At 46.3% G+C, this 72089-nt stretch overlaps 1 protein-coding gene, 2 long non-coding RNA genes and 5 other non-coding genes across 8 annotated transcripts; 6 read left to right on the top strand and 2 right to left on the bottom strand.

The window, feature by feature from the left end:
• Positions 1-7411: 7411 nt before the first annotated feature.
• Positions 7412-8797, bottom strand: LOC119118263. Its single transcript, XR_005096684.1, has 2 exons — positions 8677-8797; positions 7412-7840 (listed from the first exon to the last, which is right to left on the bottom strand). It is a non-coding gene; the product is annotated as an uncharacterized LOC119118263 (long non-coding RNA).
• A 16704-nt stretch (positions 8798-25501) lies between these two features.
• trnaq-cug lies at positions 25502-25573 on the bottom strand. Its single transcript has one exon. It is a non-coding gene; the product is annotated as a tRNA-Gln (tRNA).
• An 844-nt stretch (positions 25574-26417) lies between these two features.
• LOC119118389 (piggyBac transposable element-derived protein 3-like) lies at positions 26418-28172 on the top strand. Its single transcript, XM_037245367.1, has one exon. It carries the CDS (start codon positions 26418-26420, stop codon positions 28170-28172), a length of 1755 nt encoding a protein of 584 aa, XP_037101262.1.
• A 3391-nt stretch (positions 28173-31563) lies between these two features.
• trnas-gcu lies at positions 31564-31645 on the top strand. The gene has a single exon. It is a non-coding gene; the product is annotated as a tRNA-Ser (tRNA).
• A 4638-nt stretch (positions 31646-36283) lies between these two features.
• trnas-gcu lies at positions 36284-36365 on the top strand. The gene has a single exon. It is a non-coding gene; the product is annotated as a tRNA-Ser (tRNA).
• A 7795-nt stretch (positions 36366-44160) lies between these two features.
• Positions 44161-44242, top strand: trnas-aga. Its single transcript has one exon. It is a non-coding gene; the product is annotated as a tRNA-Ser (tRNA).
• Positions 44243-48145: 3903 nt separating this feature from the next.
• trnas-uga lies at positions 48146-48227 on the top strand. The gene has a single exon. It is a non-coding gene; the product is annotated as a tRNA-Ser (tRNA).
• A 2293-nt stretch (positions 48228-50520) lies between these two features.
• On the top strand, positions 50521-53719 carry LOC119118262. The gene is made up of 2 exons (XR_005096683.1): positions 50521-50570; positions 53574-53719. It is a non-coding gene; the product is annotated as an uncharacterized LOC119118262 (long non-coding RNA).
• Positions 53720-72089: the final 18370 nt, after the last annotated feature.

Here is a 72089-nt window from a genome sequence, read left to right as displayed (position 1 = left end):
CCACGCTCCACTGATCATCAACAGCTCAGCTGTGGAGGTGGTCAGCAGCACTAAATTCCTGGGAGTCCACATCACAGACGACCTCACCTGGACTGTGAACACCACAACACTGGTCAAGAGGGCACAGAAGCGCTTGTACTTCCTGCGGAGGATGAGGAGAGCCCACCTGCCCCCACCCATCATGAGGACGTTCTACCGAAGCACCATAGAGAGCATTCTGACAAGCTGTCTCTCGGTGTGGTGTGGAGGTTGCAGCGCCTCCGATTGGAAGAACCTGAGGAGAGTGGTGAGGACAGCAGAGAGGATCATCGGGGCTCCTCTTCCCTCCATTCAGGACTTGTCATCCCAGCGCTGCGTGTCCCGAGCCCGAAATATTATCAGTGACCCATCACACCCCCACCATGGACTGTTCTCCCTGCTGCCCTCTGGGAAGAGGTTTCGCAGCATCCGCTGCAGGTCCACCAGGTTCTGCAATAGTTTTTTCCCTGCTGTCGTCAGACTGCTGAACATTCAAACGTAGCATTCCTCTGCACACTTGTAAATACTGTTTTTGTCTCCTGCACTGTTCACATACTTTATCACTGCTGCACTTTGTACTTTATAATTATCTTATCTCATATTTTTATATAGAATGTCACTTTTTTTTAACCAGCCGGAATACCTCTACATTGCTGAAAGCCGTATAAAACGAAATTTCGTTTTGTACACACCTAGTGTTGACAAAATGACAATAAAGTTCTGTCTAAGTCTAAGTCTAAGTCTAAGTCTCAGTAGAGCGGTTCTGGAACGGGTCGAATGTTGGGGGGAGTCCGGAGACGATGTGTTCTTTAAGCAGCCTTTCGAAGCACTTCATCATGATGGGAGTCAGTGCCACAGGTCTGTAGTCATTCAATGAGGTGATTTGAGGTTTCTTCGGCACCGGAATGATGGAGGCAGCCTTGAAGCATACTGGCACTGTGGCTTGGCCCAGCGAGATGTTAAAAATGTCTGTGATGACACCAGCCAGCTGACCTGCACATTCCTTGAACACCCGCCCAGGTATGTTGTCGGGGCCTGGGGCCTTACGTGGGTTGACTCTTCTCAGAGTCTTCCACACGTTGGCTGAGTCAAGGCAGAGTGCCTCCTCTTCCTGGTGGGGAACAGTTTTAACTGCAGGAGTGCTGTTTAGTGCCTCAAATCGCCCAAAGAAGTTATTTAGACCATTTAGGAAGTCAGCATCAACCTCACCCAACGGGGGGGAGGGTAAGTTGTAGTCCGTGATCGCCCGTATGCCTTGCCACATACTCCTGGTGTTATTGGCGTCGTGGAAAAAATCCTGAATTTTTCGACTGTGGCTTCGCTTCGCTAACCTGATGGCACGGTTCAAGTTGGCTCTCGCTGTCCTCAGTGCCTCCTTGTCGCCAGACTTGAAGGCTGAGTTCCATGCTCGTAGCGTATGACGTACCTCCTCAGTCATCCAGGGTCGTTGGTTGGCTCGGGTGATGATGTTCTTAGTGGTGCTGACGTCCTCGATGCATTTGTTGATGTAGGCTGACACAGTCATGGCGTACTCATCAATGTCGATCTGATTGTCATATGTTGCTGCTGATTTGAACATGTCCCAGTCAGAGCACTCAAAGCAGTCCTGGAGTGCCTCCATGGCCCCCTCAGACCACACCCTCACCTGCTTCACTGTGGGTTTTGCTCTGATCAGCAGGGGCCTGTATGCAGGGATTAGCATAACAGATAGGTGGTCTGAAGAGCCGAGGTGGGGGCGGGGGGCTGCTCTGAATGCATCCTTTATATTGGTGTAAACCAAGTCCAGAGTGTTCTCTCCCCGAGTTGGAAAATCCACGTGTTGGTAAAAATGAGGGAGAATAGTCTTCATGTTAGCCTGGTTGAAGTCCCCAGCAATGATGAAAACACCCTCTGTGTGCGTGGATTGCCGCTCACCGATTGTCCGATAGAGAACACTCATGGCCTCTTTAGTATTAGCGCTAGGAGGCACATACACAGCCGTGATGCTAACAACAGTAAACTCCCTGGGCAGGTAGAAGGGTCTGCAGTTAACAGTCAAAAGCTCGATGTCCGAAGAGCAGAAGCTGGCGACAGATCTAGCATTTTTGCACCAGTTGTTGTTGATGTAGACACACAGCCCACCTCCTCGGGATTTACCGCTTAGTTCGCTGTTTCTGTCGGCGCGGAATGTAGCGAGCCCCTCCAGGCTAACGGCGTTGGACGGTATTGATGAGTTCAGCCATGTCTCCGTCAGGATGAGAGCGCAGCAGTTTTTAACCTCCCTCTTTGAAGAGAGTTCCAGTTGTAGATGGTCCATTTTATTATCCAGTGAGCGGACGTTGGAGAGGAAGATGGATGGAAGCGGCGGTTTGTAGGGGTTAGCTTTAAGCTTAGCCGTTAGCCCACCTCGACAGCCGCGCTTCCGCCGCCGGTCACACCGCCTACGCTTACTCCTCCTCCGGCGTGTGCTGCCCGGCGAGCCCGCTGCATTGTGAGCTTCTGGGGCTAGTGCCCGAAGCACTCCGAGGCTACGTAAACAGACTAGGGTAGTTGTGGCTACGAGTCCGAAAACACTTGATGACCGTACCTCCAGCAGGCGCTGGCGATCATATACTAACCTACTGGATGGATAAACTAAACTTTGTGTTGTTTGTAGTGTCCTAGGCGACATATTTTGTGAAAATGCTCGTCGGTTGTCGAGAGCCGTGGCAGCCGCAGGCAACTGGGGCGCCGCCATCTTGAATCTTGAATTAGCCCCAAGCGGCTTGCTAACCGCGATGAGCCAGTTAAGACGCATAGCCGTCCCAAGCCATCTCGGCCTACTGGCTCTCGCATCTTGGTCATAGGTGACTCCATCACACGAAAAACACCACACTTAAAAATCCAGCCACGGTAATGTGTATCCCTGGAGGCAGAGCACCCGACATAGAAGCTAATCTAAGGGCGCTAGCTCGCAATAGGTCTAGTCAACAGCGTAGGTCCAACAACACTAGCCACTCGGATATAGTGATACACGGTGGCTCCAATGATATATTTCAAGCATATATCGGCTCTATTGATAATCTTACAAATGAATTTAATGCGACATTGTTAAATGCCATCGACTCGGTAGTGCCACTACGTCTGAAAACTCGCCGTAGAAAGCCTACTACACGGTTCACAGGTGAAACACGGACGCTTAAGCAATTATGTAAAAAGCATGAACGAAAATGGCGTTGAACCAAACTTGAGGTTTTCCATCAGGCATGGCGCGATAGCCTCCTGAAATACAAAGATGCGCTTATTTTAGCAAAAACTAATTATTTCTCGCAAATTATTAATCTCAATAAAAACAATCCTAAATACTTATTTGATACAGTGGCAAAGCTGACGTGGTGCCATCCGACCTCCGATAGCTCCTTCCACTCAGCCGACGGGTTCATGAAATTTTTCGCTTGAAAGATTGAATCCATTAGGGATGAGATCAAGATGACAGTTCCAATCGCTCAGTCGAGACCGCCCATTACCGGCGCTGACGAACATGCAATAACCCTATCAAATTTTAAAAGTGTGTCCGTTGAAAGGCTCACGCAATTGGTTAGTGCGGCTAAGCAAACGACATGTTCACTCGACCCGCTCCCAGCCAAACTATTTAAAGAATTACTTCAAATTTTAGGACCGTCCGTCTTAAATATAATTAATCTGTCTGTCTCCTCTGGACAGCCTTTAAAACCGCTATCATTAAACCGCTACTTAAGCGACCAAATCTCGACCCGGACTGTCTCAGTAATTATAGGCCGGTTTCAAATCTCCCATTCGTAGCAAAACAACGAGTAGTCCATGGTAATGCGACCTCTGAGCTCTATAACGTCACTTGTGGTGTCCCGCAGGGATCGGTACTCGGACCAATTCTATTTAATATGTATATGATTCCGCTTGGGGACATAATACGTAAATATAACATTAGTTTTCAATGTTAGGCGGATGACACTCAATTATATATGCCGTTATCGATGACAAATCCGCAGGACTGTTGTAATCTTGAGGCGTGCCTTGCGGAGATCAAGCAATGGATGTCTCTCAATTTCCTTCGTCTTATCCCAGATAAAACTGAGATGTTGATAATTGGTCCAGCTTGTTATCACCACTTATTTAAGGAAACCACTATAACTATGGATAACTGTACTATCACTCAGAGCGATACTGTAACTAATCTCGGGGTAACATTTGACCAAACGCTCTCCTTTCAAAAGCACAATAAGAACATAACTAAAATTGCGCTTTTTTACCTCCGTAATATTCGTAAGATTCGTCCGATTCTCTCGTGATGCGGAAACTATTATACATGCGTTTATTATGTCGCGCCTGGACTACTGTAACGCATTATCAAAGTCAAAGTCAAAGTCTGCTTTATTGTCAATTTCTTCACATGTCAAGACATACAAAGACATTGAAACTGCGTTTCCTACTATCCCACGGTGGAGACAAGACATATTACACCCAATTGGTCCACAGACAAACAAAACATTCAAGTAAACAATACACAAAGTAAAAATAAGAAGGCACATAGTATATAAATGTATTATTTATTTATATAAAGGCCGGTCCACGAAAATATTTCTGACACGTAACCGGTCCGTGGCGCAAAAAAGGTTGGGGACCAGTGATTTAGTAGAAGGTGGCTACAGATAAAAGTTTGAGTTCATTTTGAAAAACTAACAGGTCACTCACTTAAGATGCACGCACAACCAATGCAGCTCTCTAATAACTCTGCTGCAAACATAGGTTAACGCACTTGGGTTGAAAACCGAACCCCAGTCTTTCACGCGACAAGCAGAGATACTATCCACGATACTAACAAGGAACATGCCCTGTGTTGGGGCAAGATGGACTGCTTGGCGGGAGAAAGGAAAGGGAGGAAGCAGAAAGGGGAACGCTCACAGAACACATGCGCTTATAACTATTATGTGGATTTTAACCATCTGTAAACGTTATTAAAACAGTACTGAAATGGGGCAATCTGCTGGTCTTTTTCGTATATGCCTGCCTTCAAGTTTAGAGGGCACTACCTTTAGGGGGCGCATTAGAGGTTAGGGTTAAAGGTGAGGGGGCTACCGTTAGCGAGTTAGCAGGTTAGGGGTTAATTATTAGGGTTTGGTTATTGTTCTGGTTTTAGAGTTAGCGTTAGGGCTTGAAGTTAGGGAATTAGGAGCCTTAGGCCAACCAGATTCCATTTATTCCATTAATCACTGACATTCAGTCTTCAGGTCCATGGGCTACCAATCGGAATGTAACGGGGTCAGCTGGTCGACTATGGAGCTCATCGGTGCAGGGGAATGATTCTCGCTTAGGGTGCATCATTACCTGGGTTTAACTCCCGGACGATCTCTTCTTGGAAACACTGTTGTCTATCATTACGTGGAGCGTTTGACAGGCCAACGTTACACGGAATGTAACATGGTCTGCAAGCTTCCGTCATGGCTCGTTGGTCTAGGGGTATGATTCTTGCTTTGGGTGTCGGAGGTCCTGGGTTCAACTCCCAGACAAGCCCTTCTTTAAAACGTTGCTGTTGATCAACTAGCCCAATTTAATTTTGGGCGCTAGCCCGAATCCATACACGGTGGATGGCGGCAGTGATATTTGAGAAGTGAAATGAAGTTTATTGGATTTGCAGACAGTGTGCAATCATTATTTCATCAAAAGTAGGCAGGTACATAAATTTGGGCACCCCAAGAGAAAAATGACAATATTTCAATATCAATATTTAGTAGATCCTCCTTTTGCAGAAATAACAGCCTCTCGACCAGTGGTTCTTAACCTGGGTTCGGTCGAACCCTAGGGGTTCGGTGAGTCGGTTTCAGGGGTTCGGCAGAGCCTCCACTCCGGAGGTCCAAACACACCTGATTAATAAATTCGCATATCTGAACTGGTCTCGCAAAGGCAACAGCAGAAGTCACACTGATTTGCTGGTATGTCATTTGTTGTGAATTCATGCATTGTGTTGGTTCTATTCTTTGAACAAGGTGATGTTTATGCACGGCTCATTTTGTGCACCAGTAAAAACATCTCTGTCTTCAATTTGAAAAAAATAAATATATATTCACAAAAGAGGGGTTCGGTGAATGGGCATATGAAACTGGTGGGGTTCAGTGCCTCCAACAAGGTTAAGAATCACTGCTCTAGACACTTCCTATAGCTTCCAATGAGTGTGGATTCTGGTTGAAGGTATATTTCACCATTCTTCTTGACAAATCTGAAAGTCCCATAAACTTCATTTCACTTCTCAAATATCATTGTGTCTGTCCGCTATATGATATATTTTACTGATATTGCCTCTGAACAGGCGAGCAAGTGCTCCTCCGGCCGTCATGACTACATTCTACCGTGGCACCATTGAGAGCATCCTCTCCAGTTGTATCGCTGTTTGGGGTGGTAGCTGCACTGAATACAACATGAAGGCCCTGCAGCGCATAGTGAACACAGCTGGTAAGATTATTGGTGCTTCACTCCCCTCCCTGAAGGACATTTACACCTCCCATCTCACCCGCAAGGCGACCGCGATCGTGAGTGATGTGAGTCACCCCGCTCACTCTTTGTTTGATCTTCTGCCCTCTGGGAAGAGGTACAGGAGCCTGCGCTTCCGCACCACCAGACTCACCAACAGCTTCATACTCCAGGCTGTTATGATCCTGAACTCTCTCCCCCCTTCTGCGTAGCGTCCTGTACTTTTGCGGTATATTCTGACTGTCTGCTGTATGCACACTTGCTCCATTTTTGCTCCTCTTATTTATTATGTTATTTATTTATTTATTATTTATTCATCACTCTTATTTATTCATTGTTTGTGCCTTCTTGTTTTTATTTTTCGTGTTGTTTACTTGTATGTATATTGTGTACTATGTCTTGTCACCGTGGGATAGTGGGAACGTAATTTCGATTTCTTTGTGTGTCTTGGAATGTGAAGAAATTGACAATAAAGCAGACTTTGACTTTGACTTTTGACTTTGATAAAGGAAAATCTTGAAATAGATTTTGCATACAAATGATACTTTTGCATATGACCGTATATGTAACTCGGAGAACATGTGATTGATTACTTTATCAAATACTATTTGACTAAATATTTGAGGTCCCACTGAAACTTAAAACTCGGATCACGGGATTCAGAGTCCAGAGTGCTAATCATAACACCATGGAATAGACACACACACGCACGCGCACACACGCACGCGCACACACACACGCACGCACACGCACACACACACACACACGCATCCTTGTTAACCTCCCTCTGCAGGACCCAAAGTACTTTACTGAGTTGTGGGGTCCACCCTTTCTAGTGGTCCAAGAACTATGAAAAAAATCAGGCAAGTCTCAAAAAAAATCTTGTTACTAAAAATCACTTTCAATAAACACAATTCAAAACTTTATTTTACATGTCAGTTTTTCAGTCACATGTGGGGCCTGTTTCTAACCTTCAGGCTTTGCGGGGTCCACCTTTACACACATGAGATTTTTAGTCAGTTATGGGGCTCGCTTTTAATATTTCAACCTTAAGAGGTCCACCTATACACACATGACAAATAGTGAACAAATGGTGAAACAGGACCAGCCATGTGTTTCTACCTCTGTTAAGGGAAGCTCTTTCACTCATATTTTCTCCTCATGGTGGTTATTCTATTTTTGACAAAGTACTTAACAGCTTTCCAGTCTCTGCTACTCAGTGCTTGTGGTTCTGCAGCAATGCATCTCTCGCAGTCAAACTTACCAGGAACCTGATTTGTCAATATATACTTCCTTAAATGTTTATTTACTGCAGCACATTCCTCTGGGGTCCAGCTTCTTTTCACAACTTTTTCTTTACCTAAGGGCATAAGAAGAGCACTTTTTAGTTGACAACTTAATTAGAACAAGACTGCATAAAGAATACATTCACTTTATGTACAATAGTCCGACAAAATAATTTAAATGAGATATTTTAAAAAGTCAACTATCTTTGTCAACGGTGATGAGCCCACAATAGACATAAGTAAATCAGTTATTATCTGGGATATTAATCCGGTCATTTAAGTTGCTCGGTGGTCTTCAGTGTCAGCTGTTTTCATATTAACAAAATTAAAAATAGATGCACAAAAGGGCAATATTAGAATGGCCCCAGTTTTGGAGGTGGGGGAAAGAGGTCTCTCATTTTCTTGACTACTTTTAAGCAGTTTTGCATTTGACCAGAGTGTCACTGCTGGTAGATGAAGCAATTCCTGGCCCCTACAGAGGTTGCACAGGCAGCACATTGGGATGCACCATTTCTCTGACAAAACCATTAAGAACAGATACAAGTTGTTGCAAAATCAGGGAAAATAAAAATCTGAAAAAAACTTTTTTCAGACAGTGTTTTACATGTATGGGCAATTTGCTTTGATAACGTGCTACACATAGACAAACAAAGATGATATAAATAAATTTGGATGGGTTAATTTTCATTTTATCACAAAATTCAACTATGATTGAATAAAGGTCTAAACTTTAGACCTTACATGTCTAAGAAAAAAAGTCGTGGTGTTTAATATATCTTGCTTGGGTCATCTAAATCTTAGTAAGCAGCATATGTGAGGATAATTAGATACTGATACAGTAGTAACAATTGGACAATTTAAAAGCAACCATGATAAAGTTATATATTGAAAAGGATTACTCCAAACTCACCTCACTTTTTGGCAGACTTTTCATTACTTGGGCCACGAGATGTGAAGGTACAAGAGGTCACTTCTATGACTTCTGGCATCAGCCCATCTGAAATGATGATTTTTAAGTACAGAAAAAAACATGTTAAACTTATCTTATTAGGACAGCAAACACACGGATCAAGGGTACAGTTTCTAACAGCAAACTAAAGAGAAAAAAAAAACTATCTACACTTGTGCTCATAAGGAGTTATTTATTACAATAATGTCCTGCAGAACCAATCTTGTTGGAACCAAATTTGGATTTTGGTAAATACTAGACAGGAGCAGATATGAATGTAATGGACTATTTAAAAGTGGTGGAATTAAAAAATAAATAAATAAAAATCAATATTGAAAACGAGTACTGACCTTAAACTGCAGTTTTACAAACTCACCTTTCTTTTTGGCCATTTTCTTCCACTGAGACTTGAACTCAGGTCGCTGGGGTGAGAGTCCTAACCCTAGCCCTAGCTCTAACCTTAACCCTACCTCTTACCCTAACCCTAGCCCTAGCTCTAACCTTAACCCTACCTCTTACCCTATTCCTAACCCTAACCCTAGCCCTAGCTCTAACCTTAACCCTACCTCTTACCCTATTCCTAACCCTAACCCTAGCTCTAACCCTAGCTCTTACCCTATTCCTAACCCTAACCGTAGCTCTAACCCTAACTGTAACCCTAACCCTAACTCTTACCCTAATCCTAACCGTAACCCTAGCTCTAATCCTAATCCTAGCTCTTACCCTATTCCTAACCCTAACCCTAGCTCTAACCTTAAACCTAACCCTAACCCTAATCCTAGCTCTTACCCTAGCTCTAACCCCTCACCTTTCTTTTTGGCCATTTTTTTCCACTGAGACTTGAACTCAGGTCGCTGGGGTGAGAGTCCTAACCCTAGCCCTAGCTCTAACCTTAACCTGCATGTGTGTGTGTGTGTGTGTGTTAGTGAAGGTTACCCTATTCCTAACCCTAGCTCTAACCCTATTCCTACCTCAACCCTACCTCTTACCCTATTCCTAACCCTAGCCCTAGCTCTAAACCTAGCTCTAACCCAACCCTAGCTCTTACCCTATTCCTAACCCTAACCCTAGCTCTAACCCTAGCTCTAACCTTAACCCTAGCTCTAACCTTAACCCTAACCCTAACCCTAATCCTTACCCTAGCTCTTACTCTAACCGTAATCCTAACCCTAGCTCTTACCCCTCACCTTTCTTTTTGGCCATTTTTTTCCATTGAGACTTGAACTCAGGTCGCTGGGGTGAGAGTCCTAACCCTAGCCCTAGCTCTAACCTTAACCCTACCTCTTACCCTAACCCTAGCCCTAGCTCTAACCTTAACCCTACCTCTTACCCTAACCCTAGCCCTAGCTCTAACCTTAACCCTACCTCTTACCCTATTCCTAACCCTAGCTCTTACCCTATTCCTAACCCTAACCCTAGCTCTAACCCAACCCTAGCTCTAACCCTAGCCCTTACCCTAGCCCTTACCCTAGCCCTAACAACCCTAACTCTAGCATATGGTATATGGTTTTATGGGGGAGCACACGAGCAACTCTGTTGCAAATTTTTCAAGGATAAGATATTTTTGGTCCCACTGGGATTTGAACTCGGGTCGCTGGGGTGAGAGTACAAACCACTACACTACAGAACCCACGCCATTACTTCATGGATGTTACCTATATGGTTTTATGGAGCAGCTCACAAGTAAATAGTATAGATAGGAATAGGTAAATGCCAAAATACTTGAGGTTCCACTGAGACTTGAACTCTGGTCGCTGGGGTGAGAGTCCAGAGCACTAACCACTAGAGTATGTAACCCACACCATTAATCCATGGAAGTTAGCTATATGGTTTTATGGAGCAGCTCACAAGCAAATTGCATAGATAGGAATAGGTAAATGTCAAAATAGTTCAGGTTCCACTGAGACTTGAACTCAGGTCACTGGGGTGAGAAACCAGAGCATTAACCACTACACTATGGAACGCACACCAATATTCCATGGAAGTTACGTATATGGTTTTATGGAGCAGCTCACAAGCCAGATATAGGAATAGTATAAATAGGAATAGGTAAATGCCAAAATAGTTGAGGTTCCACTGAGACTTGAACGCAGGGCGCTGGGGTGAGAGTCTAGAGTACTAACCACTACAGTATGGAACCCACACTATTAATCCATGGAAGTTACCTATATGGTTTTATAGAGCAGCTCACAAGCAAATAGCATACATGGGAATAGGTAAATGCCAAAATAGTTGAGGTTCCACTGAGACTTGAACTCAAGTCGCTGGGGTGAGAGTCCACAGCACAAACCACTACAGTATGGAACCCACGGCATTACGTCATGGAAGTTACGTATATGGTTTTATGGACCAGCTCACAAGCAAATAGTATATATACATAGGTAAATGCCAAAATAGTTGATGTTCCACTGAGACTTGAACTCCGGTCACTGGGGTGGGAATCCAGAGCACTAACCACTACACTATGGAACGCACGACATTATTTCATGGAAGTTACGTATATGGTTTTATGGAGCAGCTCACAAGCCAGTATAGATAGGAATAGGTAAATGCCAAAATAGTTGAGGTTCCACTGAGACTTGAACTCAGGTCGCTGGGGTGAGAGTACAGAGCACTAACCACTACAGTATGGAAACCACACCATTGTTTCATGGAAGTTATGTATATGGTTTTATGGAGCAGCTCACAAGCATATATATAGGAATAGGCAAATGCCAAAATAGTTGAGGTTCCACTGAGACTTGAACTCGGGTCGCTGGGGTGAGAGTCCAGAGCACTTACCACTACACTATGGAACTCATGCCATTAATTCATGGAAGTTACATATATGGTTTTATAGAGCAGCTCACAAGCAGTATAGATAGGAATAGGTAAATGCCAAAAAGGTTGAGGTTCCACTGAGACTTGAACTCGGATCAGTGGATTAAGAGTCCAGTGTGCTAACCATTACACTATGGAACCACAAGGTCCAGACCATGGCAGGCATATGCTGGTGTGGGAGCCAGAAGTTTTGAATTCTTTTTTTTTTTTTTTTCTTCTTTTTTTTTTAATTGCTAATGTGTCAATTGCTGGGTATCTGAAACCAGCTTTTCCAGTGTCCAGAGACCAGCTATTCCAATTTAGTCCCATAATTGGCTTTCTGTACAGCGCACAAGTGGCAGGGAAGTCTGGGAGTACAGTCAAACCTCGGTTTTCGAACGTCCCGGTTCTCGAACAAATCGGAATTCGAACAAAAAAATTCGAGATTTTTTTGCTTCGGTTGTCCAACAAAATTCGGAGGTTGAACCTCGCAAGATGAGCCGAAAGGACCCGAGAAAACCCGACCGCGCGGCCCGGATGCCGACTGACTCCGTTCGTTATTGTAATTTCGTTACTTTGAGGATTGTATTAACCCCTAATCATGCCTCCAAAGAAAGCAAGTGGGAGCAGTAAAGCCATCCTAAAACACAAAGGCGCTCTTTAAGCAATGCGACAGTGAGCGCCCGGCGCGCTGCGGTTGCCCGACCGCACCAAATTAAGCTCCCTGCGCACTGAGATCCACTTAAATTTTAGAAAGTACATCAGAACTTTAAAAATATTTTCTAAATTTCAGCGACGGCTCTGTCACAATAATGCGACCAGCGCGGTGCAGTTGGGCGGTCGGCGGCACGCTACGGTTGAGCGTTCTCTCTCGCTCTCGCTCTCTCTCGCTCTCTCTCTCTCTCTCTCGCACTCTTTCTCGCTCTCACACACACACACACACACACACACGCACACACACACGCACACACACACACACACACACACACCATCATCGGCGGACACTCGGGACGAGTATGACTGTCTTCTTCTCAGGGTCGTCTACTTGTGGGTCCGCAGGTGGGCGTAGAGGCCGATCCGGGATCCACATATTTTTGTGCAGTGTGGGCAGGGGAAAGTGGTGGTGGGTTGTGGTCGTGCTGGAGCCTGTTTTTGTCTTTCCTTACGGAGTTGTTGTTTGGTTTCTGGGACACGGCGGAGTTCCTTTTCATGATGTGCTGCCCCTTCTTGCACCGCTACCCTCCAGCAGTTCCTGTTCAAGGCGATGCGCTCCCAGTCCTGAGATGTTATTTGGAATTTCTTGAGACTGGTCTTGAGGTTGTCCTTAAAACGTTTCTTTTGCCCGCCCGGGGCTCGCGGACCTCTCTCCAGCTGGGAGTATAACATCTGTTTGGGGAGGCGGGTGTCAGCCATGCGGATGAGATGTCCTGTCCATCGGAGTTGGTGCTGCATTATTAAGGTGGTGATGCTCGGTATCCTGGCTTCCTCCAGAACGCTGATGTTTGTGCGTCTGTCCTCCCATTTGATCCTGAGTATTTTCCTCAAGGTTCTCTGGTGGTGTTGTTCAAGAGCTCTTAGTTGCCTGCTGTAGGTTGTCCATGATTCTGCCACATAAAGTAAGGTGGGGAGAACCACAGCTTTGTAAACCAGGAGGTTGGTGTCAACCCGGAGGTCTCTGTCTTTAAAGACTCTTTTCCGCAGTCTGGCATACGCTCCACTGGCACAGCTCAGGCGATGGTTGACCTCAGAGTCAATGTCCGCTTTGGAGGAGAGAAGGCAGCCGAGGTAGGGGAAGTGGTGAACATATTCAAGTGCAGTGTTGTCCACATTTATGATGGGCGGAGTAGATGGCTGGTTGGGTGGGGGTTGATGTAGCACCTGGGTCTTCTTGATGTTCACGGTCAGACCCAGGGCTCTGTATGCCTTAGCGAAGGAGTTCAGGATGCCCTGGAGGTCTTCTGCAGAGTGTGCTGCAATGGCATTATCGTCTGCATACTGAAGCTCCACGACCGTGGTGGTTCTGATCTTGGTTTTGGCTTTGAACCTGTTAAGGTTGAAGAGCCTGCCATCAGTTCTGTACCAAATTGGGATTCCGTGTGGTAGTTCTTCGTTGATGAGGTGGAGTATGGCGGCAATGAACACAGAGAACAGGGTGGGTGCAATGATGCATCCCTGTTTGACCCCTGTCTCTACAGTGAAAGGCTCAGTCAAGGAGCTGTTGTTGAGCTCTGTGGCTGTCATTCCGTCATGTAATAAACGCAGTATTCTGACGTATTTATCCGGGCAACCATACTTCAGAAGGATTTTGTCAGGTCTATGAAAGCCATGAACAAAGGCTGTTTATGCTCACGGCATTATTCCTAGAGTTGGCGTGCTGTAAAAATCATGTCTGCAGTGCCTCTAGATGGGCAAAAACCGCACTGCGATTCTGGGAGAACTTCCTCAGACAGTGGCAGTAGGCGATTGGCAAGAACACGAGCAAGTACTTTGCCAACTGTTGAAAGGAGCGAGATGCCCCTATAGTTTCCGCAATCCGCTTTGTCCCCTTTCTTGAAAATGGTCACTATCAGAGCATCCCTGTGCTCCGAGGGGAGTACTTCTTTTTCCCAGACCTTCAGAAAGAAGGAATGGAGGTGGCGCTGGAGCTCTACTCCACCTTCCTTTAGGACCTCAGCTGGGATCCCATCTGGCCCAGAGGCCTTGTTGTTCTTCAGGCTCCTGATGGCATCTTGGACCTCTGCTAAAGTGGGAGGTTCACCCATGTCTTCCCTGATGGGACTCTGAGGGATGTGACTGAGGAAATCTGACTGAGTTGTGCTGTCACGGTTGAGGAGTTCCTGAAAGTGCTCTCTCCACCGGTTGTTTATGGACTCATTGTCCTTCAACAGCTCCTGCCCGTCTTTAGAGCGTAGGGGGTTTTGGCCGCGATGGCTTGGGCCGTAGACAGCCTTAGTAGCGCTGAAAAAGCCTCTGGTGTCACCAGAGTCTGACAAACTCTAGATTTCCAGTGCCCTTTCTGTCCACCAGGAGTTTTTAATCTGTCTCACCCGGCTCTGGACGTCAGCCTTGGCTCTGGAGTTAGCCTGTCTCTTTGCTGTGCAGGTGATGTCATTTTGCCAGACACGAAAGGTTTCCCTTTTCTTGGAGATGAGCTGTTCTATCTCCGTGTCGTTCTCATCAAACCAGTCCTGATGCTTTCTGGCCTTGTACCCGAGAGTGGCACGGCAGGTGTCGAGGATGGAAGACTTGAGCAGGCTCCAGTGTTCGTCAATGTCCTCAGGGTATTCCTGATTGAGGCTTTCTCCAAGAGAGGCCTGAAACTGCTGCAGGGCGGCAGTTTTGTTCAGGGTCTCAAGGTTTAGTCTCTGCCGGCTCAGCTTCTTTTGCAGTCTCCTCTTCCTCTTGAGTCTGATGGACATCGTGGATCGTATCAGGCGGTGATCTGTCCAGCAGGCCTCTGAATCCATCATGGCTTTTGTGATGCTCACGTCGCGCTGATCCCTGGCCCTGACAATGACATAGTCAATAAGATGCCATTGTTTAGAACGAGGGTGTCTCCATGAACCATTGAGTTTGTTCTTCTGGCGAAAGATGGTATTGGTGATGGTAAGGTCGTATTGAGCACATTTGCTAAGAAGCAAAACCCCATTGGAGTTGATGTTTCCAATGCCTTCCTTTCCAATGGTGCCCTTCCAGAGGTGGTGGTCTCGGCCCACTCTGGCATTGAAATCTCCCAATCTAATAATCTTGTCCTCCTTGGGGATTTTTGACAATACCTCATCCAGACAGGCATATAAGGCCTCTTTTTTGTCCTCATCGGAAACGAGGGTAGGTGCATAAGCACTAAGAACTGTTGCCGTCATCTAACATCCACGGCCTGATGTGCCAGCTTGTGACTAGGGGCTTCCAGACTTCACAATCCTGCCCCCGTTGCCACTTACTGGTCGCCACAGGACTTTAATCCGGGATGTAAGGTGGACTCCCTGAAAAAGACGCCTGTGCGTGACTTTGTTTAAAGTGGGGAGACTGGTGCACAGACAGTCACCACACTGTCCTTGACAGATCGGGGTCAGAGTCCAGTGGCAAGGAGACCAAGGCGACTGGTGACCCTTTTCTGCTGCAGCCTTCATCCGCCTTCCCAGCCGTTGTGACGCCACCCCTTAGGTCAGCTATCATCCTCCGCCTGGTCCACCGTTGAGGTCTTCACTATTTTACCCATAGCTGGAGCTGTTTACCCACAGTGGTTGATGGGCAGTAGGGCGTGTCCACACACCGGTGGGCCTACATGCCACATCTCTGGGGCCCACTGCTGCTCCGAGATCCTGCACAACTTAGCCTGGGACCACAAGGTGCCAGTTGCCGTGTGTGGCCACGAGGAGGCGTGTGCAAGTCTTGGCAATGGAGAGGCTGTGTACCGGCTTATACACTCGGCTCCTCTTTTCACCCCCGGAAACAGAGGGCTAGCCGGTGGCGGTAGCTGAAAGCAGAAAAGTGGCAAGCAGACGCAGCATGCAGCATGCACAAACTACAGGCACTACGACTCCAACACGACTGCACTGACGCATCACACGCCCTGTGTGCTGATGGAACACACACACACACACACACACACACACACACACACACACGCACACACACACACACAGGGCAGTGACTCTCCAATACACATAGATACCAAATGGTCAGGTGAAGCTTTCCCGCCTTTTCCGGACAGTATAAAACCTTCTGACCTGGAGACCTGACCTAGTGTTGTTACATCTGCTGAAGTGCCATGTGCATTGACCAGCCATTAAACAACCCAAGATCTTGCCAATAAAGAACCAACCGTTACTCCACATCTTAGTTTTCCTGACCCAACAACAGACATCATCAACAACATGCAACAGCCGTTGGTGGAATCGAACCCGCACTTTCCTAACTGTGAAGCGGACGTGCTAACCAGTGTACCACCGAGCCGCCAAAGAGTATAAATATTACTATGTTGAGTCAAATACAAGACAGATTACAGATTTAAAACCACCCTTCGACGAGGATGGGAATCCATGCGTGCAGAGCACAGCGGATTATCAATCCATCGCCTTAAACTCTCGGCCACCTCATCGTGGACAACTTGTGTTGACACATCACATTATGTACGTTGTGCCAAGATACTTTGGATGTGAAGATAATGAAAATCCGGCGAGGATGTGATATGAAATGATGAGTGGAGAGCACAATGGCCTGAATATCTCAGCCACCGCATCTCATGCATGAGTTGTATGGGCGACATGATATGGTATGTACGGTGTGGTATAAGCCGCAAGGTAGTATGATACAATACTTTAGATGTGAAACGAAGAAGAGATAAGCCACAAAAGAAGTGACACTGTCAACAAAGAAAAACGTTTTTTCAATGTTGTCTCACCCCAAATCTTTGGGATTATCGGATCTGCGCAGTTGGATAATTCCACCAACATTTTAACATCAACATTCTTTCATGGTCTGCCTGGGTGTCCTGGCTGAAGATCCTAAAGGTTTTGAATTCATTTTATGATTCCGCATATAAGCCATGATCGTATAGTGATAAGTACCGTAAATTCCGGACTATAAGCCGCTGCTTTTTTCCCAAATTTTGAACCCTGCGGTTTATAGTCAGGTGCGGCTTATATAAGGATTTTTTCGTGATTTTTGTGATGACTTGATCACTTCAAGATTCAAGAGTTTTTTATTCGCCATGTTTGAGCGTGCCAAACAAGGAATTTGACTTCGGTAAAACACACCCTCTGTTCAACATTTAGGTGACTAACAACACTCAGGACATGTGAAAAATGGCAAAAACAAACAAAAAAAAAATAATAATTTTCACTTTTATACACTGCGGTATCTTGAAGAAAAAAACAACAACAAAAATACTATTTTGAAACACTACTATGGCTGCTGCTTATTCTGGCTGTGTTGCTTGTGACTATTATTCAAGATTCAAGAGTTTTTATTCGCCATGTTTGAGCGTGCCAAACAAGGAATTTGACTTCGGTAAAACACACCCTCTGTTCAACATTTAGGTGACTAACAACACTCAGGACATGTGAATAATGGCAAAAACAGTGTAGACAAATTCAAAAAGGTGTGAAGAGCAGGATGTTATTGCACAGTAATGACTCTGAGACTCTATGAGTGGTGTGAGTTCATCAGAGCAACAGCCTGGGGGAAGAAGATGTCTCTGTGTCTGCTGGTTTTGGCGTACCGAGCTCTATAACGCCGTCCGGAGGGGAGTAGTTCAAACAGACTGCAACCTGGGTGAGAAGGGTCTGTAGAGATGTTCCTTGCACGTTTCCTGGTCCTGGACAGGTACAAGTCTTGGATAGATGGGAGGTTGATTCCAATGATCTTTTCTGCAGTCCTGATTGTCCGTTGCAGTCTGTGCTTGTCTTGTTTGGAGGCTGATCCAAACCAGACAGTGATGGAGGTGCAGAGGACAGACTGGATGATGGCAGTGTAGAAGGTCTTCAGAAGCTCTCGCGGCAGGTTGAACTTCTTGAGCTGTCTCAGGAAGTACAGCCTCTGCTGGGCCTTCTTCCGGACAGAGTCTATGAGGCCGGTCCATTTCAGGTCGCGAGAGATTGTGGTTCCCAGGAACTTGAAGGTGTCTGTGGAGAGAATAGTATTACTGCGGATAGTGAGGGGTAAAAGTGGTGAAGGGTCTCGCCTGAAATCCACTGTCATCTCCACGGTCTTGAGCGGGTTCAGCTCCAGATGAGAGTCTGTGCCCCTCTGGTGGGACACGTTACGTGCTGTCTGTATCTGGGCAGTTCGTGTGCGAGGTTCGCCCTGTTAAGATCACCCAGAACAATGATTAGTGAGTTTGGTAGAAGTTTCTCCATGTCTGTTACCTGGTCAGCCAGCATCTGCGTGGCTTCACTCGCACGTGCGTGTGGTGGGATGTAAACAGCCGCCATGACGATCGAGGAGAACTCCCGTGGTGAATAGAACGGCCGGCAGTTTATGAAAAGTGTTTCTAGGAGAGGGCTGCAAAACTCTTTCAACACCGTGACATCAGTACACCAACGTTCATTAATGTAGAAACAGAGACCACCTCCCTTTGATTTTCCGGAGAGCTCCGCGCTGCGATCTGCTCGCGTTAGCCTGAACCCGGCTAGCTCCACGGCGTGGTGGGGGGTTCGTTCGCTGAGCCACGTTTCCACAAAGCACAGCGCGGCGGATCTGCTGAAGTCCGTGTTCCTTGAAGTGAGGAGCAGCAGTTCGTCCATCTTGTTCGCCAGGGAGCGGACATTCGCCAGATGATATTATGAGCTTTAGTAGGAATGCACGCTAGGTGACCTGCGTCAAAGGGCTCTAAACCCTTTCTCTTACTCTGCCATGTGACTCAGAGATTACACAAAGCAGTGGCGCTGTTTGGACCATCTGCATTGTATTAAAACCCAATCAATCAGCATTTAAATTCAATTCTTCTGACATTTTGCTCACCAAAAACAAGTTGTAATGAACGTGAACTTTTAATGCATTTTATTCAGAAGGTTACTTTGAACCCCGAGGCTTAAATGGCGGCGCGGCGTATTTATGGATTTTTACGGCCTCCAGGGGGCGCTCTAGCAGGAAGCAAGTCGCTCTTGCTTCTTATTATTCTTCTTCTTATTATTTCTTCTTCGTCTGTCTCGCTGACAGACGAAGAAGAAATAATGCGCCGAAGAAGACGTGCTAGTTTGTGTTTTGAACATTTCGCGCATCACGCACACACCCTCATGGAAAACACACGAAGAAATGCATTTGATGCAGCTTTTAAGTTAAAAGCAATCGATTTGGCTGTCAAAGAGGGAAATAGAGCTCAAATGGCGGCGCGGCGTATTTATGGATTTTTACGGCCTCCGGGGCGCTCTAGAAGGAAGCAAGAGCGAGACAGACGAAGAAGAGATAATGCGCCGAAGAAGACGTGCTAGTTTGTCAAGACGGTTGCGTCACCCTTTTCTTTATTTCGTGGTCCCGTCTACTCTGAAGCTATACGTGTCGCTCACTAGTTTAATGTAATTTAGCGCTTCGTGCATGAATAAAATTAGCATGAACAGACCCTCATCACACTCGAAGAAATGCATAAAAGCGACGACGAAAGAGAGACTGAGCAAGTGTGAGGCGAAGGATATCTAACGCTATTCCAATCGGACGCTGAGGAGGAAAACTTCGATGGTTTCAGTGGAAGGAGGAAGATGAAGACGATGAAGCTCTTTTTTTACTTTTACTGGTATGTTTTTTAACGAGCCCTGTTGGTGCTGTACTACCGTGTTGCTGCTGTGTTACCGCCGCGTCTCAGTGACTTTTACCGGGTATGTTTTTTTTAATCCAGCCCTATTAGTCTTGTGTTACTTCCGTGTTGCTGCGGCATTACTGCCGCATTACTGCCGCGTCACGGGCAGTGTTTGGAAAGAAATGTTAAGGTATGTTATTAAAACTTTAAAAAAGCTTTCTGTGTCCAGTCTTTCTTTGTTAATAACTCGGGTGCACACTTCCGTGTTGCTGCGGTACTACTGCTGCGTCACAGGCAATGTTTAGAAAGACATGTTAAAGTATGTTATTAAAACTTTAAAAAGGCTTTCTGTGAACGGTCTTTCTTTGTAAAAAACGCGTGTGCACGTGCGGCTTATAGTCCGGTGCGGCTTGTATAAGAAAAAAACTAAAACATTACCCAAGTTTAGCTGGTGCGGCTTATAGTCCGGTGCGGTTTATAGTCCGGAATTTACGGTACTCTGCGTTGTGCCCGCAGCTCGTTCGAATCATTTTTGCAAAAATGTTACACACAAACGTAGCAGGCACGACCTATTCTGGGGCAATGGACGCAATGGATAATGCATCTGAGTACGGAACCGAAGATTCTAGGTTCGATTCCTGGCTAGCTCATATGCCATTTTTTGGTCAACATTAGCTATGTGCACTTGAATCTTAAGCGCTGAAGTGACTCACAGACACTGTCAACAAAGAAGTTTTTCCCATGTTGTCTCATCTCAAGTCTTTGGGATCATTGGATCTGCGCAGTCTGATAGGTCCACCACCAGCTCAGTGGCCTAGTGGTAGAGTGTCCGCCCTGAGACTGGAAGGTTGTGGGTTCAAACCCCGGCCGGGTCATACCAAAGACTATAAAAATGGGACCCATTGCCTCCCTGCTTGGCATTCAGCATTAAGGGTTGGAGTTGGGGGGTTAAATCACCAACTGATTCCCGAGCGCGGCACCGCTGCTGCTCACTGCTCCCCTCTCCCCCAGGGGATGGATTAAAATCACACGGGGATGGGTTAAATGCAGAGGACAAATTTCACCGCACCCAGGTGTGTGTGTGACGATCATTGGGACTTTAATCTTTAATCTTAATTTTAACATCAACATTCTTTCATGGTATGCCTGTGTTAGAGTGGTGCTCACTCTAACTTATTTTGCAAGAACCACACGGGAGACAGTATGCCCTTTTAAACACCTGCAGGTGGAGAGTCATTCGTCGCTGTGCATACAGCGATGATCGAATGAGGTCTGACTCTGGCCTCTTGCAAGAGCATTTTTATTAAGAGAAACAGGGTGGGGGTGAGAGTGGACTGGATGGAGAGAAAGCCCTTGACCTCTAGTCAAAGCATAGCAGGGGGTGTTTTACGACGTTGTGTAGGATGGGACAAGCTAGGTTATTTATTACAGGTTACATTCCAACATAAGCATAAAACTAATCTAGCTAGGTTATTTATTACAGGTTACATTCCAACATAATCATACGATCAAGATAATCTGGAAAACCCTGACAGCCTGGGTGTCCTGGCTGAAGATCCTAAAGAAAAGACCCTAAAACTCATTGTATGCTATTGCATGATCGTATAGCGTTGTGGCCGCAGCATCCCCGGAACGAATCTGGGTCATGGCGTAATTAAATTACCTTGCTGAATTTGTCCGTTGTTCACTGTTGCCAAACAGCCTTCTGTTAAACACAAGCTTCCAGACATTACGTCCACCTATGTTTTAATATCAAGTTTATTTCATCAAGTTTTTCTGAATTCATCTTGGTGAAACTCCCTCAGGCATTCCTATCTTTTTTTAGGCCTGGCTGCCACGAGGCAGCGGTAGACATACAATTATGACCCTGAAAGGATACGCGCAAACTGGCTATGATATTTATAAAAATTCATTAATCACCGAAATGCAGTCCTCAGGTCCATGTCATATTCGCTACCAATCGGAATGTAACGGCGTCAGCTAATTTGATACGGGGCTCGTTGGTCGAGGGGAATGATTCTCGCTTCGGGTGCGAGAGGTCTTGGGTTCAACTATCGAATGAGGCCTACTTTGAAACACAGCTGGCTCCTATTCTCTGCCATTTTCGACAGGCCAATGTCACATGCGCATCATTTACAGGCTGCATTTGTGTGACACGTGATATGAATTTAGACACAGCTAAGAACTACCAAATGGAATGTATCAGAGTCAGCATGGTTCCATCTAAAGTGAGTGAAAGAAGCCAGTTTTCTCCCAGTCTCAAATCAGGTACCACAACATAATTGCAGCGCAAAATCATTTTAATTTGTCATGGACTTTGCATAGGAACCAACAATGACAAGAAATAGTCGAAGAAGCTGTTTCCACCCAGTCTCGAACTGGGGATCTTTCACGTGTTAGGCCAGGGGTCGGCAACCCAAAATGTTCAAAAAGCCATGTTGTCCCACCCCAAAAAAAACATACCTGTCGAGAGTGGCAAAAATCTAAAAACCTTTTATAAGGCAATATAGACTGTCAATACATGACCTGTATGCCTACTATTAAAATAATTAAGTAGGCTACAAATACAAAGCAACAAAGCGACGCAAGACGTTGCCCCTGGATAGCCGGCAGACTTTGTTGTGCAGCAGGAGATCGGCATATTCGCTCTCAACTTCATCTAGCAATTCACGGAACTGGTGGTGGTTTAATGCTTTTGCGATTATTTTCTTCACAATTTGGATGACAAGGTTCATTACCTCCATACACTCTGGTGGGAATGTTTACGCACACAGCGCCTCTTGGTGCACTATGCAATGGAATGCAAGCAAATTTCGATCCAATGCTTTCTGTCGTAAAGTCACAAACTTTTGCGACCCTCTCAAACTCGGTGTGCCGTCTATAGCGTCTGAAATCAGGTGGCCAGTGTGTATCGCTGTCATTTAAACACTGCAGCACAGCCTCGCAGATGTCCTCCCCCCGTGTTTGGCCTTTTAGTGGTATCAATTTCTTCTTACGGCCCATTAGAGTTCACGTACCTGCATAGCAGAGCTGTCTGTTCGATATCGGTCACGTCACACGACTCTTCACAGGCAATTGAGAAAGCTGGAGCTGAATTGATGTCCTTGATACATGAGTATCATGAACTCACTTAACATCTAAGGCCCCATCCCTGAAGATGAGAGGCCAAGTGTACTCAGCCTGCGTCAGAAGTGGTATGACGTACGGAAGTGAAGCATGGGCCCTGAAAACAGAACACAAAGACAAACTAAACAGAGCAGAAATGAGGATGATCAGATGGATGTGTGGTGTGTCAATGAGGGAGGAAAAGACCAGTGCAGAGCTGAGAAAGAAGATGGGAGTGGAGGCCATAGTGGATGTGGTGAGGAGAGGCCGACTGCGATGGTACGGACATGTAGTGAGGAAGGACGAGAACGACTGGGTGAAGAAAGTTATGTCGTATAATGTAGAGGGAACAAGACCCAGTGGCCGACCTAAAAAGACCTGGCAGACGACCGTGGCAGCCGACATGAAGGCACTCGGCATCAACCACGAGATGGCCATGGACCGTTCCCGGTGGAAGAAAGCCATATCGAGAATCCAGTCCAACCCAGCGGCAACTGGAAAGCGGACTTTAAACCGATGATGATGACGATGATGATGATTTGCTGATTGGTAATATTGTTTGCCATTCAAATTACCATTCCGTTCACTGATTTTGCGGAGAGAGGCATGTCTTTAATTTTCGGAATGATCTCGGTTTTGTTTTTGAAGTCCGAAAATACGCACTCTGATATTTTAACGAATGAATCCTTCATGTACTCGCCATCGGTGAATGGTTTTCCGCGCTTTATTATCTCCCGGGCTGCAACAAAACTTGCAGCAGTAGTAGAGTTTGGAGATGCAATCTATTTCTTGAAACTGTTTTTTCGTTCCTCAAATTGCACCTTCCCTCTCCGTTCCAACTGGGTGATCGGCAGCAAATTTAGCATGCTTTAGCTGAAAATGTCACTCCAAATTGCTCTTTTTGTTATATTTGACAACTTCTCATTGCAAATCAAACATTCAGGCAATCCTTCAGCATTGGCAATGAAAGCAAATAGTTGAGTCCATTCTTTCTTAAACCCTCTTTTCTTATCAGCAATCTTTCTGTTTTTGCCTTTAGAATCCATGGCCCGTCACTCAAACACCTGTTTGTTTACAACTCGCCTGTGCTGTGTCGCTTGCTATGCGCCACTCTGATATTCACTATTTTTAATATATTCACAACTACGTACATTTTCTACAGAATAAGAATGTTTGTGTCATGATTACCATCTAAAAACCATATTTAAAAAAACAAAACAACAACATCTTTTCCCATTTTCACGCATTTTTGCAAGAGCTCCAGGGAGCAGCTAGGATTGCGCTAAAGAGCTGCATGAGGCTCTGGAGCCGCGGGTTGCCGACCCCTGAACTAGCCCCATTTAATCTGAGGTGCATGCCATATGGGCTATCAATTGCAATGAAACGGCTTGAGTTAATTTACCTTGATTCTCTTTCGTCTGCTATTTTGATTCTCATCATACATAAAACATCACTTAAATCTGCCATCATGTGTTATCCATTGCGCCACTCGCCCTACAACACCGTATTGACTGTAAACTTGTGTGGAAAACTGTCATTGTCCAAAGGAAGGCTGTTTAGCAACAGTGACCAGCAGACAAATTCAACAAGGTAATTTGATTATGCCATAACCCGGATTCGAATCGAACCAAAAAACGAACCGAAAGGAACCAATCAGATGGCCCGAATCCATGCATGGTGGATGGCGCCGGTGGTAAACAGTGATATTTGAGAAGGGAAATGAAGTTTATAGGATTTGCAGACAGTGTGGAATCATTATTTCAACAAAAGTAGGCAGGTGCATACATTTGGGCACCCCAAGAGAAAAATGACATCAATATTTAGTAGATCCTCCTTTTGCAGAAATAACAGCCTCTAAACCAGGGGTCCTGAACCTGGAATCGGTCAAACTAGGGGTTCTGTGAGTCGGTCTTAGGGGTTCAGCAGAGCCTCTTCTGGGGAGGTCCGAACACACCTGATTTATAAATTCGTGATAACGCATATCTGAACTGGTCTCGCAAAGGCAACAGCAGAAGTCACATTGATTTGCTGGTATGTCATTTGACGTGAATTCATGCATTGTGTTGGTTTTATTCTTTGAACAAGGTGATGTTCATGCACGGCTCATTTTGTGTGCCAGTAAAAAACATCTATGTCTTGAATTTGAAAAAAATATATACATTTTTTTCACTAACGAGGGGTTTGGTGATTGCGGATATGAAACTGGTGGGATTCGGTACCTCCAACAAGGTTAAGAACCACTGCTCTAAACACTTCCTATAGCTTCCAATGAGAGTGTGGATTCTGGTTGAAGGAATATTGGACCATTCTTCTTGACAAATCGTTAACTCCAATAAACTTCATTTCACTTCTCAAATATCACTGTGTCTGTCTGCTATATGATATATTTAACTGAAATTGCTGATCCGAACAGCCAAGGATTTATAAAGAAAATCTTGAAATTGATTAGGGGTGCCCAAACTTTTGCATACGACTGTATATGACCAAAGATTTGAGGTCCAACCGAGACTAAAACTGGGACCACTGGATTCAGAGTCTAGAGCGCTCATGGAACCCTCAGGTGTAGGGAAGCATACGATTTCATGGGGCAGCACACAAGCTGTTGCCATTTCGCAAATTTTTCCCAACTAAATGACAAATTATTTGAGGTCCCACCGAGACTTGAACTCAGATCACTGGATTCAGAGTCCAGATTGCTCACCATTACACCATAGAACCCTGGCAGTGACAGAAGGAGGAGCATAATTCTTTCTGAGCACAATGCACTAACAGGCGCTCATTTTACGAAATTGACAAAAGTAGTGGAGGCAGGGCTTACACACTCATAGGGCTGTCCACAAAGTACTGAATTGGAATTTCCAAATTTGTGTTCCATGTAAATGACTACAAATTGGAAGTTCCACCAAGACTTGAACTTGGATTGCTAGATTCAGAGTGCTCACAATCACACCATGCCAACATTGATTAATTGATTGATTGATTGATTGATTGATTGATTGATTGATTGAACATTTATTGATCCCGGGGGTGGGGAAATTCAGGCCCCATCAGAATCCATACCACAGAGTGGGTATACAAAAGACACACAGATGGCATGAGCGCAACTCAATAGGCTCTCATAAGGCTGCCACACAAAAGCGCCACAAAGAAACCCATTAAGTCCCGTTTCAGCCTGTAGTCTATATGTAGACGCTCCAATTTCCGCAGCTTCCGACGCCGTCAAATGACGACAAGCATTCGTGCCGATTGTATCCGGTTATAACCAACCTTTGACCTGTCGAACCCGGAACCGCTGCCATTTTGCCAGTTTATGAGTCACGCATGCTAAGTGAGCGAAGCCGGACGATCGCGATTCACGATGGAAGATGCAAAAAGGTGAGCTCCGGGAAATTATGATAGACTCGAGATAGCAGGGTGAAACTTTTAGGGAACAATTATCATATAATGGTTATTGACATATGTGATTGCAGTGATGATTCGCCCTAACGTATTTCCTCTATGTATTGTTTTATGCGAAACATCTATACATAGACTATCCGCGTCTATGGGTACACAGTCGGCGATGGAGGTCTTCGATGCAATCGAAGATGAGGACGCAGTTGTGGATAAAATCTTTATTGCTCCACCCGTGGTCAGTTTCGAGTCTGACGAAGACACGGGCGAGGAAGACTGCGGAGGAACGTTCAATAATCTCTCGGGACGGCAGCTTAGCGCTCCCGCCGTGGTGGTCCTCGCCGACGGACGTGTGATCGGAGATGATGATGATGGCGACACTGAGGAAGAAGAGGAGCCCCAACAGGCCTCCACCTCAAAGAAACGCTCGCAGAAAGATGCGTTGGACTACAATTGGACCAACAGTAAAACGCGCCTGACAAAATTCCCGGACGCCAGGCCTCTCGCCGTCCCCACAATTTTGGTTGGAAAGAGCGCAGTTCAGAAGCTGGACTTCTTCCTTTCCGATGTATATCCTCACCTTGTTCGCGAGACCATCAAGTATGCGGCGGTGACTGACTCCAACTTCCAGCTCACCATCGGAGAATTGAAGCGCGTGGTGGGGATCTTGCTGCTCTCGGGTTACCACCAGCTCCCCAGTCGCCGACACTACTGGAACACAGATGAAGATCTCCATTGCGCCCTCGTCGCTGGGGCCATGTCACGCAACAGGTTCGAGGAGATCATCCGCTACATTCACTGTGCCGACAACACGCGCCAGAACAGCAGCGACCGGATGACAAAGCTGCGTCCCATGATGGACATCCTCAACGCTCGGTTCGGGGAGGCGTATCCAATGGACTGCAATCTTGATCTGGACGAGGCAATGATTGAATACTTTGGAAGACACGGATGCAAGCAAGCAATCCGAAACAAGCCGGTGCGGTTCGGCTACAAGGCCTGGTGCCTGAACAGTGGGACCAACGGCTTCCTGCTCCACTTCGACATCTACCAGGGGGCGAGTGTAGATGCCTCTGAAGTGGAACGCAAGTTCGGCAAGGGCGGTGGCACGCTCCTTCGACTTCTGGACAACCTCCCCGATGCTGTGCGTGCACTTCCGCTACGCATCTACATAGACAACTACTTCACCGGCCTCCCGCTAGTTGCAGAGCTGCGCAGGCGGGGCTACGCTTGCACGGGGACGATCCGAGAAAACCGCATCCCGCGCTCTTGCCCGATCACAGATCAGAAGGCTATGAAGAGGAAGCCGCGTGGTGCCGTGTCTGTCGTGTACGACACGGCAAACAAGATTGCGCTCACTCGGTGGAAGGATAACGCCGTGGTCACCATCGCCTCCACCCTCGCCGCTGAGCATCCTCTGCAGAAGGTGTCACGCTGGTCAAGGCAGGAGAAGAAGAAGGTGGCAGTGGACCAGCCATTTGTTGTCCAGCTGTACAACCGCAGCATGGGCGGCACGGACCGCGCCGACCAGAGCATCGAGCTCTACCGCATCAACATGCGCCGGAAGAAGTGGTGGTGGCCGATATTCACCTGGATGCTGGACGCGGCCGTCTTCAATGCATGGGTGCTGCACCGGCTGGATGAGCACGGCGGGATGTCTCTGCTGGAGTTCCGACGCGAGGTGGCCCGAACTCTGGTTGCAGCACCAGGCGCCACTCGAGCTCGGAGATCGGGCAGACCGCGCGTGTGCGCAGTTGCCGATGACTCCCGCTTCGACACCGTGGAGCACTGGCCGGAAGTGGCGGCGCAAGGCCGAAAGTGCGCACTGCCGACTTGCAAGTCGCGTCCGTCCAGTGCGTGCTCCAAGTGCCGCGTGGCACTGTGCACTGTGAAGTGTTTCCGTGCTTACCACCAGCCGGAATAAAATGTGTGAGAAGCACTGGTCGCGTGATCCGTTTTCTGACCGGAAGTGGCGGCGCAAGGCTGAACATCATCACTGCTGAGTTACAGTTTATATCTGCGTTTATGGTACCGCAAGTTTGAAAGTTTGTTGTTGAAAGTTTGTTGCAAATAAATACGGCTATGAAAGCCACTTGTGTTCATAGAAACTTTGGCATTTTCTTACGGCTGGTCCCCATACCCTGGGGATGACGGCCGCCGTTGCACATGCACGCCCATTGAAAATTGTGGAAATGGTCCCTTTCATGTTGCAGACAGCTGTTACGTGTAAAACACAACTATCTCTGAACATTCAAATAAATTACATCACGTTACACTTGCAAATCGTCAGAATGCTCCGATTTTTGTGCACGTATCAGCACATAGTCTATATATAGATGCCGCATATTTCGTATACGCGACGTCATAACCAAAAAAGCGCGGCATATTCGTACTTAGGGACACCTAAGGACCCAAAAAATATGCACCTTTTTAGAAATAACAATTTGGGCAGAAACGGGTTTAAGTACGAAAGATAAAAGCCATCAAAGCAAAGGAAAAAAAGTAACAGCGGCCAACCAGCACCCCTCAATATCAGAGAACACCCCAAAACACACAAAATAGCCTCCACGGGGTCCATAAACAGGTGTAAGGACAGTCCAGTTCAACGGCGCCCAATGGACCGTGGTCGTGAATCGGTGAAAACATCACAAAACAGGCAAACGTGTGAGCAGCGTCCTGGGCACCCAGTCGGGGCAGGTGCAGATGGACACCACGGGGCTAGCACGGCGAAGGTCGTTGGTTCCGACGATCACGAGGCTGCGAGGCCAAGGCGAGGGACCCGTCAGCACCGGCCGGATAAGCAGGAAGCCGTCGTAGAGTTACGCCGGTCTCAACCGATTACTCGGTAATCCAGAAGAGCATTAGCTTTAAAACCATCCAAGATCTAAAGTAAGTTCCACCAGTTGACATTGTAACTCGGAGAACATGTGATTACTTTATCAAATACTATATGGCTCCTGTTTGCCGAGGTGTCCCTGGCACACTTTGCAAAGCAGACAACACTGACAAATAGATTTAGAAAATGTTGTTCCCACCCAGTCTCAAACAGGGGGTCTTTCGCGTCTTAGAAGAACAGGATGACCAATACGCTATGGAAACTGCTGTGACGTCCAAAGCATTTTGAGAAGCCTGGCAAAAGTTCAACAAAAGGGAGTGAGGAAGAAAGCAGGCACTTATGAACTTTTTGATTTGCTTTTCAAAACTGTGCCAGCAAAAGCAATTTTTCCATACAAAGAAATAAACTCCGCGTCGGGGAATTGAAGCCCGATTTGCCGAGCCCAGGCTGAGTCGTTTCGCTAAAGGGTACCTGATTTGAGACTGGGTGAAAACCAGGTTTCGCACTTTTCTTTAACTTTTGCCAAGCTCTTCAAAAGGCTATGTGTGTCAGCGCGGTTTCCATGGTGTAGTGGTTATCACATTCCCTCACACGCTGAAGGTCCCTGGTTGGAAACAAGTCTTATGATCCTTTTGATTTTAGACTCCGCGTCGGGGAATTGAAAATGTGGAGTAACAGATATTAGGTTGTTTAATGGCAGTCAGTGCACTTCAGCAGATGAAACAACAACGTCAAACTTCAAATCAGAAGGCTATATACTGACCAAAAGCAGGAACTAGGAAGGGAATGGGAGGGAAGGATAAGGTCTGTTCTGTTATCACCTGAATGTCCTGTTATTTACTGAATGTTTTGTGACTATGTGTCATGGAACTTAACTGAGCTCTGTGTGCCGTGTCTGTGCTCACTGCCTATGTGTAAGTGAAAGTCACAAAGCTCTGTGTGCCGTGTCTGTGCTCTGATTGAGCGACTATGTTTGGGTAAATTATTTACACATTGATCGATATGATGAAGTATATATGTTTGTATGAACTAATAAGAGTATCTGCACATTGCTGTTGCTCCCTCTTCAGGCCCTAAACTGATCGCCATTCAATTCCATCCATTCCATCCATTATCTGTACCGCGGGGGGTCGCAGGCGTGCTGGAGCCTATCCCAGCAGTCATCGGACAGTAGGCGGGGGACACGTTGTAACTGGTTGCCAGCCAATCGCAGGGCACACAGAGACAAACAATCATTCGCACTTGCACTCACACCTATGGGCAGTTTGGATTACTAAATCGGCTGACCAAGCATGTTTTTGTGATGTGGGAGGAAAACCCGGGGAAAACCTACGCAGGCACGGGGAGAACCTACAAACTCCACACAGGGAGCACCAGATCACAAGTCAAAAGTCCTTATATGATACAAATGGATTTGATTTCATGTCGAATCGTATGCTTTGCATGTTTGAGTGGGGATTTGGGGAGGTTTCACCGAACATGTCAATGAATGAGGGAGTAACCGTAAAGATCTAAAATAGTGATGGTTCGGGTGCGCTTGGTGCCCAGTAGCACTCACCTTTGGTCCAGTAAGTAAGGTGCACCACTGTAGCAGATGTTTCCATAGTGTAGTGATTATCATGTTTGCCTAACACGCGAAAAGTCCCCAGTTCGTGACTGGGTAGAAACAGCTTCGTTACATTCCGATTGGTAGCGAATATGACATGGACCTGAGGACTGCATTTCAGTGATTAATGAATTCTGATTAATATCATAGCCGGTTTGGACGTGTCCTTTCAGGGTCATAATTGTGTGTCTACCGCTGCCTCGTGGCAGCCAGGCCTAAAAAAAGATGGGAACGCCTGAGGGAGTTTCGCCAAGATGAATTAGGAAGAACTTTATGAAATAAAGTTGATGTGAAAACGTAGGTGGACGTAATGTCTGGAAGCTTGTGTTCAACAGAAGGCTGTTTGGTAACAGTGAACAACGGACAAATTCAGCAAGGTAATTTAATTACGCCATGACCCAGATTCGTTCCGGGGATGCTACGGCCACAACGCTATACGATCATGCAATAGCATACAAGAAATTTAGGGTATTTTCTTTAGGATCTTCAGCCGACCATGAAAGAATGTTGATGTTAAAATGTTGGTGGAAATATCCAACTGCGCAGATCCGATGATCCCAAAGATTTGGGGTGAGACAACATTGAAATTTTTTTTTTCTTTGTTGACAGTGTCACTTCTTTTGTGGCTTAGCTCTTCTTCGTTTCACATCTAAAGTATCGTATCATTTTACCTTGTAGCTTACACTACCCCGTACATGCCATATCATGTCGCCCATACAACTCATGCATGAGATGCGATGGCTGAGATATTTAGGTGATGGGTTGCTACTCCATTGTGCTCTCCACTCATCATTTCATATCACATCCTCGTCGGATTTTCAAAGTATCTTGGCACAACGTACATAATGTGTCCTGTCAATGCCATATGAGCAAGATGAGGTGGCCGAGAGGTTAAGGTGATGGATTGCTAATCCATTGTGCTCTGCACTCATGGGTTCAAATCCCATCCTCGTTGAAAGTTGGTGTTAAATTGTTGTACAGACGAGCCTCGGTTCTCGAAAAAATCAGTACTTGAACAAATAATTTGAGAATTTTTTGCTCCGGATGTCGAACGAAATTCGATTGTCGAACCTCACGAGACGAGCCGAGAGGACCCGCATGCCAACTGACTCCGTTCGTTATTACATTCTCGTTACTCTGAGGATTGCAACAACTCTAATCATGCCTCCAAAGGAAGCAAGTGGGAGCAGTAAAGCCATCCTAAAACACAAAGACGCTCCTAAAGCAATGCAACAGTGAGCGCCCGGCGCGCTGCGTTTGCGCGATCGGACCAAATTAAGCTCCCTGCGCACTGAGGTCCACTTAAATTTTGGAAAGTACATCAGGACTTTAAAAATATTTTCTAAATTATTGCTAAGCACTGCAGTTGCGCGATCGGACAAAAATGTACAAATGAAAAAATACTTTAAAAAGGCGGGGTTTTTAAATTTAAATTTTACATTTTTTTCCATTATTTGTAATGGGAAAACATGATTCGGAATTTGAACGATTCACTTCTCCAACAGCCTTCTGGAACGGATTGTGGTCGAAAACCGAGGCTCCACTGTATCTGTAATCTGGTTTGTATTTGACTCAATATAGTAATATTTATACTCTTTGGCGGCTCGGTGGCGAACTGGTTAGCATGTCCGCTTCACAGTTAAGAAAGTGCGGGTTCGATTCCATCAACGGCTGTTGCGTGTTGTTGATGATGTCCGTTGTTGGGTCAGGAAAACTAAGATGTGGGGTAATGGTTGGTTATTTATTGGCAAGGTTTTGGGTTGTTTAATGGCGGCCAGTACACATGGCACTTCAGCAGATGTAACAACACCCCCCATCTCCAGATCAGAAGGTTTTATACTGTCCGGAAAAGGCGGGAAAGCGTCACCTGACCATTTGGTATCTTTGTGTATTGGAGAGTCACTGCCCTGTGGGTGCGTGTGTGTGTGTGTGTGTGTGCGTGTGTGTGTGGGTGTGTATGTTGTTGTAAGGCGGACGTAGTTGAGAGCGCCATGAGAACGTTAAAGGGGCAAGTGTGTGCATGGATTGTATTTATAAAACCCGCGCCCTATGACGCGGTGCGCCCTATGTTTGTTAAACACAGTCATGGCACACATAACTGAGACTGCGCCTTTTATTACGGTGCACGTTTTAATCGTGAAAATACGGTAACTCGTCAGCACTGGTTTACTGCAATTTGACGACAAACCGCAAAACTATTGGGCATGGAAAGCATCATGTATTGGCGCGACTAAAGACTTAAATTTATCAGAAAGAGAGGAGTTCGACCTACTAACAAGGTGGCTAGGTCCAAGATCTGCAGAACTGGTGAAAAGGGTTCATGGAGTACCCGCTGGAGGCGTAAAGATGATTTGGGAACGGGTTGAAGAGTGTCACCGTTCCTCAGAAGCAATTGAGGACACACTGCTAAACAAGATAGAGGAGTTTCCAAGGCTAACAAACAAAGATACGAGCCAGCTAAGAGACCTGGGAGACATCTTGTAGGAGCTATTGTGGGAGCTAAGTCAGATGATTGATTGATTGATTGATTGATTGATTGATTGATTGATTGATTGATTGATTGATTGAAACTTTATAGCTCCCCGGGGGTGGGGAAATTCAGGCCCCAGCAGTATTCATACTGAAAAGGGAGCAACAGCAATGTCTAAATATTTCATATTAATTTTATATTAATTTATGAAAACATAGTTGCTCCATCAGAGCACAGACACGGCACACACAGCTTGGTAACGTTTCCATTACACATAAGGCAGAGCTTATTAACGTCATGACACATTGATACAAAACATTCAGTAGACAACAAGAAATTCTTATGAGGATGTGTTTTCCTTCTTTTCCCCTCCCTTTTCTTCCCTTCCGTATTCCTGCTTGCGGAGAATATAAAACCTTCTGATCTGGAGTCTGACGTGGTTGTTCTCCTCTGCTGAATTGCACTTGTACTGACTGCCGTGAATCAACCCAAGATCTTGCAAATAAAGAACCAACTATTACTCCACATCTTTGTTTTCTTTGCTCAACGACGGACATCTTGAACAAAACGCAACATAACCCTGCCTGATAGTAGTGTGTTTGAATTTTTGATTAGCGGTAGGTGCTAAAGACTCATTGCTAGCAAGAGAACTGGTCTTGCAAAAAAGGATTCACTCGCTGAGTCCAAATTCACAGGCTGCATCCTTAGAAAGTTTTTTTATTTTTTTATTGCCAATTATAGGGCTGCATAACGTGACTCCTGGTGCGACGCGAACGCATCACGTGACACACGAATTCAGCCTTGAAACTGGCATTCGTTAAATGGCGACGGATGCTGAGCGGAGACTACATACGTATATTTTAAAGTCATTTCCCATATTACTCTTTCAAATATCTATTCAGAAACTCTGAACATATAAGGACATATTGATTGAGAGAAAACAGGGGGGGGGGCTGAGAGTGGACAGGTTTGGTGAACCCCCGACATCTGGTCAAATCAGAGCAGGGGAAGTTTTATGATGTTGGGGGAAACAGAACAACTTGATTGCTTCCTCTGCAGCTGGTTAACCAGTGCAGAGGTCTTAGCACTTTGTTTACGATGTTATGGGAACAAACAGAATATTTTTTTCCCCCTCAGCAACTGGTTAATCAATATAGTCTCCATTCCAACACAATCGTACAATCAAGACAATTTGTCAACCCTAACAATCTTGGGCCAGGAACTGAGCAGGAAAAAGGTTTCTCACCTGTGTGTGTTCTTGTGTTTATTTTTAAGTGACTGTTCTGAGAGATTCTTTGACCACAAACTGAGCAGGAAAAAGGTTTCTCACCTGTGTGTGTTCTTGCATGTGTTTTTAAATGTCGCTTCTGAGAGAATCTTTGGCCACATTTTTTTTGATGAAAAGACACACCTTGTCCTTTTGCTCGTTAGGCATGACTGTTGTCACATTCAAACTTGTACATAAAGGAGAATCAAAATCAGGACTCGACCCTGCTTTCCAAGACCAGCGCTTCAACCAGCTATGAGGTTCGAGAACACTAACTGGTTCTCAAACTTGGCCCAGCTATCTTGCTTTGCTTGCTCGCAAAATAGTAGCATGGTAGTTAAACGTGCCTATTGATTTGTGACACATCCTAATTTCGCAATATTGTACATGAATAGTTTATAGTTTATTAGTAACAGCCGTAGGTCAGACCTTGTAGCACAGTAGTTAGGGTACTGGTTTAGTAAACAAGGGGTTATGAGTTCAATTTTCACTGAGCCCTGATAATATACTTAATTGCTGTGCAAGCTGAATTTATAATAGTTGAGGGTGTAATTACACGTATCTTGTCCATGGTACTGGTGACCAGCAGTTGTGTGATGAGTTGTTGTTGTCTTTGGGGACATGAAGGGAAATTTTATAGTTTCTCATGGCACACAAATGTGCCCACACTGGTTGAAATTCACTGGCCTAGAGTCCTGGTTAGACTACATTTTCAAGAGTTTCTTTTGGTTCATCTTCTAAAAGTTTGACACAGTTTTGCCAAGCAAGGCCGCGTAGCTTAGTGATAAGAGCACTAGAATTGTAAATCAGAGGGTGTGAGTTAAATTCCCACTAGGGTCTGACAGACAGCTACATATGCGAACCTTGCTTGTTTGTTTGTTTTTTGTTTGTTTGTTTGTTTGTTTATTTTCACATACAAAAACAATTTAAAATGTACATAGATTAAATAAATGTGATGGAGAATGTCTAAAAAACCCTCCAGGGGCTTGCGAAGTGGCATTCTCCAGATATATGAATACATTTAAGATAAAATTTCAATGGATAGAGAAATATGCATCCTAATACATGTCATACGGATGAAAAAAAAAATTATAACAGGGATAAGGCATACAACATACAACAATAAGGAAAAACACACCAAAACTATAACTAAAGAGAAGAATGAATGGATCCGGGTTCATTTAGCATACCATATGGAAAGTATTTAGTGTCTAAGAGAAGTGATTTCAGAGCCTTCTTAAATTGGTCCCATAAAAATAGTGGCAGCGAATTGTAAATCTTTGACCCTCTGTAGTCTATGTTAAACTGAGTTTGGGCTGTACGGGCTATTGGTGGTCTGAGGTCATTTGAGCTGCGTGTGGGGTAATTATGGACCTGAGAATTATGTCTAAATAAGTTATGAAAAAATAGGGGAAGGGTTCTCCCCAATGAGCCTTGAACAAAGAGACCAATTTGAAGATGATTGACTTGAAAAACAGTGAGGACACCTAGCCGAGTAAAAAGAGGCTGACATGAATGTTTCGGATGTACACAACATATTACTCTTAGAGCTCGTTTCTGCAGACGATATATAGGCTCAAGTTTGGCACTTCTTTTGTGGCTTAGCTCTTCTTCGTTTCACATCTAAAGTATCGTATCAGTTTACCTCGTAGCTTATACTACACCGTACATGCCATATCATGTCGCCCATACAACTCATGCATGAGATGCGATGGCTGAGATATTTAGGCGATGGGTTCCTACTCCATTGTGCTCTCCACTCATAATTTCATCACATCCTCGTCGGATTTTCATTATCTTCACAAAGTATCTTGGCACAACGTACATAACGTGATATGTCATCGCCAGATGAACAAGACGAGGTGGCCGAGAGGTTAAGGCGATGGATTGCTAATCCATTGTGCTCTGCACGCATGGGTTCAAATCCCATCCTCGTCGAAAGTTGATGTTAAATTGTTGTACAGTGGAGCCCGGTTCTCAAACAAATCATTATTTGAACAAAAAATTCGAGAATTTTTTGCTTCAGATGTCGAACGAAATTCGATTGTCGAACCTCGCGAGCCAACTGACTCCGTTCGTTATTACATTCTCGTTACTCTGAGGATTGCAACAACTCTAATCATGCCTCCAAAGGAAGCAAGTGGGAGCAGTAAAGCCATCCTAAAACACAAAGACGCTCCTAAAGCAATGCAACAGTGAGCGCCCGGCGCGCTGCGGTTGCGCGATCGGACCAAATTAAGCTCTCTGCGCACTGAGGTCCACTTAAATTTTGGAAAGTACATCAGGACTTTAAAAATATTTTCTAAATTTTAGCGACCGCTCTGTCACAATAATGCGACCAGCATCGGCGAAGCACTGCAGTTGCGCGATCGGACAAAAATGCGCAAATGAAAAAATACTTTAAAAAGGCGTTTCTTTTTTTTTGCTTGGAACGGATTAATTTCTTTCCATTATTTGTAATGGGAAAACATGATTCGCAATTTGAACGATTCACTTCAACAACCTTCTGTGGTCGAAAACCGAGGCTCCACTGTATCTGTAATCTGGTTTGTATTTGACTCAATATAGTAATATTTATACTCTTTGGCAACTCGGTGATACACTGGTTAGAATGTCCGCTTCACAGTTAAGAAAGTGCGGGTTTGATTCCATCAACGACTGTTGTGTGTTGTCGATGATGTCCGTTGTTTGGTCAGGAAAACTAAGATGTGGGGTAACGGTTGGTTCTTTATTGGCAAGATCTTGGGTTGTTTAATGGCGGTCAGTACGCATGGCACTTCAGCAGATGTAACAACACCCCCCATCTCCAGATCAGAAGGTTCTATACTGTCCGGAAAAGGCGGGAAAGCGTCACCTGACCATTTGGTATCTATGTGTATTGGAGAGTCACTGCCATGTGTGTGCGTGTGTGTGTGTGTGTGTGTGTGTGTGTGCGTGTGTGTGTGTGTGTGTGTGTGTATGTTGTTGTAAGGCGGACGTAGTTAAGAGCGCCATGAGAACGTTAAAGGGGCAAGTGTGGGCGTGGCTTGTATATATAAAACCCGCGCCCTATGACGCGGTGCGCCCTATGTGTGTTAAACACAGTCATGGCACACATAACGGAGACTGCGCCTTTTATTACGGTGCGCGTTTTAATCGTGAAAATACGGTAACTCGTCAGCGCTGGTTTACTGCAATTTGACGACAAACCGCAAAACTATTGGGCATAGAAAGCATCATTTATTGGCACGACTAAAGACTTAAATTTATCAGAAAGAGAGGAGTTGGACCTACTAACAAGGTGGCTAGGTCCAAGATCTGCAGAACAGGTGAAAAGGGTTCATGGAGTACCCGCTGGAGGCGTAAAGATGATTTGGGAACGGGTTGAAGAGTGTCACCGTTCCTCAGAAGCAATTGAGGACACACTGCTAAACAAGATAGAGGAGTTTCCAAGGCTAACAAACAAAGATACGAGCCAGCTAAGAGACCCGGGAGACATCTTGTAGGAGCTATTGTGGGAGCTAAGTCAGATGATTGATTGATTGATTGATTGATTGGTTGATTGATTGATTGATTGATTGATTGATTGATTGATTGATTGATTGACTGATTGATTGATTGATTGATTGAAACTTTATAGATCCCCGGGGGTGGGGAAATTCAGGCCCCAGCAGTATTCATACTGAAAAGGGAGCAACAGCAATGTCTAAATATTTCATATTAATTACATATTAATTTATGAAAACATAGTTGCTCCATCAGAGCACAGACACGGCACACACAGCTTGGTAACTTTTCCATTACACATAAGGCAGAGCTTATTAACGTCATGACACATTGATACAAAACATTCAGTAGACAGCAAGACATTCTTATGAGGATATGTTTTTCCTTCTTTTCCCCTCCCTTTTCTTCCCTTCCGTATTCCTGCTTGCGGAGAATATAAAACCTTCTGATCTGGAGTCTGACGTGGTTGTTCTCCTCTGCTGAATTGCACTTGTACTGACTGCCGTGAATCAACCCAAGATCTTGCAAATAAAGAACCAACTATTACTCCACATCTTTGTTTTCTTTGCTCAACGACGGACATCTTGAACAAAACGCAACATAACCCTGCCTGATAGTAGTGTGTTTGAATTTTTGATTAGAGGTCGAAATAGCTGACTGGTTAGTGACACGGGCTCTTACTCGGTAGGAACTTGGTTCGATCCCAGAAGCAAGAATATACCTAATTGTGCTTTACCAGCTCAGTGGCCTAGTGGTAGAGTGTCCGCCCTCAGACTGGAAGGTTGTGGGTTCAAACCCCGGCCGGGTCATACCAAAGACTATAAAAATGGGACCCATTACCTCCCTGCTTGGCACTCAGCATTAAGGGTTGGAATTGGGGGGTTAGATCACCAACTGATTCCCGAGCGCGGCACCGCTGCTGCTCACTGCTCCCCTCTCCCCCAGGGGATGGATTAAAATCACACGGGGATGGGTTAAATGCAGAGGACAAATTTCACCACACCCAGGTGTGTGTGTGACGATCATTGGGACTTTAATCTTTTAATCTTTAGTGGTAGGTGCTAAAGACTCATTGCTAGCAAGAGAACTGGTCTTGCAAAAAAGGATTCACTCGCTGAGTCCAAATTCACAGGCTGCATCCTCAGAAAGTTTTTTTATTGCCAATTATAGGGCTGCATAACGTGACTCCCGGTGCGACGCGAACGCACATCACGTGACACACGAATTCAGCCTTGAAACTGGCATTCGTTAAATGGCGACGGATGCTGAGCGGAGACTACATACGTATATTTTAAAGTCATTTCCCATATTACTCTTTCAAATATCTATTCAGAAACTCTCAACATATAAGGACATACTGATTGAGAGAAAACAGGGGGGGGGGGCTGAGAGTGGACAGGTTTGGTGAACCCCCGACATCTGGTCAAATCAGAGCAGGGGGTGTTTTATGATGTTGGGGGAAACAGAACAACTTGATTGCTTCCTCTGCAGCTGGTTAACCAGTGCAGAGGTCTTAGCACTTTGTTTACGATGTTGTGGGAACAAACAGAATATTTTTTCCCCCTCAGCAACTGGTTAATCAATATAGTCTCCATTCCAACACAATCGTACAATCAAGATAATTTGTCAACCCTAACAATCTTGTGCCAGGAACTGAGCAGGAAAAAGGTTTCTCACCTGTGTGTGTTGTGTTTATTTTTAAGTGACTGTTCTGAGAGATTCTTTGACCACAAACTGAGCAGGAAAAAGGTTTCTCACCTGCGTGTGTTCTTGCATGTGTTTTTAAATGTCGCTTCTGAGAGAATCTTTGGCCACATCTTTTTTGATGAAAAGACACACCTTGTCCTTTTGCTCGTTAGGCATGACTGTTGTCACATTCAAACTTGTACATAAAGGAGAATCAAAATCAGGACTCGACCCTGCTTTCCAAGACCAGCGCTTCAACCAGCTATGAGGTTCGAGAACACTAACTGGTTCTCAAACTTGGCCCAGCTATCTTGCTTTGCTTGCTCGCAAAATAGTAGCATGGTAGTTAAACGTGCCTATTGATTTGTGACACATCCTAATTTCGCAATATTGTACATGAATAGTTTATAGTTTATTAGTAACAGCTATAGATCAGACCTTGTAGCACAGTAGTTAGGGTACTGGTTTAGTAAACAAGGGGTTATGAGTTCATTTCTCACTGAGCCCTGATAATATGCTTAACAATTGCTGTGCAAGCTGAATTTATAATAGTTGAGGGTGTAATTACACGTATCTTGTCCATGGTACTGGTGACCAGCAGTTGTGTGATGAGTTGTTGTTGTCTTTGGGGACATGAAGGGAAATTTTATAGTTTCTCATGGCACACAAATGTGTCCACACTGGTTGAAATTCACTGGCCTAGAGTCCTGGTTAGACTACATTTTCAAGAGTTTCTTTTGGTTCATCTTCTAAAAGGTTGACACAGTTTAGCCAAGCAAGGCCGCGTAGCTTAGTGATAAGAGCACTAGAATTGTAAATCAGAGGGTGTGAGTTAAATTCACACTCGGGTCTGACAGACAGCTACATCTGCTAACCTTGCTTGTTTGTTTGTTTTTTGTTTGTTTGTTTATTTTCACATACAAAAACAATTTAAAATGTACATAGATTAAATAAATGTGATGGAGAATGTCTAAAAAACCCTCCAGGGGCTTGCGAAGTGGCATTCTCCAGATATATGAATACATTCGATCTCTTTGTGTGTCTTGGCATGTGAAGAAATTGACAATAAAGCAGACTTTGACTTTGACTTTGATTTAAGATAAAATTTCAATGGATAGAGAAATATGCATCCTAATACATGTCATACAGATGAAAAAAAAAAATATAACAGGGATAAGGCATACAACATACAACAATAAGGAAAAATACACCAAAACTATAACTAAAGAGAATAATGAATGGATCCAGGTTCATTTAGCATACCATTTGGAAAGTATTTAGTGTCTAAGAGAAGTGATTTCAGAGCCTTCTTAAATTGGTCCCATAAAAATAGTGGCAGCGAATTGTAAATCTTTGACCCTCTGTAGCCTATGTTAAACTGAGTTTGGGCTGTACGGGCTATTGGTGGTCTGAGGTCATTTGAGCTGCGTGTGGGGTAATTATGGACCTGAGAATTATGTCTAAATAAGTTATGAAAAAATAGGGGAAGGGTTCTCCCCAATGAGCCATGAACAAAGAGACCAATTTGAGATGAATGTTTCGTATGTACACAACATATTACTCTTAGAGCTCAAGTTTGGCCTGGTGAGTACTAGGTCAAGCGATACTACAATAGTAAATATACGGCTCGATCATTGAATAGTATAGCATATGGCTACCTCGGAGCTTATTAGATGAAGGGTTTTACGCACAATACCAATGCTCTTGGCCATTTTTGTGGAAATAGTCATGATATGACATTTCCAGGACAATGATCCATCAATCATAATGCCAAGGAATTGTGTAGAACACACGTTAATTATAGGGATGTTATCAATATATATTGCTGGTGATTTGTTAAATATATGAGATTTGAGACGATAACATATGAAGTTTGATTTTTTTAATATTAAGTGATCATTTGAATGTGCTTGATATATGTAACTATTGAATGTAACTGTATGCTGATACATATGCTTAATTTGAATGTGCCTCATATTGGTTCAGCAGTTCATTTTTTCGGACATTTTTCTCAGTTGTCATTGTCATCCCAGTGTCAAAGTTCAATGTGGCTTAGAATAATATTGAATGTTTCGTGACTTGGAAGAAATTCAAGAGGTAGTGGCATAGTGGTTCTCTCAACTCATTTCAGTTTCATTTATGGTCTATTCTTCGGAGATGGTTCAGGTTTTAAACATGACCACGGCCAAGATCTTGAGGTATGGCGTCACAGATGACGAGATGGTGGATGAACTGCAGAAGAGAATTGCAGACGAAACCAGCATCCCTGCAGCCCAGCCGGAGTTGCTGCTGGAGGCCGGCTCAGCCTTGGAGCCTCACGGGCCGGCCACGCAGTGCGCCATCGATTACACCGTAACTCATATTGAATCGTTCTCGCATGAAAAAAATGTCAATGATACATCATCATCATCATCATCGGTTTAAAGTCCGCTTTCCAGGCGCCGCTGGGTTGGACTGGGTTCTCGATATGGCTTTCTTCCATACTGAGAATATTTTTGGAGCAAAACTTTTTCCAGTCGGATGCCCTTCCTGACACCAACCCAAGGGGAAATTGATTTTCTGGAGGGGTTGACTCCCTTAGCCCATTCCTCTCCCGAGGAGCCCACTGGGCAGTGGTACTATTTAACCCATAGTTGGGGTCTGGTTCGTGGGCACCAGGGCGTGTCCACACACCGGTGGGCCTGCGTGCCGCACGTCTAGGGGCCAAACCTCCTCCGAGTCCCTTGTAGTTTAGCCTGGGTCCGTGTTGTACCCACTTACCATGTGTCGCCGCATGGAGGCACTACATAGGGCTTGCTGTTAAAGAGGCTATGTACTGGCAGGGAGAGACTTACGCACTCGGCTCTCCCGTTCGCATACTGCTAGCCAGCGGTGAGGGTTGACAGTGAGAAGTGACATGCACTGGGCACTCCACCAACACACTAGACGCATCACAACAACCCGACTTGGTCTTATGAAGTCAGACACACCACATCATGTCTCAAATCTCACACTATGTGCAGGAGATAGATGGGCGGCGGACAGACTTCCCTCTCGTTTTCCTGTTTGATCGCTCATCTTGTAGTTCCGAACCACCGTTGACTCCTCGCGTCCTCCCTGAAAACATCCGTTTTCTCCATGAGTCTTCCTCCTCCATTTGTTGGAATTAAAATGTATTTTATTCTTAGTGTGTGCCATAGAATAGTGGAACTCTTTAAACATTCTTAGTATTAGAATTACCAACATAGAAAATAAGGCAGAAATTGTATTACTGAAAAGTATGCTTAATCGCGTGACCCAATGTAACATTATTCAGTTTGAACATTAAAAAAGGGCTAATGGGAAAATAAAAAAAACATTAATATCAATTATATTGTAAAAATACTGTGTACGAAACACAAATATTGAATTTGTCACCATTTAACTATCAATTTTAAATTAAATTTACAAAATTACTCTTTTTTCCACACTTTGATTTATTTTAACCCCCTTATTATCATATTATTTTTTGTGTAAAACCTATCAGATATACTACATAAAGCTAGATTTTATGATAGTTATTAATGGTAAAATTATTGTAGTCTTCTTCTTTACCAGAAAAGGATCCAAAGCGCGTTCTGCCTTACAGCCCTCTGAGGAGGACTTGTGGCCAGGTGTGGCACACCATCCGTTCCCTGAAGGAGGAATGGCAGAGACTGAGACTGCAGCAGGGACAGAAAGCAGCCAAGTAGGAAACACACACACGCACGCACACACATGAATGTGTGAACTGTATCCAAAAATGACAATATTTTCCTCCCAGCATGAGCTTGCTGAGACAAAACTTAGCCCTGTCCAAGCAGAAGAATGAGATGGTGTCCATGCACCAGAGACTCAAGGCCCAAGCTGGACTTCTTCAACACCACCCTTCATATAGACATGGACAAATGCCAGGAGCAGACCGCTACTGGAATTGGTATCATGTTAACTCTGTTTCTTTGAATGGGAACAGATCATTGGATTAATTGAATTTGAATGCAATTTGATGGTGGACCTTACCAGAAATGGACTGAAGTACAATCAGCGGCGAAGATAGTATTAGAAGTTCCGATGGATTTCAAGTCCATCGCCTTATCCACCATGTATTTATTATTATTACATAGTGTGCTTGTGGCCGAGTGGTTAAGGAGATGGACTAGAAATACATTGGGGTCTCACCTCGTAGGTCCGGGTCCTGCCGACAACGATCCAAATTTATTCTCATGGTGTAATATTAAGTTAAAGTTAAAAGTTAAAGTCCCAATGATCGTCACACACACATCTGGGTGTGGTGAAATTCGTCCTCTGCATTTAACCCATCCCCGTGTGATTTTAATCCATCCCCTGGGGGAGAGGGGAGCAGTGAGCAGCAGCGGTGCCGTGCTCGGGAATCATTTGGTGATCTAACCCCCCAATTCTAACCCTTAATGCTGAATGCCAAGCAGGGAGGCAATGGGTCCCATTTTTATAGTCTTTGGTATGACCCGGCCGGGGTTTGAAACCACAACCTTCCAGTCTCAGCTGAGATACTCACCACATTTGTACGGTGTGTACTACACAGTGTGTTGTTGTGGCCGAGTGGTTAAGGCGATGGACTAGAAATCCATTGGGGCCTCCCCTCGCAGGTTCGAGTCCTGCCAACAATGATTTAGAATCTCGTGTTGTATTATGAGATACTCACCACATGCATTTAAACATTGTGTGTCACAGTGTGTTGTTGTGGCCGAGAGGTTTAGGTGATGGACTAGAGATCCATTGGGTCTCCCCTCGCAGGTTTGGTTCCTGCTGACATTTCAGATTTTGAATTAGAATCTTGCTAGCTCCTCGCAATATGCATTTTGACAATGTGAAGACCTCGCCAGTGTGTGTTGTTGTGGCCGACTGGTTAAGGCGATAGACTTGAAATCTGTTGGGGTCTCACCTGGCAGGTTCAGGTCCTGCAGACAATGATCCATAATTTTTATTAGAATCTCGTGGTGTATTATGAGATACTCACCACATCCATTTTAACAGTGGGTATTACAGTTTGTGTTGTTGTGGCCGAGTGGTTAAGGCGATGTACTAGAAACCCATAGGGGGTCTCCCCTCTTAGGTTCAAATCCTGCTGACAACATTTCCATCCATCCATCCATCTTCTTCCGCTTATCCGGGGTCGGGTCGCAGGGGCAGCAGCTTTAGGAGGGACTCCCAGACTTCCCTCTCCCCAGCCACTTCATCCAGCTCATCCCGGGAGATCCCAAGGCGTTCCCAGGCCAGCTGAGAGACATAGTCTCTCCAGCGCGTCCGGGGTCGTCCCCGGGGTCTCCTACCGGTGGGACATGCCCGGAACACCTCCCCAGGGAGGCGTCCAGGAGGCATCCTGATGAGATGCCGGAGCCACCTCATCTGGCTCCTCTGAACGTGGAGGAGTAGCGACTCTACTCCGAGTCTCTCCCGGATGACCGAGCTTCTCACCCTATCTCTAAGGGAGAGCCCGGACATCCTGCGGAGAAAACTCATTTCGGCCGCTTGTATCCGGGATCTCGTTCTTTCGGTCACGACCCATAGCTCGTGACCATAGGTGAGGGTAGGAGCGGAAATCGACCGGTAAATTGAGAGCTTTGCCTTTTGGCTCAGCTCTCTCTTTACCACGACGGACCGGTACAGAGTCCGCATTACTGCCGACGCTGCACCAATCCGCCTGTCGATCTCGCGCTCCATCCTCCCCTCACTCGTGAACAAGACCCCAAGATACTTAAACTCCTCCACTTGGGGCAGGATCTCATCCCCGATCCGGAGAGGGCATTCCACCCTTTTCCGATCGAGGACCATGGACTCGGATTTGGAGGTGCTGACCCTCATCCCAACCGCTTCACACTCGGCTGCGAACCGCTCCAGTGAGAGCTGGAGATCACGGCCTGAAGAAGCCAACAGCACCACGTCATCTGCAAAAAGAAGAGACGCGATGCTAAGGTTTCCAAACTGGACCCCCTCAATGCCTCGGCTGCGCCTAGAAATTCTGTCCATAAAAATTATTAACAGAATCAGTGACAAAGGGCAGCCTTGGCGTAGTCCAACTCTCACTGGGAACGAATCCGATTTACTGCCGGAAATGCGGACCAAACTCTGGCATCGGTGATACAGGGACCGAACCGCCCTTATCAGTTGGCTCGGTACCCCGTACTCCCGAAGCACCCCCCACAGAACCTCCCAAGGGACACGGTCGAACGCCTTCTCCAAGTCCACAAAACACATGTGGACTGGTTGGGCGAACTCCCATGCACCCTTGAGGATCCTGCTGAGGGTGAAGAGCTGGTCCACTGTTCCACGGCCACGACGAAAGCCACACTGCTCCTCCTGAATCCGAGGTTCGACCTCCCGACGGACCCTCCTCTCCAGCACCCTTGAATAGACCTTACCAGGGAGGCTGAGGAGTGTAGTCCCCCTGTAATTGGAACACACCCTCCGGTCCCCCTTCTTAAAGAGGGGAACCACCACCCCAGTCTGCCAATCCAGAGGCACTGTCCCTGATGTCCACGCAATGTTGTAGAGGCGTGTCAGCCATGACAGCCCCACAACATCCAGAGCCCTTAAGAACTCCGGGCGGATCTCATCCACCTCGCCACCGAGGAGTTTTTTAACTACCTCAGTGACTTCGACCCCAGAGATTGGAGAGTCCGCCTCAGAGTCCCCAGGCCCTGCTTCCACAATGGAAGGCGTGTAGGTGGAATTGAGGAGGTCTTCGAAGTATTCTCCCCACCGACACACGACGTCCCGAGTCGAGGTCAGCAGCACGCCATCCCCACTGTAAACAGTGTTGACGTTGCACTGCTTCCCCCTCCTGAGACGCCGGATGGTGGACCAGAATTTCCTCGAAGCCGTCCGGAAGTCATTCTCCATGGCCTCGCCAAACTCCTCCCACGCCCGGGTTTTTGCCTCAGCAACCGCCGAAGCCGCGTTCCGCTTGGCCATCCGGTACCTGTCAGCTGCCTCCGGAGTCCCGCAGGCCAAAACGGCCCGATAGGACTCCTTCTTCAGCTTGACGGCATCCCTTACCGCCGGTGTCCACCAGCGGGTTCGGGGATTGCCGCCACGACAGGCATCAATGACCTTACGGCCACAGCTCCGGTCGGCCGCCTCAACAATGGAGGCGCGGAACAAGGTCCACTCGGACTCAATGTCCCCCGCCTCCCCCGGGACGTGGGAAAAGCTCTGCCGGAGGTGGGAGTTGAAGCTCTTCCTGACAGGGGATTCTGCCAGACGTTCCCATCAGACCCTCACAGAGCGTTTGGGTCTGCCAGGTCAGACGGGCATCTTCCCCCACCATCGGAGCCAACCCACCACCAGGTGGTGATCAGTTGACAGCTCCACCCCTCTCTTCGCCCGAGTGTCCAAAACATGCGGCCGCAAGTCCGATGACACGACTACAAAGTCGATCATCGAACTGCGGCCTAGGGTGTCCTGGTGCTAAGTGCACACATGGACACCCTTATGTTTGAACATGGTGTTCATTATAGAAAATCCGTGTCGAGCACAGCAGTCCAATAATAGAACACCGCTCGGATTCAGATCGGGGGGGGGCCGTTCCTCCCAATCACGGCCTTCCAGGTCTCACTGTCATTGCCCACGTGAGCACTGAAGTCACCCAGTAGAACGATGGAGTCCCCAGAAGGAGCGCTCTCCAGCACTTCCTCCAGGGACTCCAAGAAGGGTGGGTACTCTGAGCTGCCGTTTGGTGCATAGACACAAACAACAGTCAGGACCCGTCCCCCCACCCGAAGGCGGAGGGAGGCTACCCTCTCGTTCACCGGGGTGAACCCCAATGTGCAGGCGCCCAGCCGGGGGGCAATAAGTATACCCACACCTGCTCGACGCCTCTCACCGTGGGCAACTCCAGAGTGGAAGAGAGTCCAGCCCCTCTCGAGAGGGCTTGTACCGGAACCCAAACTGTGCGTGGAGGCAAGTCCGACTATGTCTAGTCGGAACTTTTCTGCCTCGCACACCAGCTCGGGCTCCTTTCCAGCCAGAGAGGTGACATTCCATGTCCCAAGAGCCAGCTTCTGCAGCCGGGGATCAGACCGCCAAGGTCCCTGCCTTTGGCCGCCGCCCAGGTTACACTGCACCCGACCCCTTTGGCCCCTCCCACAGGTGGTGAGCCCATGGGAAGGGGGACCCACGTTTCCTTTTCGGGCTGCGCCCAGCCGGGCCCCATAGGCGAAGGCCCGGCCACCAGATGCTCGCCTTCGAGCCCCGCCTCCAGGCCTGGCTCCAGAGGGGTACCCCGTTTACCTGCGTCCGGGCGAGGGAAAACGAAATCCATTTGTGGTTTTCATTATAAGGGGCTAGTGTGAGCCGTGCTTTGTCTGGCCGCTCACCTAGGACCCGTTTGCCATGGGTGACCCTACCAGGGGCATGAAGCCCCAGACAACATGGCTCCTAGGATCATAGGGGCACGCAAACCCCTCCACCACGATAAGGTGACGACTCACGGAGGGGGCTGACAACATTTCAGTTTGAATTTAGATTCTTGCAATATGTGTTTTGACAATGTGAGGACATCGCCAATGTGTGTTGTTGTGGCCGAGTGGTTAAGGCGATGGACTTGAAATCCATTGGGGTCTCCCCTCGCAGGTTCGAATCCTGCCGACAACGATATAGCTTTTGTATTAGAATCTCGTTGTTGCCAGACCCTCACCATATGCATTTTGACAATGTGAAGACCTCGCCAGTGTGTTGTTGTGGCCGAGTGGTTAAGGTGATAGACTTGAAATCCATTGGGTCTCACCTCGCAGGTTCGGGTCCTGCCGACAATGATTCAAAGTTTCGAATCCTGCTGACGACAATTCAGATTTTGAAATAGAATCTTACTAGATCCTTGCATTATGCATTTTGACAATGTGAGGACCTCAACAATGTGTGTTGTTGTGGCCGAGTGGTTAAGGCGATGGCCTTGAAATCCGTTGGGGCCTGGAGACAACAATCCAACCTTTTAATTAGAATCTCGTGTATTAGGAGATACTCACCACATGCATTTGAACAGTGTGTACGGCATCGTGTGTTGTTGTGGCCGAGTGGCTAAGGTGATGGACTAGAAATCCATGGTGATTCCCCCTTGCAGGTTCGAATCCTGACACCAATGACACCTTTTGTATTAGATTCCCGGAACGACCACATAGACTCTGTCCGAAAGAAGGCCCAGCACCAGCTGTACTTCCTGAGACATCTCAAGAAGTTCAACCTGCCGCGGGAGCTGCTGAAAACCTTCTATACTGCCATCATCCAGTCTGTCCTCTGCACCTCCATCACTGTCTGGTTTGGATCGGCCTCCAAACAAGACAAGCACAGACTGCAGCGGACAATCAAGACTGCGGAAAAGATAATTGGAATCAACCTCCCATCTATCCAAGACTTGTACCGGTCCAGGACAGGGAAACGTGCAAGTAACATCTCTACAGACCCTTCTCACCCAGGTTGCAGTCTGTTTGAACTACTCCCCTCCGGACGGCGTTATAGAGCTATGTACGCCAAAACCAGCAGAGACAGAGACAGCTTCTTCCCCCAGGATGTTGCTCTGATGAACTCACACCACTCTTAGAGTCTCAGAGTCATTGTTGTGCAACAACATCCTGCTCTCCACACCTTTTTTTGAACGGTCTACACCAGGGGTGGGCAAACATTTTGACTTGCGGGCCGAATTGGGTTCTAAATTTTGACCGGGGGGCCGAACCAGGAGCAGATGGATGTAGTGTTTGTGTGAAGTAATATAAATGACATGTAAATGTCATTGCATAAAAGGTTTTTACTTTTAGTAGATACTAAAGCATGGATATTAAAAAAAAGCTTTTTGAAAACAAATGCATTTATTAACAGCATTAAAAAAATATTTCACCAAAAAACTACTATCAGTGATTCTTATTAAATACGACACTGTTATGATGAATAGCATTTTCCATAACTTCAGCGCCTGCAGGTCAGATTTATGAAATATGTTTATCTAATGAGGCGAAATCACATCCAACGGCAAACATTCTGACCAAATACATCATCTTGAAGAATCAGTGAAAGAATACATCTAAATAAAGTAATAAAGAAATCAATAGTATTGTTGGTTTCCCTTTTTTGCTAGTGCATCATAGTCTGGAGTAAAATTTGTTGTGGTAATTCTTAGGATAGAGCCGAGGTGTCGGTCCGTTAACCTAGATCTGTGACGGGCTTTGTTGACGTTCATGCGGCTGAACGTCTTCTCACACACGTAGGTCGAGCCAAATTGTCCACTCTTTTTTAACATTCGGCACTCAGTGTCCACCTTTCTTTTCTTCGGGCCCCTCATTTTAATGGAAGGATTCCAGGGGAAGGTTTGTGGGTGGCATTAGCATAAAACTGTATCTGAAAGCTCAGCGCGCGAATTACGAGAATACTGACGTCACAGCCTACACTCGAAATTTGGCACTGATAGATGAAATTACTACGTACTACTGAGTACGCACAACTTTTACTTCCTTAATACACAATGATGGTATTTATTTAAAGATTGAAGCACACGTCCACCTCCTTCAATGTTACACGTGAATGCACATACAGAGAGAAGTTTTATTCATTTTGATCAGGCTACATGAAGCAAAATATAAAGGTGAATGTAATTCTCATTAATGGAATAAATTACTCCTTTTGACTAGCAGGGGGGTTTGTGTGCACATGAAACCTCGAGAAATGAACCTATTTGCAAACCGTTTGGTGGGAAAGCCTTGTTAGGGTTTACAGATTATTTTGATCGTATGATTATGTTGGAATGTAGACTAGAATTATTAACTTTGTTTAAACCTTCTACCTTTCCTTGACTCTGAAAAGTTTAACCATTCAGTTGTTGAAACTTTCCAAATGGTGTGGAAACATTCTTGCTTAGTTAGTCATCTAAAATGCTCCACTAGTTTCTGTTTCCACGACCTTGTAAAACAATGAGCTGGGACCCTCCGCACTGATTAACCAGTTGCTGAGGTTGATTGATTTTGATTGATTGATATCTTTATTTCGAACATCCAAAACAAAAAAAGAAAAACAAAAAAACAAAAACAAATAACACTCTAAAGTGCCACATAAGTCCATACAAAACAAACAAACAAAAAAATAAACCAACAAATAGAAGTAAATACATTAAATAAATTAAGTAATTAGTAATAATAATACATAAGTAAATAAAAAAATAAAGAATGCTCGAAAAGGAGTAGGAGGAAGCATAGCTTTTTAGATTCCTACCCCTTTCTCACTTCATCCATTAAACCAACGATTCAACATACTATACTGTAATTCTACAATATAACACAAGTAGACAAACTTGCACACTTATTGTTCTGTTTCATTTTTACTTGTGTGTAGCCCTTTGGCACTCTTAACCTTTGTACCCGCTAAACAACATATTTTTATACATTTTTTTAAACTGGTGGATATTTGGACTTTGCTTGAGTTCCTCACTTAGATTGTTCCATAGTTTGACCCCGGTTATAGTTATACAGAAACTTTTTAAGGTTGTTCTTATGTTTAAGATTTTGAAGTTGTGATTCCCTCTTAACTTATAACCTCCCTCCCGATGCCTAAATAAGTTTTGGATATTATCTGGTAGTTGTTTTGCTTTTGCCCTATACATGATGATTGCTGTTTGATAAGATACTATGTCAGTGAATTTCAATAGTTTGGATTGTATGAAAAGTGGATTTGTGTGTTCCAAGTAGTTGACTTTATGAATAGTCCTTATTGCTCTTTTCTGCTGAATGATAAGTGGCTGTAGTGAAGTTTTATAAGTATTCCCCCAAACCTCAGCACAGTAATGCAAATAGGGCAAGACTAGAGAACAATAAAGTGTACGAAGTGAATGATAATCCAGTAATTCTTTTGCTTTGTATATGACAGCCATGCTTCTTGAAATTTTAGACTTTATGTTTTTGATTTGTGGCTTCCAACTAAGCCTGTCATCCATTATAACCCCAAGAAATTTGTTTTCCTGCACCCTTTCAATTTCATTTCCATCTATTTCTATTCGTATCTTTATATTCGCTTTGCCAAATACCATAAACTTGGTCTTACTTACATTTAATGATAATTTGTTCCAGTCGAACCACATTTTTATTTTTTTCATTTCCTCATTCAGCATTGATTCCACTTGTTGGATGTCATCACCTGAACAAAAAATATTTGTGTCATCTGCAAAGTTGACGAGTTTTAGTTCTTTAGAGACTTTGCACATGTCATTTATATACAAAATAAATAATTTAGGGCCTAAAACTGACCCTTGTGGAACACCACAAGCTATTTCCAGATATCCAGAACAGTGATTACCCAACTTTACATACTGTTGCCGTTCTCGCAGATAATCCTTTATCCAGTCTAATACTAATCCCCTTATCCCATATTTTTCTAATTTATTGAATAGTATATTATGATTAATTGTGTCAAAAGCTTTTTGGAGGTCAATGAAAACTCCTACTGCATGTTGTTTGTTGTCTATTGCATCTGTGATTTCCTCGATTGATTCCATTAATGCCTGTGCTGTTGATCTGTTTACTCTAAAACCATATTGGTTCTCTGCAAATAATTTATGTTTTTCCAAAAATCCATCCATTCTACTGTTAAAAAGCTTTTCCAATATTTTTGAGAGTTGTGGCAATATTGAGATAGGTCTGTAGTTTGTAAAGTTGTGTTTGCTCCCAGTTTTATAAAGAGGAATGACCTTAGCAATTTTCATCTTCTTTGGGAATGTACCAGTTAAAAATGACAAGTTACAGATGTACACAAGTGGCTTTGAAATCCCCTCAATGATTTGCTTAACTAACATCATATCAATCCCATTGCAGTCGGTAGATGTTTTATTTTTACATTGTTGCACAATGTTAATGATTTCATTTTCATCAACTGCCTTCAAAAACATTGAGTGAGGATTCCTTTCTATTAATTTATCTCTGTTGCCTACATCTGGCGCTGGAATCGGTATGTTTTTTGCTATTTGAGGCCCAACGTTTACAAAGAACTGATTAAAACTGTTTGCCACTTCTTCCATATTATAATTTTCAGTATCATTTATAACAAAATATTTAGGTAATTTATGTTGTTCGGTACCTTCTCTAATAATGTGGTTTAGGAGAGTCCATATCCCCTTAATATTATTTTTGTTATCCTCTAATTTATTCTTATAATATTCTTTCTTACTTAATCTTATAATATTAGTTAATTTATTCTTATATCTCTTATATTTCTCTTCAGCGCCTTCTGTTCTCTGTTTTATGAAGTTCCTATAGAGTAAATTCTTCTTTTTACAGGCATTTCTTAAGCCTTTCGTCAACCATGGACTGTCCTTATATTTAGTTTTTTTATTATATTCCTTGATTGGACAATGCTTATTATATAATGAAGTGAATATAGTCATCAATTTATGGTATGCATTATTTACATCTTTTTCTTCATATATTGCATCCCAGTTCTGTTGCATTAATTCATGTTTTAGAGTAGCAATTGTCTCATCTGTCCTAATTCTTCTTTGTTGTTTATACACCCCAATTTCAGATTTGAAATTATTGTCATATACTGTAAACACTGGAAGGTGGTCAGTAATATCAGTAATTAATAACCCGCTTGTTGTCCTGTTTTCTATTATATTGGTGAATATGTTATCTATCAGAGTAGCACTCTGTGATGTTACTCTCGTGGGTCTAGTGATTGTAGGAAAGAGACTCAGGCTATGCATTAAATTTAAAAAATCATCAATATTTTGTTGCTTATTTGGGTTTAATAGATCAATGTTATAATCCCCGCAAATAAAAATATTTTTATTGCCTTTTTGTATAATCACACTTTCTATCCATTCTGTGAATGTATCAATGCTAGAACCAGGAGCTCTATAGACACAACTTATAATAATGTCTTTTTTCTTTTCAACACAAATCTGTATCGTGAGACATTCAAGAAGATTGTCCACCACCTGTGTCATAGCCTCTACAATCTTGAAGTGAGGTGACCACCAAACATGTCCAATGTCAACCCCACCCTGCTTTCTCGCAATAAATGCTCTCTTGCAAGAATCCAAAGTCAGACCTCATTCGATCATCGCTGTACGCACAGCGACAAATGACTCTCCACTTGCAAGTGCTCAAAAAGGGCATACTGTCTCCCGTGTGGTTCTTGCAAAAATAAGTTAGAGTGAGCACCACTCTAACAGTAAGAGGATTGAAGGTAAAAACAGTTGTATGTTTTAGTCCGTGTACTTTTGGTATGAGAGAACGGGAAATGATCCCATCTTTGTGTTTCATTTTAAAATTTGTAATTTCATAACTTTATTCAACACAAATCAGGAAACAAAATACGACCGTAATTTCTCAAATGAGTGTTCAGAAATGCTCTATATCTCTCTTGTGTCGCAAATAATTAAGGCTTTTGACATTGCTGGCATGGTTTGGAGTGTAATTCATCTCCCCTGCGATGGTGGCGTTCGATATTTGACATTTGAATATAAATCTGTCATTTTACTTTAGGAAGTAAAAGTTGTTTTCTAGGAATCCATACTTGTGATGTATGAGGAAAAACAATCGGGAGCATTCTTCAAAAAGATAGACCTACAGCCAACAAAAAGGTTTCTATACGTTCTGTTGGGTTTGCAGCTTCGTAGTCCATTTCCCTTCAGACACAACTCGATGGATGGTGGCGTTTTGTATTCACTTCTTTATTGTTCCTCGCACACTCTCATTTGTTTTCGCCTGCGCTTCTTGGCGCGCTTCCTTTTATTTACTTCCTACTTCCCATTGCCGCAAACAAGGTAAAAACCAACGTAAAGTGTCCTCAGTACATAAAAGAGAAAACGTCACGTCACTGCGGTAAACACAAAATACGGCATAAGACACCGAACAAATGACACAGTGAAATATATAATAATAATATAATGAAAGCACAAATAACTCAACAGGGTGTCTCCTTTATTTGGTGCCACACTTGAATGGCGTTGAAAGATTTGCCCTCAATTGAGCGGCACCTTCTGCTATGCTTGTTTTAGCCACTTGGGGGCAGCATGATGCAAACAAATAATTTCACAACTGACTTGTTGCAGTAATGTTAACTCATTTTGACAAAAAATAAATAAAAAATGAACGTATGCCTCTACAGCAGGCCCCCGGTCAGATTTCATACGGCCCGCAGCTTTGGTCTTATAATGTATTATTTATGGCCTGCCTGCACTGTCAAACTGAATAAAAAAACCTCAGTGCCTCCCCAGTCACGAACCTCACCGCACGTCACTGGTTACAGTCGAGTTGACAGTGAGTGGCAGCGACGCTTCTTTCTACACCTGCACCGTCTTGTTGTGGTTTTCTAATTAGTTTCTTTTGGTTTTCAGCTTCCTTCTGTGACTGGCGAGCTCCTGTACAAGGACTCTTGTTACCATTTTGAGGGCACACGTAAAACCTGGCAAGCGGCTGAGGATTTCTGCGAGGAGAAGAGAGGTCACCTGGCCAGCCTCCACTCACTGGTTGTCGGATAATTTTTGTTTGGTGAGCGCCAAGACAAACTGGCCATGCCAGCAATCGACCCGCAATGTTTCACAACAAGTGTTTGTTCTGCTTTCCATAAGCTCACCAGCCACTAGGATGGTTTTCTTGGCTGGGACTCAAGAAGAACGATGGCAAATTTGAGTGGAGTGACGCATCATCCACACGTGTGCAACAGATCAAGGTCCAAAAAGTTGTCAATTGGCCAGAATGAAGCCGTCATGCGTGATAGCAAAAGTTAAAAAGTGTCATTTTAGCAGAACAAAGTTTTATTGAATTAGTAGGAAAAATCTGACAAGAATGCTCTCCCTGTCAAATAGATTTGAATTTGACTTGCCTTGAGTCATGTTACAAGACAAACAGGTGTTTTCCTTTTATGAAGATTCAAATTGTGATCAGTAGAATCAAAATGCACCGTTCATTTTACAGGGATACATTTTTTCATTGAAAAGTTTCAATCTGAAAATGGGAAGGAGGTTGGAATATGGCAACAATTCTGATTGTGAGAAAGATGTTATGAAAATGAATTGGAGGAATTTGAATCAATAAAGTGACTTCGAAGGAATTTGGTGGGAGGCCATTTGAACAACTGCAACACCTAACACGCTCAAGTCACGTCCGCTGTATCCTCCACAGGATGACTTCCCGTGGTATCTTCCTAAAACACCATATAAATGCTCCAAATTGACGAGTGATGGTAAAGTTTACATGGACATTTGCAAAACCCTTCGTCCATCCATCTGTCAAAATGCCCTTTGTCTTCTGGTTGCGCTCTCATATTTGATCCCTCTCACGTCCTTACAGGCAAGGCCAGAGATTCTCTCCCGCTTCTTCCGGCGCCGACATCAGCATCAGGTGAGCGTCCCACCCTGCAGCCCACAAGCAAAATCCTGTTTGCTCTCAAGTGACACGAGTCTTGCTTGCAGGCAAGAGTGCCAAGTGCGGCTGGTGGGAGGAAAACCCCGTCAACGTCTTCTGTTACCTGATCAACTCCAAGCCCACCAAAACCTGGAAGGAGGCGTGAGACAAATGCTCCCGCCTCAGCAGCAACCTGCTCGGCAACACCGACTCGCAGGAACACACGTTCATACAAGGTAGGCTGTCCACCGTGTAATGTGCTTGATGAAAGAATCCATGCAGAAGAAAGTGAAATTGAGAGACCACCGACTCACATCAACTTTTTGCCAAGTTTCTTTCATTCCAAAGAAAAGACCAAAAATAAGCTTGTGGCCCCCACCGACAAGAACATGACCCAGACGTCCCCCACACTTCATTATGGTTAAGCGTTTCGCACATGCACCTGTAAGATGTTTCAGCCTCGTGTTCCATGTTTACCTTTGACCCAAAGGTCTTCTGCCAAATGCTTCCTCTTTGTGGTTGGACGCCAACGACACCATGGTTGAAGACGGCAGCAAGCAGCCTGACCAATCCTCACTGAGTTCCGTCCAGTTGGCCGCAAGTGGGTCTAAAACCTGGCCGGAAAATGTCCATTTCCATGGAGGAACGGAGGAGCGCTGAGCGTCTGTGGTCTCCTTCCAGGTAACCCTGGTGATCCATCCGGCCGACGCTGCAACTCCTTATTCAGTGGCAAGGGCGGCCGGGAAGTTGGCGATTGCGAGAAGAAGCGCGGCTACGTCTGCAAGAGAAGAGGTAAATCAAGATGCTTGACCGATTCTCCCCAACATGTGTCATTAGCTGAGAGGACTGAAGTGGCAATTGTTAGGTTTTTTTGTCTGATGTCAGTGATGATGCAGGTGACGCAATTGGCTGAAACTGAATGAAGGCGTGGTCCGCTTGTTTGTCACATCCGGATTTCTCCAAATGCTGAAGAATACAAAAAACATGGTGCTGTTACGTCAGAATCATCCCGAAATGTGTCCTCAGTCGTTCAGACGTGAATGGATCAAAGGGTGGCGCCGCTTCGGCTCCAACTGCTACAAGAAGATGGAGACCACTAACGGTTGGGTGGGGGCTCATTACGATTGCGTCTGGGAGGGCGGCGACCTGGTTTCCATCACCTTGCCATACGAGGAAATCTTTGTGAAGAAGCAAATGGGCGACAAGCCGTTCTGGATCGGACTCTTCAATCTGGTGAGACGGAAGCGCAAGCAGGCGGCTGTTGGCTTGCTACTGGTAGTTGACTGACAATGGGTTTGGACTCTGCAGAAGACTCTGGTGTCAGTTTTTTGAAGCGGGAGAAAAGAAGCTGACTTGGTCCAACACCGCTGTGATGCCGACCTACGCCAACTGGTACTCAGGTCAAGACGGAAGGTAAGAAGGTCCCCTCTTTGTGCTCTTTCATTGACAGGTGGGACACACAGCGAGATTATGGAACCCGTCTGCAAAACTTGAGAGAGCGCACACATCGACGAGAAAGGAGGGAAAAGCCTTCAAATTGGCACGTTTGTCGGATGTGTCTCTCGCTTTTCACGACTTCTCCCGACAGTGCCAACGTTGGTTCCTGTGCGTACATCAACCAAGGTGTGCACTACAGCAGTCAGCCTGGAAATTGGAGACATGGCTCGTGCGGATCGTCATTGGCGTACATGTGCGAGCGGTCGCGGTGTATCTTTGCTCCCCCCCCCCCTCGAAAGAAGCCGGCAGTGCGTAGAGCACCAACAAGAATGTTTCAAAATCTTGTTGCACATTTTACCATTTACTTGCAAAGGTCTGTACATTTTTCATCCGAGCGCTCCCTCTCTGTGGTTGGGCGTCAACAAAAACAACACGAAAGACGGCAGCGGGTGGACTGACGGATCCCCGTTTGGTTACATCGTCATGGACGGAGGTGGCTCAAAAACCCAACCGATGTTTGTCTGCGACGTTGCGGAGGCACGGAGCTGAGCATCTGTCGTCTCCTTCCAAATGACCCCGGTGACCTCTCTGGTGCGTCCTGTCTTTCCTTACTCACAAGCAACGTCCGCTGGAAGTTTGACGATTGCCGGAAGAAGAGAGGCTACATCTGCAAGAAAAGAGGTAAGACATGGCGACGCTCGGCCGATTCTCACAACGGGCCGACTCGCGTCTTTTGCTTTTGTCTTGCAGGAAACACATTTAAGGAGATCCTTTTTCTGCAAAAAACGTTCTGCTGACCTCGTATGTGAGGCTGAGAGTGAGAAGCAAAGCCACATCAGCATCCAGTCCGCCTTTTACGGTCGGCGGAGTGACGACGTTTGCCAGGAGGACAGCGACTCATACGACGACTACTCATTCCACGACGACTCATTCGACGACAGTAAGAGCTGAGAATCCACCATTTTGATGGTTCCAATTAAGGCCTACCTCTGAAGGCTCATTCAGCGTGTCTCCAAACAATTTCGGCATGCTACGTAACGTAATGAAAATGAAGAAATGCTTACAAGCCGTTCAGATGCCAGAATGGCTCTGTATGCAGAAACAGAAAGATGCTAGTTTGGTCAACTATGTCTTGTTGAACTTATTCAAGGTGCATCAATGCTCATTAGGCCCACTTACACTCACTGGTGTTTCGTAACTTGCAGAGGACTGCTCAGTGGAAGGCATCCTCCCTTGCTACAGGGAAATGTGCAACAGCCAGCAAAAATGCCACATTGAGCTTTTGAAGGACCAGTCCTGCCCTGCCACCTACAAATATCTGCAGATGGTCTATAGCTGTGAACAGAAAAGTGGGATTAACGTCTCGTGATCTTCCACTCTGCACTGAATCTAGGACTCTTCAAATTCCCAAAAAACAATGCAAGGAGTCCCACAAGGGGTTTGACGGCCAGATTTTTTTTTTAATCGTCCGTTCCAAATTAAAATGAGTTTTGGCTGTCCTCAGTATGTCTCGATAGTCTGGGCATCGCCGACGGCAGCGTTGCAGACTCTTCCTTCAAAGCCTCCTCAATGAAAGACGCCACCCCAGAAAAAGCCCGCTTCAACGGGGAGTCCTGCTGGAAGCCGTCAAGAAATCGTACGTAGAAAATTGACCGCTTGGCACTTTGGTCTCCTGAGCTTTGGAATGTCTGCCTCCTCCAGCCGTCGGCAGCTGGATCCTGGTGAACATCGGCTACAAGAGAAAGGTGACGGCGATCGTGACCCAGGGGTGTGATAGCAACAATACTCGCTCCTGGGACATCAAACTTGAGATGAGACTGAGCGTTGATAGGAGGAAGTGGACCAAACACCCGGACGGGAAGGTGAGCGCGGGGGGGCCAATCAAGTCGACTGTGACCGCATCCTTCAATATTGTCACAACAAACAAGGAAACATTCCATTTTGTCAGGCTCAGAGCAGGGAGAGGACTCGAATGCAGAGTTCAAACAAAGGAATTTATTTCCTCCACGGAAAAAAACAGCACCAGGAACAAAAAGCGCCTCAAGATGAGGGAAAAAGGCAAAAGCAAAAAGCGCCTCAACACGAGGGAAAAAAGGCTGAGAACAGCAAACAAAAGGCGCCTCAAACTGAGGGAAAAACGAAGGCAAAATCCAACGAACAAAACACAGAGCTTGGGCAAAAAGGCTTTCACGGGGAATATCTGTGACTAAGGAATCGCTGGTGATCATGACAAGCAAGACGCACTGGCACAAGACAAGGGGAAAACGCAGGCTAAATACACACACGGAAGGGGGAGGACACAGGTGCAGACGATCAGGGCGGACGACACAGGTGTACGTAGTTGGATAACAGGAGGTCAAGTGGACTGCCGTGCAGGGGAAGGACCCACGATCTGAAACGTGATATACAAAATAAAACAGGAAGTGATAATACGACGGACAGGACAAAACAAAACAATCCACAAAACCCGACAGCATGACATAACCCCCCCCCTCTAGGGCCGGATCCCAGACGGACCAGGAGCATCGGGGTGAGCAGCGTAGAAGTCATCCAGCAGACCGGGATCCAGGATGTAACTGCGCGGCACCCATTGCCGCTCTTCTGGCCCATAACCCTCCCAGTCGACCAGGAACTGCCAGCCCCTTCCCTTCCTGCGCACGTCCAGCAGCTCCTTGACCGTGTACGCAGGCCCACCCCCCACAGTCCGCGGAGACGGGGGCGGCACGGGAGCCAGCACCATCCCACTCTCCCTGACTGGCTTAATCTTCCCGACGTGGAAGGTGGGATGCACGGCAAGGGACCGGGGCAGGTGAAGTCGTACAGCGGCTGGATTCACGACCTTGGAAATGGGGAACGGCCCCACAAAACGGGGGGCCAGCTTCCCGGAGCCCACCTGGAGGGGAAGGTCCCGGGCGGACAGCCAGACCCGTTGGCCCCGCTGGTAGGCGGGCGCCGGCCGACGTCTCCGGTCGGCCATCCTCTTTACTCTGTCCCCCTGGCGGACCAGCGTGGCACGTGCTGCCGCCCAGATGCGACGACAGCGCCTTACCACGGCGCGTGCCGAGGTAACGGACACCTCCGGCTCATTATCAGGGAAGACCGGGGGCTGATAGCCAAAAACGCACATGAAAGGGGACATCCCAGTAGCCGTGGTAGGGAGGGAGTTATGGGCGTATTCCACCCAGGTCAAGTTTTTACTCCACGTAGAGGGGTTCTGGGCCACTAGGCAGCGGAGGCCTGTTTCCAGCTGCTGGTTAATGCGCTCCGCCTGGCCGTTTGCCTCCGGGTGATAGCCCGAAGTGAGGCTCACGATGGCCCCTATGTGTTTGCAGAACTCCTTCCAGAACCTGGACACAAATTGGGGGCCCCTATCTGACACGACGTCCCGTGGCAATCCGTGTACCCTAAAAACGTGGTCCATGAGGACTTCGGCCGTTCGCTTTGCTGAGGGTAACTTGGGCAGGGCAATGAAGTGGGCCATCTTAGAGAACCGGTCCACCACGGTGAGTATCGTCGTCTTCCCCTTGGACGCGGGAAGTCCTGTGACAAAGTCGACAGAGATGTCGGCCCATGGCCGAGAGGGAATGGGGAGAGGTTGCAGCAAACCCACACGGGCGCCGGGAGTGTTTTTATTCCGCGCACAGACGGAGCAGGCTGCCACGTATTCCCTGACGTCGGCCCCCATGGAGGGCCACCAGAACCGCTGCTGTATGACGTACAGGGTTCTTCGCACGCCCGGATGACAGGCGAGCCGGGAGGTGTGTGCCCAGTGGATGACTTGGGGACGCAGCCTGGGAGCAACGAACAGTCGATTCACCGGGCATTTCCCAGGGGGTGGCTCGTCGCCGTTGGCCTGCTTTACTAGGTCTTCTATGGGCCAGGCTACGGCCCCCACCACACAGTGAGGACGGAGAATGGGTTCAGGTTCCTTGGCCACCGGATCTGGACTGTAGACGCGCGACAGCGCATCGGGCTTGATGTTTTTGGCCCCCGGTCTGTAGGACAAGGTGAAATTGAAACGGTTAAAGAAAAGGGACCAACGAGCCTGGCGTGAGTTCAGTCGTTTAGCGTTCTTGATGTACTGTAGATTCTTGTGATCAGTCCAAACCAAGAAGGGTTGTTGGGCTCCCTCCAGCCAGTGTCTCCATTCTTCGAGAGCCTGTTTCACCGCTAACAACTCTCGATCTCCTACGTCGTAGTTCTGCTCAGCGGGTGTCAGCCGTCGGGACAGGTAGGCGCACGGATGAAGCTTGTTGTCTGCCTGTGACCTTTGGGACAAGACGGCGCCGATTCCCTGACTGGAGGCGTCTACCTCCACCACGAACTGACGAGACGGGTCGGGCAGTGTGAGGATCGGGGCGGAGCTGAATCGCTTCTTCAGCTCCTGGAAGGCGGCCTCTGCCTCCGCCGTCCAACAGAACGGAACTGTTGGGGAAGTCAGAGCATGCAGCGGAGCCGCTGTGGCGCTGAAGCCTCTGATGAATCGTCTATAGAAATTAGCAAAGCCAAGAAATTGCTGCACTTTCTTGCAACTATCGGGTCTAGGCCATTGTGTCACCGCGCTTACTTTTGCCGGGTCCATCTGTACCTTACCGGGGGCTATGATGAAGCCAAGGAAGGACATAGACTTGGCGTGGAACTCGCTTTTTTCAGCCTTGACGTAAAGTTGATGATCCAGGAGGCGTTGCAGGACCGACTTAACATGGGACTCATGGGTCTTCACATCCGGTGAATAGATTAGGATATCATCCAAATAAACATAAACAAAATGGTCTATAAAGTCTCTCAGAACGTCATTAATCATGGCCTGAAAAACAGCAGGGGCATTGGTGAGACCAAACGGCATCACGAGGTATTCAAAGTGTCCTCGGGGAGTGTTGAATCCCGTTTTCCATTCATCGCCCTCCCGAATGCGCACGAGGTGGTAGGCGTTACGCAAATCTAGCTTGGTGAAAACCTGGGCTTGCTGCAACTGATCGAATACGGTCGACATGAGTGGAAGGGGATATCGATTCTTAATAGTGATCTGGTTGAGGGGACTGTAGTCTATGCAGGGGCGTAGGGTACCGTCTTTTTTGCCCACAAAGAAAAAACCGGCCCCTGCAGGGGAGGACGAGGGTCTGGTCAATCCCGCCTTAAGTGACGCGTCTATATACTCATTTAGAGCCTGCTTTTCGGGTCCCGAAAGGGAATAAAGCCTCCCCTTGGGTATAGTAGCGCCAGGCAGGAGCTCTATGGCGCAGTCGTAAGGACGGTGGGGTGGTAGAGAGCAAGCCTTGGCTTTGCTAAATACCTCCGCGAGTCGGTGGTAACATACTGGTACTCCGGTCAGGTCCGGGGTTTCGGGGTCTGGGACAGGAGGAACGGAGTCGGGGTTAGGACCACGGGTAAGGCTGATCGGGGGGTTAGGTTCGATACATGCCCCTTGGCAATGGGGTCCCCATCCCCTTATCTCCCCGGACGCCCAGTCCATGGTTGGGTTGTGGCGCTTAAGCCACGGATACCCGAGGATAATCGGATTCATGGGGGAGGTTACCACATGCAGTCTGACTTTCTCGTGATGATTCCCGAAAGACAGCGAGAGAGGTTCGGTTACCTGGGATATATCAAAGAGCGCCTGACCATTGAGCGCCTTGGCCTTCACGGTCGTGTCTAGCGGTTCGGTTCTTATCCCCAATCTCCGAGCAAAAGCCCAGTCAATCAAACGCTCATCTGCCCCGGAGTCAATTAACACACCAAGTTCGGTGATCTTCCCGAGGCATGTAAGCTTGCCGATGGGTAGGGTCCGACCCTTCTGCTGGCTAACGGAGAAGGTGTTTACCTTCTGGTTCTTCCTCTCCGGGCAGGAGAGGAGGATATGTCCTAGCGCACCGCAGTAATAGCATCTGCCTTCCTGGCGTCGGTGCTGATTTTCCTCTTCACCCAACTTGGCCCGGCCGAGCTGCATTGGTTCAGTCCTAGGCGGTAGCAGTGCCGTGTTCGATCGTTGGCGGTGCGTCTCGAGGAGTGGCGACGCCACCCCTGCCACGGGGGAGAAGACGGTCGCGCTCCGGCTTGCTCGCTGCTTCCTCCAGTCCTGCAGGCGGTTGTCCGTGCGGATAGCCAGCGCGATGAGAGCGTCGAGGTCAGCGGGAAGATCGAGGGGAATGAGCTGGTCCTGGATGGTTCCGGAAAGACCCCTGAGAAAAACATCATACAGGGCTGTCCGGTCCCACCAGCATTCCGCGGCCAGAGTGCGGAAGCGGATCGCGTATTCGCTGACCGACTCTCGACCCTGGGTTAGCTGGCACAGCTCACGCGCCTTCTCTCGGTCCGAGGAGACCGGATCGAACACCATGCGGAGGGCTTCGATGAAAGCGGAGAGAGAACGACAGGTAGCGGAATCCCATTCTGCAGTCGCCCACGCCCGGGCCCTTCCCGTCAGGTACGAGATCAGGTACGCCACGCGGGAGCGTTCCGTGGGGAAGTCGCCTGGGGATCGCTCGAACTGCATCTCGCACTCTGTGATGAAGGCTTTGCTGAGCCCAGGTTCTCCGGCGTACCGTTCAGGAGGAGCCAGTCTGACCCCCATCGCCATGGGGGCAGGAGCCGGACGTTCGACCGGGGAAGCAGCTGGTGGACTGGGCGTCGCTGCTGGTCCCGCGGTCAGTAGCGTGAGAACATCTTGCATTTGCCGGCTCAGTGTTCCCACCTGGGCGGCCACCGCCGCTCTGAAGTTTTCTTGTGTCGTCATGATCTCCTGAACACCAACTCCCAGGGCATCTACCTGCTGCTGGTGTTGGGCTAGCTGCGACGCCTGGGAGCGTACAGTGGCGGCCAGCTGCTCCGGCTCTGGCCAGTGCGTAATGTCAGGCTCAGAGCAGGGAGAGGACTCGAATGCAGAGTTCAAACAAAGGAATTTATTTCCTCCACGGAAAACAGCACCAGGAACAAAAAGCGCCTCAAGATGAGGGAAAAAGGCAAAAACAAAAAGCGCCTCAACACGAGGGAAAAAAGGCTGAGAACAGCAAACAAAAGGCGCCTCAAACTGAAGGAAAAACGAAGGCAAAATCCAACGAACAAAACACAGAGCTTGGGCAAAAAGGCTTTAACGGGGAATATCTGTGACTAAGGAATCGCTGGTGATCATGACAAGCAAGGCGCACTGGCACAAGACAAGGGGAAAACGCAGGCTAAATACACACACGGAAGGGGGAGGACACAGGTGCAGACGATCAGGGCGGACGACACAGGTGTACGTAGTTGGATAACAGGAGGTCAAGTGGACTGCCGTGCAGGGGAAGGACCCACGATCTGAAACGTGATATACAAAATAAAACAGGAAGTGATAATACGACGGACAGGACAAAACAAAACAATCCACAAAACCCGACAGCATGACACATTTCTAGTTCATCGGCGGTGGGACTCATCTGCTTGAGATGCCCGCAATCGCTCAGTACGACTGCATCCTGCCGCTGGAAAATTGTCCAGAATTTGGCCTCCGCTTCGACATCTTGGGATGCGCACATGAGGGTGAGCAACACAATCTGCCGCTTTGGTTGCCGAAAACAACAATCTCAAAACATGCCACGAACTCTCGCTTTTTGTCCGACAGATGAGACGACCTGTGCCGGAAAGTTCAACAGCCTCCGCTTCACCGATTCGATGACATGAGTCACGCTTGACACAATGTTTCATGACCGCCTGTCGTCAATTTCACGACATGTGTGTGTCTTCTGCAGGTTCTACTGTCCGCCCGGGTGTGACAAAGAGGAACACTTAGTCTTCGGAACGATGGTCTACTCTGCGGTACGGGATTGCCTGACCCCACCGGTGGACTTCTTGTCTGTGACTGCAACTATGTGTAAATGCAGGACTCGCACATCTGCGCGGCCGCTATTCACGCTGGAGTCATTCAGAACAACATCGGAGGAGATTGCATTGTGATGAGCGCTCCCAAGCAGCACGTTTACTTGGGCTCCACCGGGAACGGGAGCACCTCCAGACAGTGAGTGGCCAACATTCACAGAGAAGTCCCATGAAGAGCAACCGACTAATTATCACTTTACTATTTCCAGTTTGAACGACCCACTGGGTGTGTCTTTTATGTTTGCGGACAGGAGTGAGTTAAAAAACTTTTTAGGTCACGCCAACTGTCATGACGACTAAAACTGGCACAGGGTCTCGCCTGCAGAGCCCAGATGCTCGGCACCTGACTGGGAGGAGTTCGCGGGGTTCTGCTACAAACATTTTGACGACGAAATGAACTGGGCTGATGCTCAACGGGTCTGCCGTGGTATTGGTGCCAAACTGGTGTCCATCCGCACCGAGGTGGAGCAGGCGTGGGTGAAAGTGCCTCTAACGTTGGTGCGCATCCCAACCTTAAATTTCCAACAGTCTCCGTAGAACGACTCGATGGGTGCAATATCTGAGAACCGGATGAGAGCTCTGTTCCCATCCGTTCCTGCAGAAACCAGCGACATGTGGACCGAACTGAACGACCTGGTGCTTCCCGGCACGTTCGTGTGGTCGGACCGCCACGAGGTGACCTTCACCCACTGGGCCAGCGTGTCAGCCTTGGCAAACACTCTGTGGCTGTGTTACGGCAGGTGCGTGCTCAAATCAGCATTTGGAAGATGAATAGCTTTGCGCTCCACTGAAATTGATTGTTTTCTTTCAGACTGGAAGATGGAAGCTAATGTCTTGCGCCCAAGTCAACAGCTTCATGTGCAAAATGCCCACAGAGCATTTTCCAATTGCCTCATCGAAGCCACAGGTGGCGTCATAGAGTCCACCTCGCTGTGTCAGTTCCAAACATCCCAAGACCAATCGAAGTCCATGGAGAAAATTGACAATGCAAGCAAGACATCGAAGACGAAAATTTAATGCTCTTCCTACTCTGCTCAAAATAAATAGTATCACCATTTTAACAAAAAAAACACAAAAACAAAAAAAATGTCACTGACTAAGATCCACAACATAGCTGTACAGATGCTGCGAGAAGGCCTGGAGAGCGAACTTATCTTATCATAAGTGTTTTTGGCGTTTAGCTTAGCTGTTATTAGCCAACTGGATGTCGTGTCCAGATGCAATGTGAACAAGAGTGCTATGTTCACTAAGACTCGACTCTACTTGGTTTGTCCTTTTCTCTTTTTTTGCGTGCTTGACAACTTTGACTGCCTTTTTGTAAAGTTACTGACTCAAAGAGCAAAACACATTGGACAGAAATTCCAGTGCTTTCAAAGAGCCCAATCGTAAGAACGTGAGACAAGAATAGTTTTGAAGCTGGAATGAAAGGTCCAAAGTCAATTATTGCTCTCGTTCATTGTTTTGTTTTTACTCATGTCGTGTTGTCTTGTCCTCATCGCCCTTTAGAAAGCGAGCCCAGACTTGACAGCTTTTTGTTTTATTCTACAAACCGGATTTGGTTGAAGTTGGGAAATTGTGTAAAATGTAAATAAAAACAAAATACAATTTGAAAATCCTTTTCAACCTATATTCAATTGAATACACTACAAAGACAACATATTTAATGCTCAAACTCATAAACTTTATTTTATTTTTCAAATAATAATTAACTTTGAATTTCATGGCTGCAACACGTGCAGTAGAAGTTAGGAAAGAGCATGTTTACCACTACGTTACATCACCTTTCCTTTTGTTAACACTCAATAAACATTTATGGAAGAGAGGAGACTAATTCTCTTAGCTTCTCATGTGGAATTCTTTCCCATTCTTGCTTGATGAACCGCATCAGTTGTTCAACAGTCCGGGGTCTTCCCTGTCGTAATTTATGCTTCATAATGCGCCACACATATTCAATAGGAGACAGGTCTGGACTGCAAGCGGGCCAGGGAAGAACCTGGACTCTTTTACTTCGAAGCAGCGCTGTTGTAACACGTGCAGAATGTGGCTTGGCATTAAATAAGCAGCGGCGTCCATGAAAAAGACGTCGCTTGGACGGCAGCATATGGGCAGCATATGTTGCTCCAAAATCTGTATGTACTTTTCAGCATTTGTTTTGCCTTCACAGAAATGTAAGTCACCCATGCCATGGGAACTAATGCACCCCCATACCATCACAGATGTTGGCTTTTGAACTTTGCGTTGATAACAGTCCGGATGGTCCGCTTCCTCTTTGGTCCGGAGGACACAACATCCAGTGTTTCCAAAAACAATTTGAAAAGTGGACTCATCAGACCACAAAACACTTTTTCATTGTGCATCAGTCCATTTTACATGAGCTGAGGCCCAGAGAACCCGGCGGTGTTTCTGGGTGTTATTCATAAACGGGTTTTGCTTTGCATGGTAGAGTTTTAACCCGCACTTACTGATGTAGTGAGGAACTGTATTTACTGACAGTGGTTTTCTGAAGTTTTCCTGAGCCCATTTGGTGATATCCTTTACACACTCATGTCAGTTTTTAAGGTAGTGCCGTCTGAAGGACCGAAGGTCACGGTCATTCAGTCTTGGTTTCTGGCCGTGGCACTTACGTGCAGTGATTTTACCAGATTCTCAGAAACTTTTGATGATATTATGGATCGTAGATGTTGAAAACCCGAAATTCCTTGCAATTTTGCTTTGAGAAATGTTGTTCTTAAACTGTTCAACTATTTTCTCACGCAGTGGTGGACAAAGTGGTTGCGCGCGGTCGTTCCGATCGGCCATTGCGAGCGGTTATTGCCGTCCTGTTGGAGCGTCGCTGCGGGAATGTCGCCCTCCGGCCAAAGCCCAAAAGTCAATGAATGGGCCTTCGCACTTTGTGCAATTTCAACCGCGAGGAAGTGTGCAGCTTTGGAGCGTCCGTTGCGCGCAGCCGTTGCGATCCGCTATAGCACGCGGCAGTTCCAATAGGCCATCGCGCGCGGTCGTTGCGCGCGGCAATTCCGATCGGCCATTGCGGTTTCAACCGAGAGGAAGTGTACGCCTTTGGAGCGGCCGTTGCGCGCGGCCGTTCCGAGTGGCCATTGCGCGCGGCCGTTCCGATCGGCCATTGCGCGCGGTCGTTGCGTGCGGCCGTTCCGATTGGCCATTGCGTGCAGCCGTAGCAATCGGCCATTTTGCGCGGTCGTTGCACGCGGCCGTTGCGATCGGCCATTGCGCGCGGCCGTTCTTATCGGTCATTATGCGTGGTCGTTCTGCGCCGCCGTTCGGATCGGCCATTGCGTGCAGCCGTTGCAATCAGCCATTGCGTGCGGTCGTTGCGCGCGGCCGTTCCGATCCGACCACGCGGTCCGACCACGCAACTGTAACTCGCCGGATTCATCAGTCTATTATTGTGGGCTCATTATTGTGACGGCCGCCGCCTCCCGCCGGCCGTCCGAGGATGCTGCCTCTTCCCCGGACGAGCCATTTACGCACGCCCGCTGTCTTTCTCCGGAGCCTCAGTTCCACTAAGGGGAGGCTAAGTTCCTACCGTGATGGCCGCCGCCTCCCGCCGTCCGTCCGAAGATGCTGCCTCATCATCGGACGAGCGTTTTACGCACGCCCGCTGGCATTCTCCGGAGCCTAAGTTCGGCTCAAGGGAGGCTGCCTCCTCCCGCCGGCCGGCCGAGGATGCTGCCTCTTCCCCGGACGAGCCTTTTACGCACGCCCGCTGTCTTCCCCTGGAGCCTCAGTTCCACTAACGGGAGGCTAAGTTCCTCCCGTGACGGCCGCCGCCTCCCGCCGGCCGTCCGAGGATGCTGCCTCATCCCTGGACGAGCCTTTTACGCACGCCCGCTGTCATTCTCCGGAGCCTAAATTCGGCTCAGGGGAAGCTGCCTCCTTCCGCCGGCCGTCCGAGGATGCTGCCTCTTCCCCGGGCGAGCCTTTTACGCACGCCTGCTGTCTTTCTCCGGAGCCTCAGTTCCACTCATCGGCGGCGGGCCGAAGCTCGCTAGAGGCTTTTGTTAGTTAAATGGTTGATCTGGTTGTAGGGAGGATGTGATCTTTTAATATGACCTACATAGATTTTAAATTAACACATTTCTGATTGTTGGGAGCTGTTTTTTGGTCATCGTTTTATGAAAATCAATGTTTGAGTGCAAAACGCAACAGGCACTGCTGCAAAGGGGTCCTTGCTGCGGAACCAATCAAAATTCGTAAAGTCACGTGACTTGATGTCTCCCAATGGCATTCCTCCAACTCAGGAACTAAGAAGTAAATATTGCCTCCTGTCTACCGACAACAATGGATTTTGTTCGCACTTGGTAAGTTCTTATTTAATATAAATTCATATTGAAAATGGCTAAGGATAGCCCCGGGGCTAAGAACGTGCAGTGTGAAAAGCCCTACAATGTGATAGGATGTTAGGAGTCATCAGCAGTTTATATGCAGTCGATTTTGGCTTCAGATTAGTGATGTGCATTCCAGTTCTTTTAGGTGAACTGAATCTTTAGAATCAGTTCACCCAAAAGATTCGTTCAAACGAATCGTTCAATGTATCCCCCAATCCTACCCCCCCCCCCCCCCCCCCCCACTCACACACACACACTGATACGGTTTTTTTTTTTTACATCCAGTGGAAACAACCCATACACATCAAACAATCCAACCACACAACCCCGCCAAATTATTATATATAATAATAATTGGCTCGGGTAATTAACACATTTCTTTCTATAATTCAACACTTACACACTGATATGCAACGAAATTTCGTTTTGTGTACACCCAGTGTTGACAAAATGACAATAAAGTCTGTCTAAGTCTAAGTCTATGTGATCCGTTGGCAACAGTCTCTCACCCGGTCGTGAACGGGAAATTGCGTCACTGACTCGTTCATGAACGGGAAATTACGTCACTGACTCGTAAAGTCCCTCCTGCATCCATCGCTCGCTGGCGCTGCTGCTTGGTCCTTCGCGAAGATTCACGAGTGAGTGACAGACAGCATTGCCGCTATGCCATTGCCAGCCGACACACTTTATGCCGAAATTGATGTTTTCATTTTGTTTTTGTTGGCTTGTAGTTGATGGTGTTATTATATATCGAATGTGTTTGTGTTTGAATAAAAGGTTGAAAAAAAAACGTTATGCCGACATTTGTTAATTTTGGGGACACCAACTCATATAACAACGTAAAACACAGATACATATTGTCATATAAAGCAGTTAACCAAATGTCTGATTTTTATGTTTTGATTGGCGAATATATAAACAAGGAATAAAACACCAGACAAGTTATAACTTAAATGTTTATTAAAATAATAATAATAATAATAATGATAATAATAAAAGTACATCTCAAACCAGCAATCTAATGTGAAACTGCAGTCGATATATTGGATAACAATATTTAGGCATATATATGCATACATGTTATTTAAAACCTGCTGTAAGTAAATCTCAAATCTACATTCTGGTTTACATAGTTCACGCCAGGAGACGCAACACGTCCACTGACTGATCCGTTGATGCACAGGAAGGCAGTTCACTCATTGACTCGTTAGCGAATGGGAAAGCCAGGATTCGTTCCATCACTGATCCGTTCTCACGGTGAACTGGAAATGCGAATCACTCAGTGAGTGATTCGCTCAGTGAGTGATTCACTTAGTGAGTGATTCACTCAGTGAGTGATTCGTTCACTCACAGATTCGTTCGTTGGTGAACGGGAAATGCAATTCACGACTCGTTCGGGAAGTTACGTCACTGACTCGTAAAGTCCCTCCTCCATCTAACGCTCTCTGACGCTGCTGATTGGTCTGCACGAGTGAGTGAGTGACAGACAGCATTGCTGCTATGCCATTGCCACCCGACACACGTTATGCCGACATTGATGTTTTAATTTCGTATTTGTTGGCTTGTAGTTGATGGTGTTATTATACCGAATGTGTTTGAATAAAAGGTTGAAAAAAAAACGTTATGCCGACATCTGTTATTTTGGGGGGCACCAACTCATATAACAACGTAAAACACATATACATATTGTCATATAAAGCTGTTAACCAAATGTCTGATTTTTATGTTTTAATAGGCGAGTATAAAAACAAAAAAGTTAAAAAAGTTAAAGTCCCAATGATCGTCACACACACATCTGGGTGTGGTGAAATTTGTCCTCTGCATTTAACCCATCCCCATGTGATTTTGATCCATCCCCTGGGGGAGAGGGGAGCAGTGAGCAGCAGCGGTGCCGCGCCCGGGAATCATTTGGTGATCTAACCCCCCAATTCCAACCCTTAATGCTGAGTGCCAAGCAGGGAGGCAATGGGTCCCATTTTTACAGTCTTTGGTATGACCCGGCCGGGGTTTGAACCCACAACCTTCCAGTCTCAGGGAGGACACTCTACCACTAGTCCACTGAGCTGGTGGGAGGAATAAAAAACTAGATAAGTTTTAACATAAATGTTTATTAATAATGATAATAAATTCACGACTCGTTCGTGAACGGGAAGTTACGTCACTGACTCGTAAAGTCCCTCCTCCATCTAACGCTCGCTGGCGCTGCTGATTGGTGTTAATAATAATAATAATAATAATAATAATAATAATAATAATAATTCGTTCAATTTATATAGCGCTTTTCAATAACCCAAAGACGCTTTACATGGAATAAAAAAGAGTGGAGGGGGGGGAGGGAGACAGTAGGTTATAGTTAACAAGACATCGGTCAGCAGTGCGAAGGAGATGGATGGAGGAGCAGGAGGGGCGGGAGCGGAGGTTGTTGAGGTTGCCAGTACGGGAGGTGGGGGTGACGGGGGGTTGGTAGTCCAAAAAGAGGAGATGGGTGAGCCATCGGG

The sequence above is a fragment of the Syngnathus acus genome, chromosome 24, assembly GCF_901709675.1.
Source record: "Syngnathus acus chromosome 24, fSynAcu1.2, whole genome shotgun sequence".
Lineage (NCBI taxonomy): Eukaryota > Metazoa > Chordata > Actinopteri > Syngnathiformes > Syngnathidae > Syngnathus > Syngnathus acus.
This window is presented reverse-complemented; position numbering and strand designations above follow the sequence as displayed.

Excerpts from the sequence above, each read along its gene's own strand:
- LOC119118389 (XM_037245367.1), top strand. The coding sequence starts at position 26,418 with ATGGAGGTCTTCGATGCAATCGAAGATGAGGACGCAGTTGTGGATAAA.